The sequence below is a fragment of the Lepidochelys kempii genome, chromosome 7 (assembly GCF_965140265.1).
Source record: "Lepidochelys kempii isolate rLepKem1 chromosome 7, rLepKem1.hap2, whole genome shotgun sequence".
Lineage (NCBI taxonomy): Eukaryota > Metazoa > Chordata > Testudines > Cheloniidae > Lepidochelys > Lepidochelys kempii.
Window position 1 is genome coordinate 78,527,903 of NC_133262.1, and position 72,089 is coordinate 78,599,991.

Here is a 72,089-nt window from a genome sequence, read left to right on the forward strand (position 1 = left end):
CTTGAATTCCTTGAAGCTCCCTGTGTATCAGCTTCCTCTATTTCAGGAACTCCCTGTAACTCCCCAACCACCTCTCCCACACATGCCAGGGTCTCTGTGTCCCCCATGTCCTCCTCCCCCATACCAATATTCTCCATTCTCCCCCTTTCAGGGCCAGGACTCTGTGTTTCCCTCCATTCCTCTTATAGTCACCCCATGCCAGGGGCTCTGTGTGTTCCCCCATTTCCTCCTCTGTCACATGCTAAGGGTCTCTGTGTCCGCCATGTCTACCTTCCCCACACCATTCCTTTCCAATCTCCTCCCCCAAGCCAGGGGCTCTCTATGCCTCCGCATTTTCCCCTTACCTCGTTCCCCCATTCTCCCCCAATACCAGGGCCTCTGTGTGCCACCCTCCCCCCACCATTCCTCTATGCTTCTCTCACAGTTATTATTTCTTTTCTTTCTGCCTGGAAGATAAGTCATTCAGTGTGTCCATATGTTAAACTCAACTAGGAAGATGGGCAAGCTCAGATGGGGGATATTATTGTGCTGGAAGGTGTTAATGGCTGCCATCAACTGGTGCTTTGATCTATGGACAATTCCATACCTGGCTGAAGTTGCTGGATCTGCTAACCAGTTACCATGATCTCCGTGTGTTCTAACTTCCTGCTGGCTCTTGGCTTTCCAGTTTTCACCAACATTAGGTGGGGCCTGGCCATTGATACCTAGAACATTACTGGAAATTTTGGAATTGGTTGGATGAAGTGTTCAAAAGTTACCGCGTGACATCCAAACAGAGAAATGCCACCAAGCTGAGGGTGGCTCCTCAGTACATGTGGGTGGGATACCAGCCTATCATGCCCTTTGGTAGCAGGCTGAGGAAGCAGCTACAGTGAATAGATGCCTCCATGGCCCCCAAGTGTGCATAGCCTCCAGCATGTATGCTGCAAGTATGCTGCAATCGTCAGCTTGCACTTTGGAAGGGGCATGCTATTCCTATTTGCAGCAGCACCAAGGAGGATTCAATTCAGCAAAGCACTTCTGCACATGCCTAACTTTGATGAGAACTCCCATTTATTTCAGTGGAACTTACGTGCCTAAAGTTAAGCACATGCTTACGTGCTTTGCTAAATTGGGCCTTAACGCCTATAGAGGAAGTCCCTCAGCCACCTGAGACATCCTGCTGTGTAAAGCAGGCTGCCTCTGAGGCTCACTGTACTATCCTCAGCACCACCACCTGCTTCCCCTACATTTGTGCCCCTCCAACTCATAAGGACCAGTATTTTGCCATTAATATTTTGATTACAGGTAGTATTCTTTTCAGGCAGTCAGTACAATAATATCTCATGTGTAACTGATTTGGGCTCACCTCAACAATCATGAACTAAAGCAGCCTGGAGTGGCTCTTTGAAGAAATCCTTGACTTTGCAAGATGGGAAGAGAAACACAGTTAGTCTTAGAAATTTAAACCTGGCTCAGTGAGGGAAGTAGAGAAGTGTGAAAACGTTTATCCTAGGGTACAAACAGGTGGGGACCAGCCACAATGAATAATTATCAAATACAAACAGTATTCTACTCTCTCCTTATCTGCTCCAGCAGGTAAAAGAACTGTAAATGGCAGGAAATAGTTTGCTAGCAATACAGGGTGGAAGAAATTATTCAAATTTCAGACCAGAGATCCTGGCATCAACCATATAAGGCTATTTTATCCTCTATCTTTCTGTACTATTCTTATTGACATCAATGAGAGTTCCGATCACAGAATGAAGATAGAGCATGGCCGAGTATTTAAGAACATAAGAATGGCCATACTAGGTCAGACCAATGGTCCATCTAGGCCAGTATCCTGTCTGCCGACAGTGGCCAGTGCCAGATGCTTCCAAGGGAATGAACAGAATAGAGCAAGTGATCCATCCCCAGCCATCCAGTCCCAGCATCTGGCAGTCGGAAGCTTCAGAACACCCAAAGCATGGGGTTGGCATCCCTGATCATCCTGGCTAAGAGCCATTGATGGACCTATCCTCCATGAACTTATCCAATGATTTTTTTAACCCAGTTATACTTTTGACCTTCACAACATCCTCTGGCAAGAAGTTCCACAGGTTGGTTGTGCATTGTGTGAAGGACTTTCTTTTGTTTTAAATCTACTGCCTATTAATTTCAGTGACCCCTGATTCTTGTGTTATGTGATAAGGTAAATAACACTTCCTTATTCACTTTCTCCATGCCAATCATGATTTTATAGACCTCTAAAATGTCCCCCTTTCGTTTTCTCTTTTCCAAGCTGAACAGTCCCAATCTTTTTAATCGCTCCTCATATGGAAGCTGTTCCTTAATTATTTTTGTTGCCTTTCTCTGTACCTTTTCCATTTCTAATATATCTTTTTGGAGATGGGATGACCAGAACTGCATGCAGTATTCAAGGTGTGGGCGTACCAGGGATTTATATAGTGGTATTATGATACTTATTGTCTTATTATGTATCCTTTTCCTAATGGGTCTTAAAGTTCTGTTAGCTTATTTGACTGCTGTTGCACGTTGAGTGGATGTTTTCAGAGAACCATCCATGATGACCCCCAGTAACTTTAAAAGCTAAGCAAAAAAACTATAAACAATTTTCTACATTCCATTTTTAATGAATTAGCTTACCCCATCTTGTTTCCCTTTTCATTTACACTATCTATAAACATTTGTGCAATTTAGATGAAGCAGCATGAATGTTTGCAGAAAGCAAATTTCAAAGTTACACACTTGAGTTTTCAGGAAACTGTAGATTTGCTCATAAGTATTTGTTCTGGAAGTGACTGCGCTTTCATACAATCAGGAAACAGAAACAATACCATATTACTTATATGACCATTCAAAACTAACCAAACACAGTGTGAGTACTGATTGCTTGCAGCAAATAGTTCACAATCAATCCACAGAATTTAAAAAAAATAGTTGATTACTTTTGAGTAAGTAAATGTTGGGAAATTGTGATCTGTTCACAGATATTCTACTAGCAGAAAGAGAGGCTAGATTCAATGGATAAATTATTCATGTAATGTGAATTATTCACTCAGCTCAAATAATTACTCTTTTCTTTTCGTCTCACCCTATCAGCAAGGACAGAGAGGCTATATATGAAGGAATAAATCTTGTAGAATTCTGAGGAAGCAGTTTGCTAAGGGTGTAGGTTTTGGAGAAAATAAACAATTGATTATTGTTTGTTTAGTCTGAGATAACTGAAAAGTCCCTTAGAAGCTGCTTGTAAAAAGTAAGCTGATCCCATGTAATCTGGCACAGTAGTGAGAATCATATGCTACTATTAAGTGGATTTTTCAGAGAAACTAAATAGATACCAGTGTTTTATAACTAGTCAAGTTGGGACAAGAGAATGAGAGTGAAGTGTGTACATTTTACAGGAATCTGGATTAAGCTGAACAACTAGGGCCTGATTCTCATGTATAGCAAAACACCTTTACACCACTCAGACAGTGCAAATGGAAACTTAAAGTGGGTGTAAAAGTAATTTCTCCTGCTATGTAAACTCTCAAATCCAATATAATGCACAGTATTTAGTTTACTGAGATGTTGTGACAGTTTGGGGAATATGTCTATGTAAATTGACCATTTCTTTTTTGCTTTATGAATACTATTTATGTTTGCAGCTTTCAGTGTGGATTAGACGTTCCATATTATGGCAGGAACAGACCATGTCTGTGAATCTGAAACAGCTCCATCATCTTTCAGTGAATCCCCTGTGAGAACAATGGGTTTGCTAAAAAGAAGGATCAGGCTAAAGGAGCTGGTTCTACCAGTTTCCTTCCGGGGGACTGGGACTTTAGCCATTTGACAAGAGCTTTGAAGCCAGTTAGTAAGTCACCTGACAGAGGGGTCTGAAACCAGGGTCTGCTCCAGTCTCGCTTTCTCACTGGCTGAACATTGCCAGGAAGCAGAAGAACTGCAGGAAGAAGAGGGATGGAAGGCCTACCCACTTCACACACAAAATTGGGCCTAAGGACTCAGAGAAGAGGTAAGCATAGGCTCAAGAGGAGACCAAATAGGTGTTTGTTGGTTTTATATAGATCTGCGTATCTCTACTGTCTAAGAATAACATGTGTGTGAGTGAGAGAGAGAGAGAGTGTGTGTTCCTTACTTTATCTGCTACATGTCTCTGAAGAGTTATGCTATACACAGGGGTGCTCATGAGAACAGCTCTTGAGTAGTGTGCATAAGCTATAGGGGGAGACTTGGGAGATCAGCACTGATCTTGGGGCCTAGGCAGCTAGAGCCTGGGATACTCCATTGAAAGAAGGGGTTGCCAGACAAGGAGAGTGCACCGCAGGAGTGTACCTAATAGGCCAGACTCAGAGACAGTGTCTGGAAGCTGCTCAGACCCAGTGGGCTTGCACTTGTATGTGGGATCCAAAGGTTGGGTCCAATACAGCAGGCTGGCGACCATCCACAAGGGGGACTCAGCCAAGGCTGGAACAAACATAATTTTAACTCTTCTTGTCTTCAGTGCTGTAGTTCTTGTGTGGGTTTCTGGACTTTTTGATTTCTTATCAAGACTTATTCAGATTCTTATTTCATTTTTGTAACAAAGAAACAACAAATCCCACCAAACAGTGGGGCATTACAAATTATTAAGCCAACTACAGTGCCCCAATCTACCAAAAGAACATCCAGTCCTGGGTAACCAAGGGATACACAGAATTACTTTTTGATGACCAGCAAACCAGGAATAAACAAAAAGTTGATTCTCTAATGACTAAAAAGTCAATATCATTATAACCATTTTCACAGAAGGACTGAATCTCCAATAGATATGATTCAACACTCAGCTATGAAAGGAATAATAGGAATAATTGTCAGCATGGAGAGAGCCCATCTTGAAGAATTCAAGTGCCAAATAAAAAGCGCAGCAAGGCAAATGACAAAAGACAAAAAATGTCTTCCTCTGAAATCATACCCTATCTATTATCTATAGTCAAGTAACTTGAAATAAATCTAAACAAGCTACTTATGCAGTCACAGGTATGTTGTCCCACAGAACATTTCAGACAGGGTATATTTCTCAAACAGAAATCAGACTACTCATTAAACCTCAAAGTAAATTCCACATAAATATACAACTACAGTCTGAAAGCATGCAAACATTCTTTCTTAGCTTCAGTCAAAAATCTGTAATTTGTCCAGCAAGATTCCTCTAACAGCTCTATTTCATTTTTTAAGAATGTAAGAATGGCCATACTGGGTCAGACCAATTGTCCATGTAGCCCAGTATCCTGTCTTCCAATAGTGACTGCTGCCAGATGCTTCAGAAGGAATAAACAGAACAGGGAAATTTAATGAGTGATCCACCTCCTGTCTTTCAGCCCCAGCTTCTAGCAATCAGAAGTTTAGGGACATCCGGAGCATGGGTTTGCATCCCTGACTATTGATGGACCTACCCTCCATGAATTATCAAATTCTTTTTTTAACCCAGTTATACTTTTGGCTTTCACATCCCCTGCCAACGAGTTAACAGGTTGACCATGCATTGTGTGAACAAGTACTTTCTTATGTTTGTTTAAAACATGATGCCTATTAATATCATTGGTTGACCCCTCGTTCTTGTGCTCTGTGAAGCGGTAAATAACACTTCCTTATTCATTTTCTCCACACCATTCATAAATTTATAGACTTCCGTCATATCTCTCCTCAGTCACCTCTTTTCCAAGCTGAACAGTCCCAATCTTTTTAATCTCTTCTCATCTGGATGCCCTTCCATACACCTAATCATTTTTGTTGCCCTACTCTGTACTTTTTCCTATTCTAATTTTTTTTTTTTTAGATGAGATGACCAGAACTGCACCCAGGATTCAAGTTGGTAGGCATACTGTAGATTTATGTAATGGCATTATGATATTTTCTGTCTTATTATCTATCCCTTTCCTAATGGTTCCTAATAGCTTTTTTTGACTGCTGCTGCACATTGAGTGGAAGTTTTCAGAGAACTGTCTCTTTCTTGAGTGGTAACAGCTAAATTAGACCCCCATCGTTTTGTATGTATAGTTGGGATTATGTTTTTCAATGTGCATTACTTTGCATTTATCAACACTGAATTTAATTTTGTTGCCCAGTCACCTAGTTTTGTAAGATCCCTTTGTAGCTCTTTGCAGTCTACTTTGGACTTACCTATCTTGAGTAATTTTGTATCATCTGCAGACTTTGCCACCTCACTGTTTACCCTGTTTTCCAGATCATGTATGAATATGTTGAACAGCACCGGGCCCTTTACTGAGCCTTGGGGGAACCTACTCTGTCTACTGTGAAAACTGACCATTTATTCCCACCCTTTGTTTTCTGTCTTTTAACCAGTCATTGATCCATGAAAGGACCTTCCCTCTTACCCCATGACTCCTTACTTTGCTTAAGGTGCGGGACCCTATCAAAGGCTTACTGAAAGTCCAAATACACTATACCCATTGGATCACCCTTCTCCACATTTGTTGATTCCCCCTCAAAGAATTCTAATCGATTGGTGAGGCATGATTTCCCTTTACAAAAGCCATGTTGATTCTTCCCCAACATCTCATGTTCACCTACGTGTCTGATCATTTTTTTCTTTACTATATTTTCAACCAATTTGCCTACATACTGGAATTAGGCTTCCAGGCTTGTAATTGCCAGGATCACCTCTGGAGCTTTTTTTAAAAATCAGCATCACAATAACTATTCACCAGTCATCTGATACAGAGGCTGATTTAAACAATAGGTTACATACCACAGTAGTAGTTCTGCAATTTCATATTTGAGTTCCTTCAGAACTCTTGGGTGAATATCATCAGGTCCTGGTGACTTGCTACTGTTTAATCTATCAGTTTGTTCCAAAACCTCCTCTACTGACATCTCAATCAGAAAGTTCCTTAGATTTGTCACCTAAAAAGAATGGCTCAGGTGTGGGAATCTGTGATATTCCCAGAAATGAGAATGTGAGGGAATTTAAGAAACATGGAATATTGTTCTTTGAGACAACTAACCAGTAAAAACGGCACAATTATATTCCTTAAGCTTCTACACATCAAGAAGGCCTATAAACATTTTTTTTAAATAATTAAAAAACAAAACCAGAAAACAAGCTTGGATATGATCCACACAGTCCACGCTGGCTGAATCATCATGAGGTAAAACCACCAGGTCTACAGATGAAGAGCCCAGAACTATCTGGTGTCTAAAAGAAAAATTATATACCACTAATTTGGTTTTGACTTTTGCTGGTAAATTCCCCAACACATGAAACATGGGCAATATCTACGTATTAATTTTGTGCATCAACTTTTTTCTCCTGATCTATCTCGAAGCACATCTAGTCTATTTCACTTTCATCATGGCATTTTCCTTCTGGAGGGTGTAATAAGAGATCTTTTGACGTTCTAGTCAAGAATCAGTGTGTTGAGAAAGGTGAGGAGCAGTGATGCTGGCACCTCCCTTCACAAACCTGCACCTTCTCTTACCCCCTCCAGACCATGTACATTAGTTATTCAGCATGCCCAGTTTCCATCAAGAGCTTCCTTCAGTAGTCTCCGAGTTGCTTTTTGCTGTGTGATTACTTCAGGGGAGCTATACCAGCTGAGAATATAGCCCACTGTTCTTGTATAAACAAGTACAACAAGCAGATCATCCAGCAGTGGCACACAGTCATTTCAAAAGAGGCTGGGAATTTCTTTGATATGATTGTTAAGATTTATCTGAACAAATGGTAATGAAATTTAGTAAAATACATTTGTATTCTGCTTATGAACCGTAGCAAGCTTCAGAAGCCAAACTTTTTCGTATGCTCGTGGCTTGTAGGAAAGGTAATAACTGCTATTGGCAAGATCTGGTTTTGCATAATTTTTTGCCATGATAATTTTCAAACTATGGTACACTCACCCAAGCAAACAATCTTCTAGGAATGTAATCCTTTCTTTTACTAAATTAATCATTATATATACACCAATTATTTGCTATATTACTGTCAACTATCATAGGAAGATTTTCTGCTGACCCTTGCACTCAGCAGATCTCTATGTCTGCTACGGTTCATACTAATGCTTGACGATACAACTGAGAGCCTTAATAAATGGAGTGTAACTCTTTTGCAGATAAACTGTAAAGTAAAACTACCGGAGGAAAGGCCGGATGGTCCCATGATTAGAGTGCTAGGATGGGACTCAGGACACCCAGGTTCAGTTCCCTGCTCTGCCACAGATTTCCTGTGTGACCCTAGGCAAGTCATTTAGTCTCTCTATGCCTCAGTTTCCTATCTCTAAAATGAAACTTCCTTACCTCACAGGGGCATTCTGAGATTAAAGAATAAGTTAGCCAGACACTATGGTGATAGGGGCCATATAAGGACTGTAGATTCTCCCAGCTCCATTGTAATTACCTATTATAGACAACAAATTGTTAGTGTTCAATAAATATATCTATTCCATATGGGGTGGGGGGAGAACGGATGACGCAGATCATAGGACAACACTCTTTCCATTCCACTAGTAGCTCAGGAGAATGTTAAACAGCAGCTTCTAAAGTTCGACATTTTAAAATCAGCAAGTCCAGATAACTTGCATCAAAGAATTTTAGAATAGCTGGCTGAGAAGCTCACTGGACTGTTAATGTTGATTTTCAATAAGCCTTGGAACACAAGGGAAGTTCCAGAAGACTGGAAGAAAGCTAATGTTATGCCAATATTTTAAAAGAGTAAACAAAATAACCCGGGTAATTACAGGCCTCCCAGTCTGACATCAATACTCAGCAAGATAATGGAGCAGCTGATAAGGGTTTCGATTAATAAAGAATTAAAGAAGGGTAATATAATTAATGCCAATCAACATGGGTTAGTGGAAAACAGATCCTGTCATACTAACTTTTTTCCCATGAGATTATACGTTTGGTTGATAATGGTAAAAGTGTTTCTGCAGTATACTTAGATTTCTGACAGGCATTTGACTTGGTAGCCGCATGACATTTTGATTTAAAGAATTTGCAAGATATAAAATTAACAAAGCAAATATTAAATGGATTAAAAGACGGCTAATAGGTCTCAAAAAGTAACTGTAAACAGGAATTCACCGTTGAATGAGTGTGCTTCTAATGAGATCCCACAGGGACCAGTTCTTGGCCCTACATCATTTGACATTTTTATCAATGTCCTGGAAATCATCTCTGATAAAGTTTGCGGATGACACAAAGATCAGGAGAGTGATACATAAAAAAGAGGACAGAGCAACCTAGTACAGCGCAACCTGGATCGCCTGTTAAGCTGGTGCAAGCGAACAATATGCATTTTAATACATCAGTGTAAATGTGTACATATAGGAACACAGAATACAGGTCATACTTACACAGTGGGGACGCTGTCCTGGGAAGTAGTGACTCTGAAAAAGATTTGGGGGTCAGGGTGGATAATCAGCCGAGCATGACCTCCCAGTCCGACACTGTGACCAAAAGGGCTAATGTCATCCTTGAATGTGTAAACAGAGGAATCTCAAGTAGGAGTAGAGGGGTTATTTTATCTCTGTATTTGGCACCGGTGCAACTCCTGCTGAAATACTGTGTCCAGTTCTGGTGCCCACTATTCAAGAAGGATATTGATAAATTGGAGAGAGTTCAGAGAACAGCATGAGAATGATTAAAGGATCAGAAAACGTGATTTACAGATAAACTCTAGAAGTTAATCTATTTATCTTAACAAAGAGAAGATTAAGAGTCTATAAATCACAGTCTGTACATACCTACATGGAGAACAAATATTTAATAATGAGCTCTTCAATCTAGCAGAGAAAGATATAACGTGCTCCAACGGCTGGAAGATGAATCTAGACAAATTCAGGCTGGAAATAAGACATAGACTTTTAACAGTGAAAGTAATTAACCATTGGAACAACTTACCAAGCGTGGTGGTGGATTCTTCATCACTGACAAATTTTTAAATCACAATTGGCTGTTTTTTCTAAAAAATAAGGTCAAAGAATTATTTTGGGGAAATTCTTTGGCCTGTGTTATGCAGAAGGTCAAACTAGATGACCACAATGGTTCTTTGGGCCTTGGACTCCATAAAACTCAACATGTTTGACTCCTAAGGTGGATGTCACATTGAAGACTACTCACAAATACAATTTCTTCATAAATCATCTATCTGAATTAAGTTCAGCTTTATAAACACGAACTTTAAAGGCCTCATTTATTATGGAAACCTAATTTTCAGGATATTCTTTCAAAACCCTAATCAGTTATCTATTGCATTAGCTGACAATGGGGCAATAGTGTTTTATCTTAACACTGAGCAGTACAAACTGAGCAGGCCTTTTAAAGCACTGTAACATGTGCCAGTGTTGCCTGCTCCAAGAAAAGGCTAGGAAATCACACAGGTCTGTCTTGTGCACTTCTCAAGAACTCGGAGCCTTTGGGCTGTCATAGAATCATAGAATCTCAGGGTTGGAAGGGACCCCTGAAGGTCATCTAGTCCAACCCCCTGCTCAAAGCAGGACCAATTCCCAGTTAAATCATCCCAGCCAGGGCTTTGTCAAGCCTGACCTTAAAAACCTCTAAGGAAGGAGATTCTACCACCTCCCTAGGTAACGCGTTCCAGTGTTTCACCACCCTCATAGTGAAAAAGTTTTTCCTAATATCCAACCTGAACCTCCCCCACTGCAACTTGAGACCATTACTCCTTGTTCTGTCATCTGCTACCATTGAGAACAGTCTAGAGCCATCCTCTTTGGAACCCCCTTTCAGGTAGTTGAAAGCAGCTATCAAATCCCCCCTCATTCTTCTCTTCTGCAGGCTAAACAATCCCAGCTCCCTCAGCCTCTCCTCATAAGTCATGTGTTCTAGACCCCTAATCATTTTTCAGAGTAACAGCCATGTTAGTCTGTATTCGCAAAAAGAAAAGGAGTACTTGTGGCACCTTAGAGACTAACCAATTTATTTGAGCATGAGCTTTCGTGAGCTACAGCTCACTTCATCGGATGCATACCGTGGAAACTGCAGCAGACTTTATATACACACAGAGAATATGAAACAATACCTCCTCCCAGCCCACTGTCCTGCTGGTAATAGCTTATCTACAGTGATCATCAGGTTGGGCCATTTCCAGTACAAATCCAGGTTTTCTCACCCTCCACCCCCCCACACAAATTCACTCTCCTGCTGGTGATAGCCCATCCAAAGTGACAACTCTTTACACAATGTGCATGATAATCAAGTTGGGCCATTTCCTGCACAAATCCAGGTTCTCTCACCCCCTCCCAAAAACCACACACACAGGAGAGTGAGTTTGTGTGTGTGGTTTTTGGGAGGGGGGTGAGGGGGTGAGAGAACCTGGATTTGTACTGGAAATGGCCCAACCAAATGCCATTGGCCTTCTTGGCAACAAGGGCACACTGCTGACTCATATCCAGCTTCTCGTCCACTGTCACCCCTAGGTCCTTTTCCGCAGAACTGCTGCCTAGCCATTCGGTCCCTAGTCTGTAGCGGTGCATTGGATTCTTCCATCCTAAGTGCAGGACCCTGCACTTATCCTTATTGAACCTCATCAGATTTCTTTTGGCCCAATCCTCCAATTTGTCTAGGTCATCAGATTTCTTTTGGCCCTGTCAGCTTCAATGGGATTGCCTGAACTGCATATCAGGACAGAATCTGGCCTTAACTGTTTAGTTACATTTATCTTTAGCCAGGAACCAACTTTTCGTAGGGGTTTTAATCCTTAGGAGGATGCAGACACTGCATGTCTCTAACTAGCTGAACTGTCATTGTCTCCGTTTAAAAAAGTATAAAAATCACATCCCCTTTATGTTCCCTATTAAGCTCACCTATGTCAACTATTCTGTAAGACAGAGGTGGGCAAACTACGACCCGTGGGCCACGTCCGGCCCGCGGGACCGTCCTGCCCGGCCCCTGAGGCAGGGGAGGCTGTCCCCTGGGAGACTGTCCCCACTCCCCCGCAGCCACTCCGCTGCACAGCACAGTGCTCTGGGCAGCGGGGCTGCAGAGCCTGGCCTGACCCATGCTCTGTGCTGCAGGGGGCAGCTGCCTGTCCTGGTGCAGCCGCGCTGCCAGCCACTGGCGCTCCAGGCAGCGCAATAAGGGGGCAGGGAGCAGTGGGGGGTTGGATAGAGGGCAGGGGAGTTTGGGGGATGGTCAGCGGCGTGTATAGGGGTTGGGGCAGTCAGAGGGCAGGGAACGGGGGTTGAATGGTGGCCTGGGGGGGCAGTCAGGAAGGAAAGGAAGGGTTGGATGGGATGGCGGGGGTGGTCAGGGGACAGGGAGCGGGGGGAGTGGATGGGGCAGAGGGTTCCAGGGGGCGCAGTCAGGAAGGAGAGGGGGGGCTGAATGGATTGGTGGGGGGCAGTTAGGGGCAGGGGCAGTTAGGGGCTAGGGGTCAGTCAGGGAGAATCATAGAATATCAGAGTTGGAAGGGACCTCAGGAGGTCATCTAGTCCAACCCCCTGCTCAAAGCAGGACCGATCCCCAATTAAATCATCCCAGCCAGAGCTTTGTCAAGTCTGACCTTAAAAACTTCTAAGGAAGGAGATTCCACCACCTCCCTAGGTAACGCATTCCAGTGTTTCACCACCCTCCTAGTGAAAAAGGTTTTCCTAACATCCAACCAAAATCTCCCCCTCTGCAACTTGAGACCATTACTCCTCGTTCTGTCATCAGCTACCACTGAGAACAGTCTAGAGCCATCCTCTTTGGAACCCCCTTTCAGGTAGTTGAAAGCAGCCATCAAATCCCCCCTCATTCTTCTCTTCCGTAGACTAAATATCCCCAGTTTCCTCAGCCTCTCCTCCTAAGTCATGTGTTCCACTCCCCTAATCATTTTTGTTGCCCTCCGCTGGACTCTTTCCAATTTTTCCACATCCTTCTTGTAGTGTGGGGCCCAAAACTGGACACAGAACTCCAGATGAGGCCTCACCAGTGTCGAATAGAGGGGAATGATCACGTCCCTCGATCTGCTGGCAATGCCCCTACTTATACATCCCAAAATGCCATTGGCCTTCTTGGCAACAAGGGCACACTGTTGACTCATATCCAGCTTCTCGTCCACTGTAACCCCTAGGTCCTTTTCTGCAGAACTGCTGCCGAGCCATTCGGTCCCTAGTCTGTAGCGGTGCATGGGATTCTTCTGTCCTAAGTGCAGGACTCTGCACTTGTCCTTGTTGAACCTCATCAGATTTCTTTTGGCCCAATCCTCCAAATTGTCTAGGTCCCTCTGTATCCTATCTGGTCAACTTTCTATCCACCTTATAGTCCATTCATCCAGCCCATACTTCTTTAACTTGCTGGCAAGAATACTGTGGGAGACTGTGTCAAAAGCTTTGCTAAAGTCAAGGAACAACACGTCCACTGCTTTTCCTTCATCCACAGAGCCAGTTATCTCGTCATAGAAGGCAATTAGAAGGGGTGGTTGGATGGGACAGGAGTACCGGGTGGGCAGTCAGGAAGGAGGGGGGAGTTAGATGGGGCGGTGGGGGACAGTTAGGAGCAAGGGCTCCGGGGGTGGTCAGAGGACCGAGAGCGGGGGGGGATGGGGCAGTGGTCCCCGGGGGGCTTTCAGGGAACAGGGGGGGGTTGGATGGGGCAGGAGTCCTGGGGGGTGCTGTCAGAGGGCAAGAAGTGGGAGGGGGTCAGATAGGGGGCAGGGGCCACGTCATGCCTGGCTGTTTGCTGGCCACAGCCAGCAAGTTAAAGAAGTATGGGCTGGATGAATGGACTATAAGGTGGATAGAAAGTTGGCTAGATTGTCGGGTTCAATGGGTAGTGATCAATGGCTCCAGGTCTAGTTGGCAGCCGGTGTCAAGTGGAGTGCCCCAAGGGTCGGTTTTGTTCAATATCTTCATAAATGATCTGGAGGATGGTGTGGATTGCACCCTCAGCAAGTTTGCAGATGACACTAAACTGGGAGGAGAGGTAAATACGCTGGAGGGTAGGGATAGGATACAGAGGGACCTAGCAAATTAGAGGATTGGGCCAAAAGAAATCTGATGAGGTTCAACAAGGACAAGTGCAGAGTCCTGCACTTAGGACAGAAGAATCCCATGCACTGCTACAGACTAGGGGCCGAATGGCTTGGCAGCAGTTCTGCAGAGAAGGGGTTACAGTGGACGAGAAGTTGGATATGAGTCAACAGTGTGCCGTTGTTGCCAAGAAGGCCAAGAGCATTTTGGGATGTATAAGTAGGGGCACTGCCAGCAGATCGAGGGATGTGATCGTTCCCCTCTATTCCACATTGGTGAGGCCTCATCTGGAGTTCTGTGTCCAGTTTTGGGCCCCACACTACAAGAAGGATGTGGAAAAATTGGAAAGAGTCCAGCGGAGGGCAACAAAAATGATTAGGGGACTGGAACACACAACTTATGAGGAGAGGCTGAGGGAACAGGGATTGTTTAGTCTGTGGAGGAGAAGAATGAGGGGGGATTTGATAGCTGCTTTCAACTACCTGAAAGGGGGTTCCAAAGAGGATGGCTCTAGACTGTTCTCAGTGGTAGCTGATGACAGGACAAGGAGTAATGGTCTCAAATTGCAGTGGGGGAGGTTTAGGTTGGATGTTAGGAAAACCTAGGAGGGTGGTGAAACACTGGAATGCGTTACCTAGGGAGGTGGTGGAATCTCCTTCCTTAAAAGTTTTAGTTGGGGATTGGTCCTGCTATGAGCAGGGGGTTGGACTAGATGACCTCCTGAAGTCCCTTCGAACCCTGATATTCTATGATTCTAACCAGCCCTCCATACAATTTCAGAAACCCGATGTGACCCTCAGGCCAAAATGTTTGCCCACCCCCGCTGTAAGACAAAATCATCCCTTAATTGTCCCTATGAAGCTTCCTCCACCCAATGTTCTAAATCAGTCCTTGCTACCTCCCCCTCTTTTGTACTCCGTCTAGGCAAGGTGGCCCTGACACAACCTCCTAAAAAATCCCTGACCAACCATGTTGATTTCTCTCCTTCCACATATGAGAAAAACAAAGTTACTATATTGTCAGCTCTACGTGACCTAACTTCACTTCTTGTAAGTATTACTTCAACTATTTGCAGACCAGTTAGCTCCCAACAGCTGTTTGTTCCGCTGCCACTTCTCAAAACCTCACCCTAAACCTGCCTTTGCTGCTAGATAGGAGGCAGCCAATATGCCAAAGCTATCATCAGCTCAGTATTAACACGCACTGCTGCTTTATCTGATTTGTAAAGTATAGGGACAGCGTCTGGTTACAAATCAGAAATTCTTCTTTTAAAAAACAATTCCCTTACACGGCCTTGCAGCAACAACATTTGTTATTCTCCTTCAGCCACAGACTATGTGATGCTTTCTCTGCACCACTTCTCCTTATGACCTCTTTGCCCATCGTATTCCTTTTGGTTTCCACTTCTCTCAATTCTAAGGCCAAAAATTAAGTCAGTTTGACTACGTTGCTGCGGGAGTGAAAAATCCACACCCAAGAGCAGTGTAGTTAACCCAACCTAACCCTAGTGCAGGCAGCAGTAGGTCAAGACTGAAGGGCTACAATAGGGCAGCTGTGATGCTGTAGCAGTGTAAGTGTAGACATACCCTAAGTGCTGCTTGCATCTCTAGTAGGACTGAGTAAGACAATCTAGGTGAACTCCTGCATTCTAACCACTTCCCACCCAGGCTTCTTAGAGTCCCAGATGTTTGCTCTTTAGAAGAAAGTTTACTGAACCCATCTTACTCAGCACTAGAGATTGAAACCCTGTCTAGGGAGAAGCATTTTACAGGCTGTAAATTGTATATCTGAGATGAAAAAGTCTGTTCTGAGCCTCCTGCTGTCAGTTACCAATCCTGCCAAAGAGACATGTATGATGTGAGCAGTATGGGACCCCAGCAAACCTATCATCACCTTCTTTATGTTTAACAGACATACAAAGAACTTTCACGAAGTTAAACCTTTCCTTCTAAAGCACCTTGAGAACCGATTTTAAGACTTATTTGGGGCACTCATACTGCCAGTGTCACAAACATAACTTTCCAGTCCAAGTTCCAGATGCACACTTGTAATTAAACTTTTGTTTCAAACACAACATAGTATGTTCATGATAAGAAACACATTTTAAAATGTCAGACAATTATTTATTGAGCCTGTCAATAATCATTCAGATCCCTGCCTGCATTCTCACATTCTATTTAATTACACACTTCTTCCCTTTATTACTGCCCTTCTCCTCTCTCTATTCTCTTCCTTCTGTTCTTTTAAAGATTTTTGCTTTTGTTTTATTTTGTGATTTAAATTACTACTAAACTTTGGGGACACAGTTATACCAAAATAAAACTGGAGTAACTCCACTGACTTCAGTGTATCTGACAACAGACTTTGGCATTTAACATTGAAATAAAAGAGAAAATTTTATAATAAGCGTCCAGTTGCAATTTTATAATAAGCGTACAGCTTGCCTTATTCTCTGTGAGCCCAATCCAATATCCAGTGAAGTCAATGGAAGGACTCCCATTGACTTCAATGGGTATTGATTTTGGTGCTAAATTTGTTAATGAAATTGTTCGAACAGTGATACTATTCACAGGCTACATTTTAATGTTAAACTTTGTGACTGTATTGCATTCACTATTAACTATGTAAGCACTGTATCTTTTGTGATTACATGTTTTTCAGTTATGCAACATGGAAAAATACTGGTTTTGGTTTCATGTAATCCAAAGAATCAAATTTAAATATGAAACCTTTTAGAAAACTGAGACCCACCTCTAAATGCAAAGAACAAACATTTGCATTACCTATTTGTATTAAAATATGCAGAAATTTCCAAAGTACTCAGCCAACTTATAAATTTTTATAACTTCTTAAAATTGTTAACATTTTTTAACACACAGCATTATTTCAGCTCTGTGAAGAGCTCAATAACAATCTTTCTGGTCTGGAAAAAAGGAAAGAACATTAAAATAAAGAATGCAGAATAAATAAAAACAAAACAGTACTAGCCGTACATCCACACATACAAAGACAACTTTCATGGTGAGCTCTAAGCAATTATAATAACACAATGTGCTGCATGTTGATTTCACCAGTGAAAAGAATTTCTCTAGTTATTGAAGACTTTCCTGGCAGAGTTTCAGAAAAAAAATTCTGACATTCTCCAAATCTGACTTCTGTGCAATGCAAGTCATGCACATTTTAAACACTGACGAATAATGCTGCCATTCTTCTGTGAACTGTTAACAGCTGTAGAAACTATTATAGCCTGCTTAAAAACATGTCTCTGTAGTCAATAGTCTCCAGACACTTAGCAATACTAAAGCTATTCCTGGGGCTAAACTAGATTTGAAATGTGAATACAAAGTTTGATTTATGTTGGAAATGAAACAACAAACATCTGATCTTTCCCTTTTTTAATAGCTATTCATACAAACATGAGCATCAGCTGCATAACTAGAAAGTGATGTACCAAATGTACTGCAATTAGAAAAAAGGGAGACCACCCACAGGTTCTTTCAAGAAGAAAAGATTTGTCAGGGATTAAAGGTCTCTGGAGACGATGGCTGGTACTGTCATGACTGCCTAGTATTCCACTCTGCCCCATGGAGAGCATGCGTCTCTGTAATGCAAGGTTGCCCAAATCAAATTTTCCAGTAGTGTGAAGAACAGAAAAGTGATCATCAGTTCTACACCATATCATGGAGCTGTGGATTTCTGACTGATCACAGATTCAATGGATAAATCAGACTCATCCAAGGGGAATGCATGAATCTTGTGTAGTGGTGCTGTTCCCCCACACATTGAAGCAAAAGTGGGAGCAAAAGGGATGCTTGGGCTTTCTCTGATGATTCTTGGATAATGACTTGGAAAAGGTGGGAAGAGACCTGGATGGGGCGGCAGGAAGAAGTAAGACGTCTGAAGTTTCTAACACATTCTATCAATTCCCATACTTCATTAAACTAGTACAGAAACAGCATGCAGAGAGTCCAGGCTTGACTCTTCACTCAGGTAAACTCCCGCTGAAGTTCTTTCCTTTCTTCCTGTGTCCATGGCTGACTTCTGAAACTCAAGAAATTAAAATAAAATAATAATAATAATCTTGAATTTCTGAAAGATCTGGGGAAAAAATAATTAGATCTTTACAAGAGTAGTGACATAGCTAACAAATCACAGCTACCATGCTTCCTACAGCAAAAATGCACACAACCCAAAAACCAGTTGGGGCTACAAGGAAAATGAGCACCTGAAGCTCATGGTGACTTTATTATGGGTGCTTAGTAGTTCTGAGTAAACAGGAAGGATGGTCTCATTGATGAGTCACTGAACTGGGATTCTGAGATCTGGGTTAAATTCCCAGCGCTGCTTCAGATTCCCTTCTCAGCCTCTCTATGTCTCATCTCTAAACTGTGGATGATAGTTCCTTTCTTCCACCTATTGTCCCTCTATCTTTTCTGTTTAAATTGGAAGCTCTTCGGAGAAAGAACTCTTACTCTGTGTTTGTGCAGTGCCTACACAATGGGGTCCTGACCTCAGCTGGGGCCTCCAGGTGCTACTATATTGTAAACAAACATTAAGAATGATGAGGCAAATCAGTCCCTTAGAACTGGTGAGCCAAACATAGAGCCCATTCCTGAAGTTGTGCTCACTCAGACAAAACACCTAGCACATTATGACACTAGTAACTGTTAAGTCCAAATCCCTCTGAGGAGGTGGTCCAGCCCAGCCATCCTCCTGTCACATATGAGGTAGCTGTATTTAGCAGAGAGATCTGTCTTAGGCCCTAATTCAGGAAAGTAGTTAATCATGTGCTTAAATCTAACACTAATCAGGAATCTCTTAAGTACATGCTCAGCTGTTTTCCTGACTAGTGATTCTTTCCTGAATCCAGGACATAGCGAGTCCCTATTTTGGAACATCACTTGAGTATTTTAGTTTTAATGTTTTTATCAGCTAATGAACTATGTGTTTTTTAATCTTTCAGGGCTGAAAGACTGATCCTCAAAATGCTCCCAAACAATTATATTGGAAAGTGGCTTCTTCCTACACATTTTTATTCCTCAGCAGCTAATTCTAATTAATTTCTGGAGCTGTGAATCTCTTTTTAACCAGCAGCTGTTAGAGTGATTGTAAGGTCATGTCTAATTTCTGTCTGATTTTGGGAGGCCGCCATGGCTAGGAGAAGTGAGCTGTAGCTCACGAAAGCTTATGCTCAAATAAATTGGTTAGTGTCTAAGGTGCCACAAGTACTCCTTTTCTTTTTGCGAATACAGACTAATACGGCTGTTACTCTGAAAGAATTTATTGTTATTGCTACTGCCAGTCCTAGGTTTTGTTTTGTAAATTAATTTTTTTAAAGCATCACGCTGGAGTTTTCTTAGCAGGTGCAATTTGATTAGTGAATTTCCAATGTGTCTCTTTTTCCCCATATGTGCAAGACACTCCTCAAATTTATCCAGCAGAGCTGCAAGCAGCTGAGTAATCGGTTTGTCTGCCTTCAGGACTGCTTAAATGTTGTCAGGCAGAGCTCTCGATACACATTCCAAGTGCTTGTCTGGGGAAAAAGCTGTGACCTCGTCCCACCCATAGCAAAGTCTGGGCAGGTCCACTGGGAGCCATCAAAATTAACCTTATGCTGCCCCCAGTGAAAGGTTAGGACGGGGATAAACTCTAGCAGAAGGACTGAATATTTATTGAGTGCACCAGCTGACCTCAGGGAAAATCTTGCTCCCTTGATTGCCCCCCATTAAAACTGTGCAGGACCTGCAGTTGTCCAGTGTCGGGAGCTCTGGCTAACACTAACATTGCCGACAGCTGCTCTCATGTGATCAGTAGCTCCCTCAGAACACTGATGACCCATGGATTTGGTGGAACTTCAGGACCCTGAGACAAGACAAGGCAACTATTTCATATATGGCCCCAATTGTAGCACAGACATATTGTAGCTCCTACTCTTTAGAGCAGGGGTGGCCAACCTGGGGCTCCGGAGCCACATGCGGTTCTTCAGAGGTTAATATGCGGCTCCTTGTACAGGCACCGACTCCAGGGCTGGAGCTACAGGTGCCAACTTTCCAGTGTACCGGGGGGCGCTCACTGCTCAACCCCTGGCTCTGCCACAGGCCCTGCCCCCACTCCACCCCTTCCTGCCCCCTCCTCTGAGCCTGCCGTGCCCTCGCTTCTCCCACTTCCCTCCCTCAGAGAGCCTCCTGCACACCACAAAACAGCTGATTGGGAGGTGTGGGGAGGGAGGGGGAGACACTGATCGGCGGGGCTGCCAGTGGGCGGGAGGCGCTGGGAGCGGTGTGGGAGAGCTGACGGGGGGCTGCTGACATATTACTGTGGCTCTTTGGTAATGTACATTGCTAAATTCTGGCTCCTTCTCAGGCTCAGGTTAGCCACCCCTACTTTATAGCATCAAATTCAAGCTCTTACAGCCTGATACAGAGCCCGCTGTGTCAGTGGGAAAAGTTCCACTGACTTCAACAGGCTTTGGATCAGTCATCTACAAGACCATACATAATCCTGCTCTTACCTACATCTTTGCTTTCATTTCCCCCTACTCACACTCCAGCTCCCTCTGCTCTTCCTTTTTACCAGCTGCTCCTTTTGTCTCTGTTTCCCATCCTCAGCTATGTGCCATATATATGACGCTGCCCTCTATGCCCAGAACACTATTCCTGGACCTTATTCAGATCTCACATCACTGAAAATCTGGGATAACATCTCTGTCAATGAAGCTATTTGGATGTAAAATTGAATCTGGTCCTGGTCTTATTTGCCAAGCATCCTCTCTCTCCTCCTATCTCTTCAGGCAACCTCTCCCTGCCTTTTGCTCATAATTAGTAACCACCAGACCCCCAACTCCTTAGCCATTACTGGCTATTTTGTCTTGTGTTTGTCATTCTTGCCTTATCTAGACTGTACATTTTTCAGAGTATGGGGCTTTTTTGTGTTTGTAAATGCTGTGATAAACTACTGTGCTATATAAACTATTGTTGGTAATAACAGAAAGAGATGATTAGATGGAGATTAAAGCACTGACAGCAGAAAAAAAAAAGAACAATATTAACCTGCAGGTTTCTCCCCCAGGATGGTAGGAGTTGTGGCAGACAGAGAGCGAGAGTGAGTGTTTTTTGGGGCGTGGGGGTCACACACTGGTTCTTGCAGCTTTAATGGACACCTGAAAAATAGTGTAGATATTCAGAAACCATAACTACCTTCACATTAGAGATAGATTAAATTACAGAAAAGGCAAGGGAAAAAAAACACAGCAAGCTTAATAGAAGCCTGTTCTGGGGGTTATTTAGTCAATTTCAGTTATGCTTCTGAGTACAACACAAACATAATGCAACATTGCTATTAAAATTCTCAGAGTGTTTGCAAGTGAAAAAGAAACAATCAACTCAACACATTTCCACAGTCATTCATTTGCAATTGGGATGTGGGGTACCAAATAGTCCTAGAGTAATTACAAAATAAAGGCCGACAGTTCCAAACAGTAAACTCTCACAGGTGTTTGGTCCCTTAACACCAACCTGATTTGAAGCTTGAGTGCATGTACAGAATCTGAGCTGTAGTGTGTCAAGTTAAACTAAGTGAGAAAAAAGATCAGTTTGGAGACTTGCAGAGTTTATACCAGGAGGCTGACCTTGGACCAAGTGAATTATTAGCAGTTAAGGACTGAATGTAATACTTATGGTTAAAAAGGGAATATCAGGAAGAGCAAGAGGGGTCCTATGTAAAATAAATAATATGGGATCATATAATTAATGCTGTTATCATAATGCATACGCACCAGGGGCACTGGCATGGGCAATATTCATTCAGTCATTTCCTAATTTGAGAGTGTTTGACTATGCAACCTTTTAATCCTTTTAAATCCTTAACTTTGTATTTCCTAATTTTTCATTGTTTAATTTATAGATGAGAGAAACCTTAACTAGTGTTAAATGTAGCTTTTTGTTTGTGGATTTCCTTAGTTTTTAAAAGAAAGAAAATCTTTTAATATAATAAAACACTTATACATTTGTTGTCTTCAGTGTGTAATTTGTTGCTATTGTTATCTTTGTGAAGTTTCATATTTCACCACTGAGTACCATTTTGACTAATCTATTGAAAGCAATGAAACTATATTCAAACAAAACATGTTGTTCAAAAATGTAACGTCAGTTTTACTGCAACTTCTAAATGACATTTTGTTTTAACTGTGTAAGAGAAAGTGGAGTAGGGACTCACAACTATGATACCTACCTTTAAAAATGGGTATTTAGACAGCTGGAGCCCCCAATTTGTAAGAAGCAGATAAACTATATCCATGAAAAGGAGCTGGAATTTTGTATCTTATTTTTCATATAATCCTTTTGAGGAAAGTAACACACAATGACCCTTTGTACGGTGTTTCTTACCCAGTACAAACCCAGAGGAGCACAGCAGGCGCTTAGCCAAACTCAGCCTGCTTTCCTTATAGTCCCTCCTGTAATCATGTTCTGGGAAGTCAGAGGTAAATCAATTATCAAAGGCAGCCATTGCCAGGGCAACCAGGCCAATAGTGACTCTCCCCAGGTGGGCAAATGAAGTGATGGGAGAGAGTGCGGAGTGGCTGATTATCTCTGATGTCACAATAATACTGCTCAGACAACAGCAGAGGCAGCAAATGTGCACTGTGTAGAAAAATCAGGCTTTTTCAGTGTTCCAGTTTTCCCAAATGTCCTAAAAAACCAACACCACAAAATACACAGTGGAGATCATTCCATACACATATTAATTAGTGACTGAAATTTGGTTCAAATTCCCCATGGCGTGTGTACAAAAATGGGTTCTAAAATAAAGGTGCAACACTGAGTTACAGACCCAGTTAAAAAAAATTGGATGCAATCTGAACTATGGTTTCGCTATACGAGACCATAATGTATCTGTGTAGGTATTCCTACTGTATTCATCACTGTATTAAAGAGTTATGCATATGCACATAAGGTTTATAACACGATCAACACTTCCCAGTCTGACTAACAATATCATATTATTACAGCCCTCTGTCTTCCATGAGCAGACACTACTATTTGTGACAAACTGTCCAATAATTCTGGGAGCAATAATCTCTGAAATCTTATATTGACAATGTTATACATGGTACATCACTCTCAGGAAACAGTCTTTATAAGAAACTTAATTCTAAAATATCTACTTTCCAATGATAAATCTATTAACTAATAATATTTCACATTTTACTGTAAGCCTTAAAAAGAAAATATTAGTTACTAAAATCAAGATACACAAATTATAGCTTAAAACACACTCCACATATCAGAATTAAGGGCTGTTGTGTTTGATGAAATATGTGTTTCTTTATGGTTGATAACAGTAGTGGCCTGGATCCACAGCTGAGGAAGCAGATGGGCAAAGGCTATTCTAAGCCTCCTTTGTATCTCCTTGACTGGCTAAAGGCTGGTGATGGTGGAAAGCAACCTTGGGTTTTCTCTAAGTTACACCCTGCTGCCCACAAGAGATCAGTCCAGCTCTGGTCATCATCAGGGCATAGAGGTGCCTTGGCCACACAATACCCTCTTACCCCAAAAATGCCCCTTGTACTGGATTTCAATGAGTCATTACACCGGCTCCACGCCACTTGAAGACTTCCCTTTACACCATGGAAATCCTCCGGGAGCCAGTTAATCCAACTTTCTGGCTGCTGCGCACTATTGGAATGCACAAGGCAGCTGGAGGAGAATTGAGCTCTGAGTATTTATGTTCATGTTTATTATGTGGATAGTGTAAGATGTCCTTAACTATTCACTTGCCTGCTTACTTGGTGCTTGGATTTAGTAAATTGTATGACAGATGATCGCATCGTTGTCTCTTAGCAACATTAACAAGTTTCTGAAATTATGATTTTGGGTTTTAGAATTTGTACTAAGACCTCTACAGTAATTAGTACCAAAGAGGCAATTCATGAACAGCAAAGAGGTGATTCATCCCCCTCTTTCTCCCTCCACCCCAGTTATGAAGTGATATCATCAGTTTGCATTTCCATAAAAACAGCAGAGGAAAACCACTGTTTCACTGAACAGTATAATTTTGTATGCCACTTCCATGTCCAAACGAAAGTATTAGATCTACAGGGGGTCATTACAAGCTAAAGGGGCAAATTTCCAGTGCTATGGGTAGTACATTGGATCTGCAGCATTCACAGACACTCCAGCTCGGAGAGTATAAAGATATTCTCAAGTATTAATAAGCAGTGGTGGAGAAATCTCAAACATTTCAGCTCTGATTTAGGGGTAAACCCCAAAGTCTGAATACTTACTACAACTGTCTCCACCCAATCAGATTCTCCCTCCCTCACCCCCATCTGTCTAGCCCAATATGATCCACAATTGCTTTTCTCTTTCCCTCCAACTCAGGGGCTGTGGGACACGATTTAAAGTGGGTGGACTGTGGGGTGACTCACCAGAGGCCAGGTCCTGCCCAGATGGGAGACCCTGGAGGAGGAGGGGTTGGAGAGTGAGCCCGCACTGCACTTATCCCACAGCAGTTCCTGTCCCTTATGGCTGGCCTGCTCCAGCCCATTCGCTCTCACCGCCACATGCAGACAGGGCCCTTCCCACATAACATCCTGCTCCTTTCCTGGCCCTGGTGCCACTGGATTGGTTGCCCTGACTGGGCTGTGGCAGGTCAAAAAGTGGTTGGGCCATGCCCTGGGTGACCCCTTCTCGCCCTGGCTCTGCAGCCTACTCTCCCAACTACAATCAGTCGATTATCCCACCATCCTAAGATCAGCTGGACCCATTGCTCAGTGTTGCCCCACTGACACACACCATTTTCCTAGGTCAGCCCTCTCATCTCCCGGATCCACAATAGTGTCCCCTCAGCCCAAAACAAGCCCCCAATCTTCCCCGAAATTGTTGATCACCAGGTTCTCTGGCAGTCTCAACTAGACTCACAGCTGTTACTGTATTCACACTATGTGCGCTCCAGGGCTTCCCTAAGGCAGAAGTGCACAGGATTGTCTTGCATCCCGCTGACATGGGAAATCCCCACAGCACTTAAGATTTGAAAACAGCATTTAATTTAATACCGGAAATTAAATTACCCAAAAGCTAAATAATTATGAGAGACAGACAAAGAGAGAGAAAATTATTAGGTTTCCATGTACACATCAACTGCTCTCTTTGAGGCTGACATTTTGGGTAACAGTTCTTATCAGTTTTTAAAGCTGTATGTAGGTACCCTGTAGTCATTCTGGGTGATGTCAGCCTGTCATCACCCGTGAGCCCTAAGTATACTGCAGTTTGCCATGCCTTGTAATTAATGATCTTCCCTCTGCAAAGCAGACAGCAATATATGTACTGCTGAATAGCTACTGTATCAATGATGACAGGCAGACATTGCCCAGAGTGACTGCGATTTTCTTTCAGTAAAACTTCTTATTCCTTCTTTGTAGCTTTTCCTTGGGTGCCTATTTATCTCTCTGATCCCATGTGCAGAGATGCTAAGGTAATGACATATAATCCTATAGGTTCATCTATTTGCACAACTCATGCCTAGTTCACACACTTTCCCTACCAGCCCTCATGCCGACACAATATCTTATGTCAGCATTGTTAGTGTTAAAACACACAAGGGAAAATAACCCTGCCCTTCCCCATGGCTGCCAGTGCCTGGTCTGTCACCAGAGGTGGCGAGGGGCAGGATTTGGGGAAACCTCACAAGAACGTCTGCTCCGCCCGTGCTCCACCAACTTCTGCAAGGACACCCTGCATAACTCTGAGCACCAGGGCCTGGGAGATAGACAGAGCCAAGGCAGGGGTGGGCCAGGAGAGGAACGGAAGCAGGGGCTGATGGATCTGCTGCTACACAAATCCAGTGGCCACTATCCCAAAACTCATGAAGCACAAGAGCAGGTGGTGTAAAGGTAGGTTTAATCTACCTCTTCACCCATTGCTCCTGAGCTGAGCTAAGATCTGGCCCATTTAGTGAAACTATTAATTTTATATTTGGCATCTAGATTTCTTGATGATCGGTGCTTTAGAAATACACAGATCAGATTGACGAACAATGGATCTAGAACTGGTGTTTTAGATGTTTCTGATATCTCAGTGTGTGTCATCTGGTGCCAGACACAGGGAATTAGAACTTCTCATGAGAACTGTCCATGTTATCAATTTCACCTACTGAAGCAAGTTTAGCCACTAAGCTATCCTTTCAGTTCAATACCTGACTACAGACCCAAAGAAAAGTCAGTAATTATTATTTGTATTACAGTAGCTCCCAGTGACCTGGTTGTGCTAGGTGCTGTACAAACACATGGTAAGAGACAGAGCCCGTGACCCAAAAAGCTTATAATCTAAAAAGACAAGACTACCAAAGGGTAGGAAACTATTCTCCTCAAACACTCATTTGGGGAACTGAGACACAGGCTGATTAAGTGACTTGCAAAAGTCACACAGGAAGTCTCTGTAGCAGAACCAGGAACTGAAGCCAGATCTCCTGAATTCCAGTGCAGTATCTTAACCACAAGATCATCCTTCCCCCTCATCCTGGTCATAACTACCTCTATATATTGTATGTGATCAAAAAGGAACTCAGTCACAAGTGTAAAGTGAAACTGAACCTTACTCTGGCTACAATATATATGTTCTCTCAATAAAAAGCTAAGAGCCTGAATTGTCACAAAAAGCAAAGGAGGACTTGTGGCACCTTAGAGACTAACACATTTTTTAGTCTCTAAGGTGCCCCAAGTTCTCCTTTTCTTTTTGTGGATACAGACTAACACGGCTGCTACTATGAAACCTGAATTGTCACACACTCACGTCCATTTAATACCAGTGTAACTCGGTTGACTTCAACAGAGTTATTCCTGATGTACACTTTGAGAGGGTGCTGTTAGTATCTATAAATTGAGCCCTTTGGAAGCCAGCAGCCTGGTCACTTAGAACACTCAGGGCACTGGGTTTTGTTAGAGCAGGAGGGACTCAGGTAGTTTGGGTTTGGAAGAGGTGAAGGGATAACTTGTACCTCCAGGGAGCCTGATGAGCTAATGGAGGTAATTAGCTCACCAGCTGGATAGCCCTGAGAAGACAGCAAGCAGTATAAAAGGCCACATAACTGCTCCTATGTGGTGACGTACCTAGAGCATAAATCACAATGACACTTGATGAAGGTTCTACTGTGTATACTGATTAACTCACTCGGACGGCTTATCCGGGTTTCCAGAAGCTGAAGGGGGAACCCGTTCACATACACAAATATACATGAGAGGAAAATCAGATCCATAGCTTGGTTTAGAAAAAAGATAGTTATGTCTCAAGTTGATAAACATAGGTCTTGCAAGTAGGCAAAATTCACAGAGAATATTTCATCCTGATGAAACAACTGTCCAGTACTTTTGCTCAAGTTATTTCTATTATCTAATGCTGATAATGCTAGTTAGGCCTGGGTAGTATCAACCATAACACCTGTTTTTAAAAGAAAATTGTAAAAGTTTTTGTTCAGATATTATTGCCTTATATTTTCTTCCCAAATCCTTCCCTCTTGTTGAACACCCGATGCTTTCCTGTTACATACAGTAATAGATGACTGTTCCAGTTTGTACAAATTATATTCTATGGAGGATACTATAATGTCAATTACACAGAAAAGTGCATTGTTCAGTTATTCCACATAACCTGAAACCTCAGCTCACACAGAAGCAGAACCCTAAAAGCCACAGACTACTGTTTTATATGTGCACTTTCCAATGGGGCCACTAGGATTGGTGCTTCTGGCTCAAGGACAGAACATGCTCTGCACATTTTCAAACATACCCTGTCAGTTTGGACTTGCATATCTGTGCAGGCAAAAATCTGGATCTGTCTGCACTAACATCATTTTGTCTAACTACTAGTTTTGCATGTAAAAATTCTGTTTGCAAAAGTAGAAAATATCTTTGTCAAACTGTGGAAAGAAGTTTTAGAGGTTGAAAGCATTTTGAAAATTTGACCTTAAGTGCCAAATTCACTCTTGTGTAACTTCCCTGTCCCCAAATTATTTAAGCCAGGGATGAATAAATTTCTAATGTCCTCCAAACGGATCATCCATTTTCTTCTGTGGTGATGGTCAAAATATGTTATGGGAAAAGATGGTCATAAAGGAATAGAGTTATGAAGGAATTATGGAATAGAAACTCTATTATGAAGGAATAGAGTTTAATATAGCTAGGCTTCCAATGAAATTTTCAGCTTCTTCCCATAAATACTAAAGAATTCTATAATTTTTGTTACATTAAAATATGTTTGTGACATAAATGAGCAATTTTTTCTTTTAGTCAACTCCCTTTTCCCTTTCTGGTTACAACTCATCCCCGTTGCAGTTAAACATCACTAGAATTCACACAAATTCAGACTGATATTAGATAATGGATACAAAAGCAAAATAATTAATCAAACATTTTTATATGAAAAAATAAAAAATCCAGATTACAAAGTAGGTAACAATCTGAGGCTGCTCTAACTCACAACTGGACCCTGGCCAGACTAGAGAATATGTACCAAACGACCTGTATTAACACCAATAAAACATTAAATTCACCTTTTATAAATCACACATATATATAAAAGCTGATTTCAGTCCCAATACACACAGGCCAAGAAGGAACTATTATCAATGGATTGGATTCTGATCTCATTTGCCCTGGTTTAAATAAAGAGCAATCCCACTGAAGTCAACAAAGATACTTTGGATCTACACCAGAGCAATGAGAGCAAAATCTGGTCCAGTAATTTTTTCACCAAAATAAATAGTGTTGGCAGTTACTGGTTCTGTGAGTAACAAGTGTGGACTGAAGGGTTTGCTTGCTGATTTATATGCTGCCAGCTCCACTCACTTTTGTTATAACTCTTGCAAACAGAGTTCCACTGTATCCCTCCAAGGCCTTCATTTAAAATGGATCCTGTTTCAGCAGCAGACCAAAACAGGTTACTTATCCCCATTAGTTCATTTTTCTAACAAGCAGCACTCCGACTAGGGAAGACAGAACAAAAGAGAAATGTGTTCAAACCAGTATTTACACACAACAAAATGAAAAGAATCCAATAGCAGACAAACATAATGTACCAAATATGTCCTAGTATTAAAAACAAAGAAGAGAATCCCTTTCTTCAGTCCTCCCAGTGCTAATAGATAGAGGCTTGTGTAATAAATAACCTGGTCTCTCCAGCAATTACTCTGTCCTCAAAACTTCAAGCCACGTTTTCTCCAAGATATTTACCTCAGTAGCGCTCATAGGATCTGGGGGATTCACAGATCTCTAATACTTTCTTCAGAGCTCACTCTCTGAGCTAAAAGCAAAATCCACCTTTAGCTCTAGCAACTGGCCAATTTAACCTGCCACCCACCAGCTCCCAATTCTAGAACTCAAAGGCATATATGAATGCAAGCGAAGAGTTTCCATGGCAACTCCCAATGTCACCTCTGTATATATTACTGTCAGTGGACACGGACCCCAGTCATATGACAGGAATATTAACCTCTGTGATATTGGCCCAAGTCAAGTGATTGATGACAGAAAATAAAGATGAGTCTCTAACCAGCACTCCTGTGTGTCACTCATTTATTACAAATGTAATGACCTAGTGAGTGTAGCATTCATTACTGGGCACTGTGTTACCCTCCATATCAACATCCAGCCAGTAGAGGGTTCCTCTAATCCTCAGTGTCCAGGAAAAGAAAAGGTGTCCCGAGAGAGCTGACAGCTAGGTGAGAGCAAGAACAGCAGACTGCAGGTTGCCGCAGCAGCATGAGAGCTAAAGGGCTAAGAAAGCACAGCAGGAGAATCCAGGTCAGTGGCCTGCAGGCAGGAGGCCAGCATGAGACAGGTTCCAAGAGACAAAACTCTTGCCTTGAGACCCCAGGATTGAGCTGCCCACAGGGGCTGGGTTAGGAACAATTGTTTTGGTCATTGATTGTAACTGCGCATAGGGTATGTGTGCCTTTTATTTCTGGCAGCCCTAAGAGAGCAACCCCCTTACAGAAAAAAAAATGGTGCAACTGTTTAAGGGAACCCAGCGAGAGCTACGGCAGGTAGAGCTGAGTACTTGAAGTACCTACAGTGCTGGCCTCCACACTCATGATGCACCCAGTGTGCTGGCAGACTAACGGCCCACAACGCTCACAGCAATCCCCTGCAGTGGGATCAGTTGCAGAACTTCCAGTGTCACATTCTGTATTGCCTTGCACCTTATGTAGTTGTATTTACACCTGCACAAAAGGAGGGTAAAATTTGACCGTTCTGATTTAGCAGCATTTTACACTGTATAACGTCAACTAGGCAAATGACTCTACACAGCGCAAGGCAGTAGAGAATCCAGACCCTTGAATGCTGTAGAGTACCAGCTCTCCTACAAAGGGCCCAATTGTACCATTCTTACACCAAGTAATAACTGATTTTCAGAGAAAAACTTGCCACCTTGCAATGCAGTGCTTCCTGAAGAGAATTCATACATCTTTCTACTAGAATTTGTGCCGTTATTTTCCCTAAACAGGAGATTCTGGTTCCTAAGAGGCATATTTTCAAAGCTTTAAGTGAGAGATGTATGTACCAACTACAGTACAAATGTGGTCATGATACTCTGGGACATGGGATAAATGAGGCCCAGGGCCTGATTCGCTTCTACTGTCAATCACAAGTACCTCAAATGAAGTCCGTGGAGTTTCACTAGTGTGACTCTGGTGTGAGTAAGGAGAATCTGATCACTATTTTTAAAGCAGGGAATTCTCACTTGAATAAAGGAATAGGATAATACCTTTATTTAAATCCTACAACTACTAGGTGACACAGCAGAAGCAATGGTAGCCCTGCACTTAAACTTTTCATAAACCAAGAATAAATGTAAAAACCTACAGGCCTGATCCTATGCCATTGAAATCCATTGCAAAACTCCCGTTGACGTCAACGGGAGTAGAATCATGACCTACAGTAACACAAATGTATTTCTATATTGCAGGTCTCTGAAAGCAAGCAAAGTACTGTATACGCTCTCTTCCTGACATGAGTGTTAATGGGAGTAACATACATGGACTGTGAGACAAATATAAAAGTCAGACTGTAAATGTTGGCAGTTGATGACAATTAAGAAGCAAATCCCAGTGAGTGAACAATGGCTCCTTTCCTTGGACACTGAGAGCAAAATCTTGTCCAGTCATTTGAAGGTGAGATGTGGGGGAGAGGGCAGAGAGCTGCTTTTCCCCCAGCTCACTCACGGAGCAATGCTTTCTTATTAGCATCTGATTCTGCACCATCAAAGCCAACTGGAGTTTGCCCATTGATTTTAATGGGTGCAAGATTGGGAAGTAGGTGAGGGACCCACCAAATAAAGCTGCTGAATGAAATTGTCAGATCTAAGGAGGCCTGGCTTAGAAACCTGCAGATGTGGCCAGCCTCTCAGCCCATTTGTAGGTCTGCTGTTCACAGATCTCATGCTGCTTCTTCCTTTTCGAAGCAGCGGTTAGCACCACTGCGGAACACATTGTACTCAGACAGCCTCACCGACCCATCCTACCTCCACAGCCTGAATAAACCCCGATGCTAAAAAGGTGTCATTACTGTACATATATCACCAGGATTTGCGTTAAGAGCTTTTGTACATAAAATCTATTTATGTAAATGACTCCTCTACATTACATTACTTTTGAATGCATCTATGTAAACTCAGTATCATCTGGTTTAAACGCAGCCAGCGATAAAGAGACACAAGGGAAAAATCAAAAGCCGACATAGTACTTTTTTTTTTTTATTATTAATTGTGTCTTTACTACTGGCAATTAAAAGACTAAAAAAGTGTGTCTCATTATTATGGTGTGCAGTACATTGCAAGACGATCCAACTTAATTAGATGAATTCCCATTTGTTTCTGATTACATTCTTCAAAAACGAGTATCTGGACACATTCCTGTTGATATTTTTTTATTTAGATGATTATGCAGTAGTAAGGAAAGAGGAGAATATAGCTTTTTATGGCCTCAAGATTCATGCAAGTTTCTCTAATTTTGATAGTTTCCGAACTCCCTGACTGTATCTGAACACCCAGTAAAATGAATGTCAACTAAAGGAACACTTTACTAACTCCATGGATGCATGCCACAGGTTTAGGCTGCAAGATTCAAAATGAAACTTACTCAATGTTCACAGATCTTGGAAGAACTAATATATCCTTAACTAAGCATCCAAACCTCTGACTAGATACATATCTGCTCCCGGCTGTATCTTCGGGGCCGTGTACGTTTCATAGCAAATTTCTTTCCATATTTTCCTAGCATTTGTTATTATGGCTTTCCCAGGTCACAGGACTTTTAGTGTTTGCCAGAGAAAACCTCTGCATTAGTTCTGTTCTGCTCTGATTTCAACAGAACATGGATTCCTCATCAGGGTGATATATTGATATTAACTGTGTGAGATTAAAATCCACTAAATATCGAGTTTCTGGATGTGCAGACATCCATTTCACACAAAATAGAAGCATTTCTTTAACTTCATTTTAGATTTTTACTGTGCTGTAACAAGCTAACCATGTTGGGCCTGATTTTCAAAAGAAATCAGCTCCCATACAGGCACCGAAGTAAGGGCCAGATTTTCAAGGATGCTCAGCTCTCAGCAGCTCCCACTGTGACACTTGCAGACAAATTTTCAAAAGAAATAAGGACCCAATGCGCTGAGCACTCTTGAAAACATGGTTTATTTTGGTGCCTAAATGCGATCTGAGCTCTTTTGAAAATATAGCCCACGGGGACTGACCCTGCAACCTTTACTCATGAAAGCAGCCCTTACTCATGTGAGAAGTCCTGTTGAAATAAAGGTCCACTAAGTTACAGGGATACTCACGTGAGTAAAGATTAGACAGTCTTTTCCCAGGAAGTAGTTCTTGGGCATATAATGGCAGTGCTGTGAAAGATTGTTGAACTACAGAGTTGAGTTCATCTTTACAGCAGTGATGGGGGCAAAGCGACTCCTATTTCTAGAAGTCCTCTGAAATATCTTGTTGAACAATGCAACAATATTCTCCAGGCCCCAAGTTTTATATCTAAACACCTCATATTTATGATCACCTATGTAATCTGCCCATCTTTAACTAAAAAAGGACACTGAGCAACCCTTTGAAAGTGACAGCACTTCAACTAAAAGTTCTTTCCCTAAAGAAAGAGGGGTATTTCCCCCCCTTTCTCTCACATGTTTTCTCTATTCATTGTCTCATTCAGATAAGGCATTACCTCGTAAAGCTTAGGCATCAAATTGTGTCAGCACTGGTGGACAGACACCACACCCGCTGTTATGGCTGGAGACCTTCTTCCTGCAAGCAGAACACCTCCAGGACCTATGAGGCAGGTGCAGCAATGGCTAAATACTTTCCAAGGAGCATGCCCTTCCCTGGACAGTCACAGTGCAGAAGGTGGGGCAGGACCTCAATTGCCTTATTGTATATCACAGGAATCGAACACTGTTCTCTGATGTAATCAGAGATACTACTCCTGATTCTGATCTGACTTTCTCCAGTGAAATCAATGGATCCAAGCTTATCTGAGATCACAATGGGACCCATTCTCTCTCTTAACTCATGCACTGAGGACCATCCAGCTGCACTCACCTTCCTCCTCTCAATCATAACTCCTGCTGTAGGCTGTTCAGTAACAAGCTGTCAACATAGCTCTCACTACTGATGTGTTTTATATAGAAGTTAGTTGCGCCTTTAATTCAGAGGTCACAACAAATGATGAGCATAACAAAGTGTGAATGATGTGGCTAATGATATGCAGGATGTATATCAGTGAGGCAGTGGAAGAGGCGTGTGGGAATCTTGATATATATGTAAAATCTGTCTGAAGTCTGATTTATGAACCAAATTCATGTCTTTTGATTTCAGTGCAGTTAGATCAGGGATAAATATGTCCCCTGGTTAATTTTCTCTGTGTTTCCAGTGTGATGTACATTTTCCTAAAAATAACTGATTCATAGATTCATAGATATTAAGGTCAGAAGGGACCATTATGATCATCTAGTCTGACCTCCTGCACAACGCAGGCCACAGAATCTCACCCACCCACTCCTGCGAAAAACCTCTCACCTATGTCTGAGCTATTGAAGTCCTCAAATCATGATTTAAAGACTTCAAGGAGCAGAGAATCCTCCAGCAAGTGACCTGTGCCCCATGCTACAGAGGAAGGCGAAAAACCTCCAGGGCCTCTGCCAATCTGCCCTGGAGGAAAACTCCTTCCCGACCTCAAATATGGCGATCAGCTAAACCCTGAGAATATGGGCAAGATTCAGCAGCCAGATAACTGACTTTCTTTTATTCTGATATACAGATTGGGTGAGGTAATATCTTTTATTGGACCAACTTCTGTTGGTGAGCGAGACAAGCTTTCCAGCTACAAAGAGCTGTTTTTCTTCTCTGTAAGCTGCTACTGGAGAGACAGCAAATATTATGGAAATGTTGTTGGCTCTCTCTCTTTTTAGTCTTGATCTCCTAATCTGAAGCATAGTTGGCTAGTGTTCATAGTAATCCATTCAACTGGTGGTTGCTATTTTTAAAAAGTTGTGTTGCCTTACAAATTCATTGACAGTAATATTGCTAAAAAAGCTCAGCTTTCTAAACAGATATCACTTTGCTGTGTATAAACACAGATCTGCAATCCTCAACAATGTGAAAAATTGTCTAATTTAAATTATTTATCCAATGATTTAATATCTTGTGAGATGATCCAATGTTGCTGACATTTCATTAACCATAGCTAACAACTGATATTATTCATGGTCATTAATCTACCTGACCATTACCCATATCTATAACTTCTATGACCTGATTACACCCTTAGCAGTTAATCAGTGTCAGAACAAGTTAACAGGAACTGGGAAGGTGGTCCTAGAAAACAGTAGCAGTCAGTGAGTGATGCTTTAGGAACACAGGGGAAGTTCTAGAAGAAGGTGGCAGTTTGGAAAAGAGAATTTGAGAGAGAAAAACTGGCCGTCTTTGGGACGGCCTTTTTGAAGAAATAGAGGAGGAATGGCAGAAAGAGGATGGGAAAATGCAGAAAAAGGACGATGACAGCCATAAAAGCATGCACTGCACGTCTAAGCACGATCTAGGTCTCATGGAGGAAGAACAGAGCAGGAAACCAAGACTGGTGCCTGAGTCTGACGTGACCCACACTGGTTTTACAGATCCTGGCCATCACACTGACAATGCAAAGCAGCCTTAAGTGCCCTGGGCATTCCATAAAAGTAGGCTTCAAAGTCTCTCTTTTCCCCCCACATTCAAGGTGGGTGAGGACAGGTGAAGAAATCAGCTTTGAAGCAGAAAGTGGGATTTGTTTATTCCATTGGTTTAGCTGAATGGCTTGATTTTGTTATGGGTTTGACGTTTATATTAATGTTCTGAAAATGTGTATGTGATATATTTTATTTGATGTACATGCACATTCCAATAAACTATTGGAAAGGCACTGCATGGCTTTGTTAGAAACTGAAATAAATATATAAATAAAAATATTAAGCATCAAAAGGTGGTCAATTGTAGAAAGTAAAATTTATCATCAATATGGCCTGGGAATCCAATACAACTGCTGCTACAAAGATGAGGCATTATAAAATGGTAACAATAATAAACTAATATTAAATAATAATAATAATAATATACACTTCTATAGCGTCTTTCATCCAAAGAGCTCACAGAAATTTACAAACATCACTTAAGGTTCACAACCTCTCTGTAAAGTAGGTGTGACCCAATGACCACTTGATGCCAAATTAATTTGGCAGAGGACACAGAAGGTGCATAGGGTTTTACAAGGATTCCATGGGTTGGATATTTGCACAATAGTTCACGAAAAGGGGGCATGCCAGGTCTCTACCAAGAGCCAAGATCCCATTGGTCATCATAAACATTATGAAATGTAGGCATAGATAATATTTAAGAAGTAATGTATCTATATTGAAAATTATGGTCTTAAGGTCTTGGAGTTAAGGCAGGTCACCAGGAGGTGACATACCTCTGAAATGTTCCTTTCAGGCAGAAGGTAACTGACACCCATCTCCCTGTCTGGCCATTTGTGTACTGTGTGCCTCACACTACATGCCTATTTGTATACGCAGCCAGGTGTGGACTGAGTGAATGTGAAATCTACAAGAAGAAATCTACAGGAACAAACAAACAACCAGGGGGTGTCCTGTATATGAATAAAGACAAAGGACATGTCTGCTGTTTCTTGGAGTGCAATAAGACACAATGAATTCTTCACTTAGAAGGCAAACCGACAGCGAGTTTGTCTCAGGAAAGGAGAATCACAGCCAGCCTGACCGAAAAGCGCTGCAAGAATTTTGGGTGAGCAACTTTCTACAAGCCATGAGAGTACCTGGTTAATTAAGTATAGGCTCCACAATGCATACTTCTACTTGCTACACTTGATTCTCTATGCTCTGTTAAATAAACTGAGGCTTGATTTCACTATAAATAGATCTAAGTGCTGTGTGTAAAGCAGAGCAGTGATCTGAGGCGCAAGTGGTAAGCTGAGGTGTATTGTTTCATTGGAAGAAGTGAATCTGTGAATACTGTGAGCATCCAGTGGACCAGGGGCTGGACACTCCAGACGTTCAAAGGGCTTGAGGGTTGGAATGTGCCCATCACTAACCTGTGGAGTGACAGCAGGGCCTGCGAGACCTAGAGGGAAGTGCTTGTGTTGCCTGTGGACAGTGGAGTTGCGGAGCTGACCTATGGCAGACACAGGACAAGGCTTCCTTGATTTAAGGGCAGGGGTAGCAAGGTGCCTCACAGCCTTAGGTACCCCTGAGAAGCATCACAGTAGGCAAGTATTATACACAGGTTTACAGACTGATAAAGTGAGGTACAGAAAAGTTAAATCAGTAGCAGAGCTGAGATTAGAACCCAGGGGTCCTGGATGTCTGTGCTAACCAATTCCTTCCTTATACCAGACACATTACGCAGACTTCTAAAATGACCCTACGAACTTGGCATCTCTACTCCAGTGAAACTGTTTCACCTGGCCACACACAATAGGAACTGGTGGGTAGAAGAATAAGCATTCAAGCAATTATCTATGAGCATAACATGTGATCGCTGAGAGCGTAAATGTCCAAACAAATGTTTGTCCTGAGTTAGCATGTCTATGACTGAAAGGATCTGTCATTAATACTGTGCTCTTGGTTGGAGTAACTTCTAATAATAATTGCTTTTACACCTCCATAATTGTTTGGTCCTGCAGAATAGAGCTGAGTAGGAGGGGGGCTTCAGTATGGCACGTACCGACCCTTTTGGCTTCTAGCAGAGTTCCATATGCCAACCAACTTTCTGATGAATGGATTGTCTGCTTGCTAAACCACATACTATGAATACAGACAGAAAGGATCCAGCGCCTCTAATGCCTGCCATCACGCATCTCCTAAACACAAAGAAAGAAAGATGACTGTTCATGGGCTGTAGGCACTCTGGCGGATATTTAAACTCACCATCCATAACAGCAATTCAAGCACCAACAAACTAGTGACCACTTTTCCCCCTCCCCAACAACAAAACAACCTATCAGTAAATTCATAAGTAAAACATCCCATCTCGATTCCCACGAAGCACTCAACTTCAGTTGAAATCCCAAAGCCCACCAAACTCAGATTCCTCAGCCCACCCCAGAGCCTAATTCAGAAAAAAGGGCTTTGCAACATGACCTGTAAGACATGAGCAAACTCCAAAGTCGAGCAGCCTTCTGCAGAATATCCTGTCAGCAGCTCCTTCTCTTCTAAATGGAAAGATGTGGAATATGCCCACCTGATCTCCATCCAGTGCCTCAAACAGCACTTACTTGACATTGGAGAGAAGAGGAACATGTTCAAAACTCACTCACATTATCTGGTTAAGAAACACCTTGGAATCAGAGTACTTCTAAACTTTAGGTGAGATACTGTGAATAAAAAAATACACTTTAAAATCTCTCACACCCTAGACGTGAAGGACAGACGAGAAAGGAGAGGGGAGGGCAAATGCTGCTAGTTACGAAAAAGGAAGCTGTCAGAACATTAACTAAGAAAGTAAAGGATTTAATATCTCATTAACTTTGGGCAAGTATTTTTAGCTATATAATAAACTGAATTACTCAAGGAAAAATAAAATTGTGGTTTTGATGGAATTTTTTAACACAATGATTTGTGTGCACACAACAGTATCTTACCTTTCTTGGTCATTGCAAGCCTGCAATACTTGGCCTTCAGACTTGTACCTAACTTTACACCATGCACAATGCAATACCCCAGGCAGGACAGATATCATATAACTTATTGCTAAAATCATATCTCATTGTGTAAGTGTATCATTCCCCCACAAAACATGTTGTTCATTTTTAAATTAAATAGTTGAATTTGACAAGCTGTATCCACTGGGTTCTTATTCAATGTAATAATGACTCTTAAAAACAAACTTCGTATTTGTGGATAATCTAAGCACCATACCGAGATCTACAGACACTCTTTCCCCAACCTATATATTATATAATTTTTTTAACATTAACTTTCATAAAATTTTTACCATTCAGCCAATCTTTGCAGCAAATCAAAATCAGCTTGTCTTCTTTATTATATTCTAAACATAAAAATAATCTTTTTTTTTTAAGTTCAAAAGCATTCAAAGAACTTTACAATATTCTCTAGGCAGAAGATATATTCTCCTGTGCACGTGTAATGCTAAGAAGGTAATAAAACAAATATTAGTGTAAATGTGTTCACTGAAAACACATATACTTTCTGCCTGTTATCAAGTTGTACCTGTTTTACAACAGTTTGTGAGACTGTCCCACTTCTGTACCACCATGCCATGACTGGGTAAAAGGATTGCCACTCATCCCCATTCGACAATATTCAGAATCTTCAAAGGTCATCATTTGGAATCGATGCTCTTGATGATTAGCTTCTGTTAATGACAGGCAAACAATTTAACCAATCAGACATAAAAAAGAGGGTAGCGACACCCATGAAGAGAAAAGAAAGAAAAAATGTTGCAGTTGCCAGCTAGCTGTACTAAGCAGACAATCAGATTCTCTAAAAGAAGACAAACTGTGTTAGATTTTTTAAAAAGCAACAAACCTGAAGTTCTTAGCAATAAAGCTTATAGAATAAAATAGTTTAGTTATAACAAAGGAATAGGGACTAATAATAATATCTGCTTAGTGGTTTGCAGAATCACAGCAATTTGCAAACATTAAATGACATATCAACTTTAAGTCATTAAATTTCAAAAATGAAATAAAAAGTAGTTTCAGGGACTGCACCCTCTCCTAAGCCCTTTGCCAATTTTTTCTAGATTTACAATTACATTTTCTTATGTTTAAAAAGAATACTCTCCCCCATTGTTTTGAGAAAGAACGACATAAACAAAAGGGGGAAGTAACTAAGGGACCAGTCCTGCAAAAACTTATTCACCTGAATAATTGTTTTAAAATGTATCAAGTTTTCATCTGCATATTTGTTTGGACTCTTGATCCTACATTGTGATCCACAAAGGGAGTCTGCTATTAGAAAAACTGATCACAATGCAGGACTGGTGACAGACTATGCAGAGGAAACAGTGCAAGTGACTGTACATAAAGTGTTGTGCATTGCACAGAGTACATAAACTGAAAAGAGAGAATATTTGTTCTGTTGTATCTTTTATTTGTAGTCAATTTAGGTGTTACCTATAACAACATCAGGTAAAAAAAAGTTCAGACATATGTGATTTTTAAGTTGTTGTCGTCTCTTTAATGAAGTAGGCCCTGATCTTATAAGTAACTGCACAAGAAGATCTCTGACTTGAAGTCAATAGGACTCTGCACAGGTACAGTTGCACACAAGAATTTGCAAGATTGAGAATTTAAGCCTCATAACACCACTGTGAAATAGATAGATAAATACTGTTTCCCCATTTTATAGATAGTAAAACTGAGAAAAACAGTTTACTGCCAAAAGTTTTAAATAAAGATCCCTAATTTTGGGTGCCTATCTTGAGATATTTAGGGCCTGAACAATAAAAATCAGGCCTTTGGGTGTCTCAAATATTAAGCATTTGAAAAAAATGCCGAATTCCTAACTGGGAGAACAGAGAGCTGCTCACAGAAAAACACAGCTTTAGTAAGAGCATGTATATGTATATACAGTATTGTAAATATTTATGCATGTCCAATAATCCCTGACTTTGCCATCACCTGACTGAAAGAACAGGTCCAGGCATTGCAACTGTAGGATTGTAGAGCTCCCGGGGCTATTGAAAAAAATTGAACCACGTCTCTCCTCCTGAGTTTTTGAAGTTATTTATGTCTGCATATGTTTCAGGCTGCAACACATCAAGAGAAAGGGCGTACCGCGCACGCAGCCAGCTTTAGAGCTTTTCTTCACGGTGGAACCTTTGCTGTGCTGTGCAGCACGTGTCCTGCTCTGCACCCCCAGCCCTGCCGTGTCCCGATTGCAACAGCAGGGAACACAGGCGGCCGCACCCCCGGCTAAGCGCTTGCATCGCCCGTTCTTTCAGCGCTTCAGTGCCTTCTAGGCCCTTGAGGACCATGAGCGCCACAGCCCTCTTTCCGCAGCAGGAAACGCACCGCCCCAGTCCCCTGGGAGATGTAGTTTTCTCTTCCACCCTGAAAGCCTCCATACCTGGCAGTGCCTATGTCTGCGAACGCGGGCAGCTCAGCAGGGCCAGGCAGTTCCCAGCCTCCAGCCCCCGGCCTAGCCCAGCGTTGCCCCTCCGGCAGGGACAGGATTGGGTACTGGGCAGAGCCTACTGGGCGGGGGGAGACTACAAGCCCCAGGATGCAAGGGGCCGTGCGCGCCGGCGCAGAGGGGCGCGCCCTGCCCTGCCCTGGAGCGCGGCGGAGAGCAGTGGCCGGGCGGGCAGTGCCGAGCGTGATTACCTAGGCGGGACCATGCCTCGGGACAACATGGCCTCCTTGATCCAGCGGGTAGCCAAACAGGCCCGCATCACCTTCCGGGGCCCGGCGCCGGGGCCCGGCTTCGGCGAGAACCTGCACCGGCTGCAGCAGCTGCTGAATGAGGTGCAGGCCGAGGACCTGCACCTCGCCCCGCGGGGCCCGGCGGCCGTGCCGGGGGCGGGCTGCTCGCGGGCCGGGGCCGGGGCCGGGGCGGTGCCGCCGGTGAGCTACATGCACATCTGCGAGACGGAGAGCTTCAGCATGGGCGTGTTCCTGCTGCGGAGCGAGGCCTGCATCCCGCTGCACGACCACCCGGGCATGAACGGCATGCTCAAGGTGCTCTACGGCAGCCTGCGCATCGCCTGCCTGGACCCGCTGCCCCCCGCCGCGCCGCCCGGCGCCCGCCGCCGCGCCCTGCTCCGCTCGCGCCAGCTCTACACGCCCGCCTCGCCGCCCTGCCTGCTCTCGCCGCACGCCGACAACCTGCACCAGATCGACGCCGTGGACGGGCCCGCCGCCTTCCTCGACATCCTGGCGCCCCCCTACGACCCCGAGAACGGCCGGGACTGCCACTACTACCGCCTGCTGGAGGCGCCGGCCGGCCCCGCCGCCGATCCCCACGCCCTGCCCCGGGAGGTGTGGCTGCTGGAGACCCCGCAGGCGGCGGATTTCTGGTGCGGCGGAGAGCCCTACCCCGGGCCCAAGGTCTCCCCTTGAAGCCGGCGCGGCCCCCCTCGGGGCGAGGCTGCGCCAGAGCCCTCTGAGGGCGGACCGTCCCCCCCGTCCCCCTTCTTCCCCTGCAGGGATCGTGTGGGGCCCGCTGGAGTAGGGGGCCCGCCCTCCTCCTCCTCCTCCTCCTCCGCTAGCGGAAGGTCAAAGAGCCGCCAGCAGCGGGACTGGAGGATCTGGCTTGTGCCGTGGCTCACTCGAGATGTCGCAGCGGCTACATTCGCTGTACAAAAGCCATAGCTACGATTCCCTTCCCAGCCGCCTTTGAAGTAATGCTAGTCACTACAGCAGGCCCAGCTCCTAGTCTCGGGGTGCGGAAAGCCACTCCCCAGCCCTCCCCGGATGCTTTGGGAGAGTATTTGTGTGCACGTCTTGGGCTGTCCTTTTCTTGGTTCAGAGCATCAGTTCTGACAATGAAGCATCCATCTGCTGGTGCCATGGGCTGCACTCTTCTAGGGTACTGCTTCTCTACCAATGGATAATTGCAGTAGAAACAACTTTTTATACACACACTCTGCCCCAGAGGAGCTGATTGCTGCTAAACTAAGGGTGGAAAAATCTTTTGTGTGTTTCTGCCAATGATGCACACAGGAGAGCAGTTTCTGGGGCAGATTAGGTACCACTTCCCTGTCCAAATCATCAGAAAGACAGCAGCCAATTAACTCTCACACAGGGAACCCAAATCATAACCCTGAGTGATTTGGTGTGCTTGATCAGGGCAGTTATACAGACTTTATGGTGGCTGAGCATCTACTCCTCCTGGCTAACAAGAATAGCAATATCCAGCCAGAACTACTGCTGTTAATGACATAGACTGTATTTGCAGGAAAGCTACAAAACTAAGACCTCTCTGTGCTTACTGCCAAGCTTTTTGAGTTGAGGGCACTAAACAATCAAGTGGTTTTTTTTTCTCCTTTTGACTGATGTGAAGACATGGAAGAGTAGCGCTGTTTAAACTTCCACACAACTGAATGTTAAAGTAAATACCAGTATTCTGTCTAACCACTTAGGGCCACTGTTTAGTTTGACACCCCTCTTTTATCCCCCCTCCTTCCTAAAGTTAAGAGAATAAATGTAATAAGAAACACTTCACTCTTCAATAAGGCACGTTTGTAAGTGCTCTGAAAACTCATGAGGTGGTATTTCCAGCCTGTCTAGTCCCACTGACAGTGTCTCCTCAAACCCAGCTTGTGGGTAGGAATAGGGAGTCTGTCCCCACAACCCAAGGTAATAAACAAATGGGGAATCTTCCATGTTTGTTGGGGATTGTCCCTGAAATGAGCGTCAAGAAGATCTATATGGAACTAGCAAGACACGGAACAACTCTTGGGCCAGGAAATGCTCCTAGAGTTAACACTAGCCATTTCTAGGGTTACAGTTAATTATAAATTAAGGTTTGTCACATTATAAAGGGACACTGTCAGATAAACTACTTTAAACTTTTCTTAAGTTACATAAAACATAAAATTAAAACTGAAAACTTGGAAAATTCTTTGTTTATGTTTATACATTTCTTTAATTAATGAAAATAGAATAGTCAACTTCTAATCAATTTCACTTTAAAACGCTCAGCCAGCCATGTGTTAGGTGGAAACACTGCACAGAATTTGTTGTTGTTGTTTTAAAACTTCATTGCTATTTAAATGTTTTGTGGGAATTATTCTAGTAGTCTTAGAGCTGTATATAAATAAACATAATCCTCTAAATTTGGGACTAGATTTGACCTGAGGCCATCCCTTGAAAGTGAGGCCTACATTTTGATACATAACAGAACATTACAGGCTTTATAAGCCTTGTTTTCCCTCTTTATACTATTTATAAAAATTGCTTTTTCTTAAGGTTTTCATAAACATAGTGTAAAGAAAACAGTGAATTTTACTTTGCTTTGGTGTAAGCAATCTTGAGGTTTAATTTGCCTATGGTAGAGGGTATGACCCTTCTAACAATGGAGGTACTTTTTCTATTAGTGAAATATTCTGTTTATATGACAGGGAAAGATTTTATGTGCCTGCATATCTTAATACACACTTTATACCAGAGACCCAAACTTGGGTAGCCTTGACTCTCCTCGTCTTGTAGTAGTGACTTGAACAGAAAAAATATTGACTTAACCACTTCATAATTGATACACCAACCTGTTCTGGAAGTTTTCCCTTGACTATTTCTTCTTTGCTTTGTGCATTTTAAAAGCAGATTTGTTTTTCCTGCATAGTTGCTTGTGTGTGAGTTTTAAAATAATCATTTTGTGGCTCTGTGTTTAACAATACTTCAAGGAGCTTGTTCTTGCCTGCAGAAGATTGGATATAAAGTACACACACTACATTTTCAAATCTCAGTTTTCTGAAAAATGGAAGAAGTTATTTCATGCAGTTTGCATTTATTTTTTGGTACTTCAAAGTGCCTGATTTCTACAGCTGCCATACCTGCTTCTCCTGGAATTCCACTACAGCTCAGCTTTAAATAAATAATTATGCAGTGAGATCACATGTTCTCTATTATATTTAGTTGTAATGCAGTTCTTTAATATCTGAGTCTAATTCTCTGTCTGTAACACTAATGAAGACCTTTTTTTTTCAGAATTCCTTATGGAAAACAGCGTGTAGGATGCAAGCAGCTCTACTGGAAATACAAACTGCTCCAAAGAGAATTTTTATTTAACCTGTTTTAGTCTTTCTACTCTCTCTCTTTGCTGTCAGTTTTACACCATATGTAAAAACTAGTCAGGATGTTTAATGGGATGTGACTTTAATGCATCTTTAATGGTAGTGGTCCCTTACATTGCAGGATGTTCTGACAACAATTACAGAAGAATCTTTAATAAAGTGGAGCTAAAAGGACCAGTATCAAAACAAGTTCTACTACAAGGAGAAAACAAACTAAGATGCATTAAAGAAAAGCCTTTTTGTTTAACAGTTTTTGCTTGAACTTTCATATACTTAATCATTAGAATTTACTATCTTTAAACAAAAGGCTCAAGTCTGTATTGCTGTTCTTTCCCACTGCAGCCTGAGTATTGTGTTTTCATAACAGGAAAATTAGTGCTGTTGATGAACTATAGAATAAATACAGGATATTTCACAGTTGGCCTCTGATTATTTTCCCTTCTAAGTGTAAAAGTCTTATGAACCCAGTTGGGTGAAAAGAAATTTTTTTTTCTTTTGTAGTCACACAAAGGCCTCTTATGAATTATTTTTAAATTAATTCCTGTATAGTTTATATATAACAGGAAAGACTCCTCCTTATGTCAGTGAAAATGCCAGGCCACTGTGACATTAATCTAGCTGTATCTGTGGCTTCCTTTCATAAACCTTCTACGCTCCCCATATAGTCAAAGTGCTGTCCAATCTCAATATTTTGACATTTGAAGACAGATGTAAATCTAAGTCAAAGACATGGACTTAAGAATGTAGTGTCAGCTGTCTTAAAGTTTCTATTGTAGCCACATTGATTCATCTGTAATTTTCTTAAATCAACCTATTTATTATGCATCCTTTTTCTGTCAGGTCTATGCCTCTCTTCTCCTTTTAACTAGGAATGTAATTTTCTAACATGTTAAATTGTTCTTACTCAAGAGTTTATAATTTTACACTAATACATCTGCAGTTAGATCTGTGGTACGTTTTGGACAAACTAGCCATTGCTGAGCTGCAGTCATAGTAGGAGAGCTGCCCTGCCATGACCATGAATCAATGGGACTTTGGAACTTTAGCACATTGAAAGAACCAGATAACTGACCATTTCTAATACAGTGAGCTACTGATGCTAAACAAGAAAGCTTCGTTTCCCATACGGCGGCATTCAACATCCATACAGATCTTGGAGCTCCTATGTTAAATCAGTCACTAAACAGTCTTTTGGAAACCACCTGGATATGGTAAAAGATAGCAATGCTGAAGTATACTGAGAGCCATGGAGCAATGAAAAATGAATTCCCTCTTGTGTACCTATGATCTGGTACTTAATGGTGGCAGCTATGTTTTCTTACAGCTGTGTAGTTCTCAGTTATTAGCAAATAGAGAACTGATTGTAAATAGTCAAAGCTGAAAACTTGAACATGAAATAAGTTTGATTTTGTTAAGTCACACACAAAGAGGTCCTGGTCTTTCAGGTGCATGGTGTGAGCTGCTAAGGAAAAGACCAGTCTCAGGAGAAAAAGAAACATCTTTCAATGTTCAGCTCTGTTCTAGTGGAGATCGGCAGCCTTTTTATTCTGGGATATGCTGAGCAGTTTACAGTGTCAAAAAGCTGCATTGAGCTGAAAGTTGCATACATCTGTCTTGTGGTAGAGCCTTTTAAGCAAGGTTTTTTTAAAAAACCAATTATACAGTATCTATTCTGTTAACCACCTCTTGAAGTATTGGAGTGTAAAACAATTAGTGGTCCTGTTTCTTCCCACCCGCACTTTAAACTCTTAATATACTTCAAGCAAATAAGTGAAGTTGGTAGGCCTGGCTATAATGTATTCTGTTAACTTTTGCAGAATTACTGCATCTTTGGCAGCTTTTACAAATCTATATCTCCCTGAATCAGAGAAAATACATAGCAGCAACACATTTCATATAAAGATATGCTTTGTGTATTATGCATGTTACTTGATCACCTGAACCCAGTACACCCAGTTCAGCACTTCCCACTGTGGCTAACTCCCATATAAAATTGAAGGGTTTGCCAGCATAAAGAGCTGAATTAGGACCTCATAATGTATGCCAAAGGAACTCAGTTCCACCTAAGTATGTATCCAACATATGGAGGCAGTCACACACAACTTTGGGATAGGGAAATTAAAGATGGCTAAAGTAAATGGGAGATGTGGGTAGTCAGCATCTCTTAAGATCAGCCTCAACAAGCATATAGTATAACCTAACCTATCTGTATAACAGAAGAAAAACTACATAGTAGCCTTAAATGTTATGTGATTTTCTTTCTGCAAAGATCTACATCAAGATTTTCACTATCATACACATGAATATACATACAGCTAAGAGTTACTTTCAGGAGCAGTTTGCTGCCTCTGACAGCAAAAGGCTCAATTCTGATTGAACAATATCAGCTTGGTTTTGAAATTTGAGTCACCTGAATAAATTCAAATAAGTACTAGACATGCTTGCCTGGTGTATGAAGTTGTGTGAGTCTTTGGCAATTATTTGAGTAAATACTGGGGAGAACCATCACAGGTCTTTGATTCTGTAGCCACGCTCTACCCAGCAGTATGGCAAGAGAATTTAAGAAACACTTATGTGACCATTGGATAGGGACTTGCAGGTTGGCTGTGTTTGGTGAACGTAGCCCACAGATGGACTGTGCCAGTGATGGGTGCCACAAATCCACCGAAACAGGTGATCTCTAAGCCATCAGTATCTATAAGCTCTGCCCTGGTGCAATTTCACTTTCAATGACTTTACACACAGGGTGAACTTGGCAAGTGTTTAACAGTGGTACTTACAGCTAATCTTTTCAAGTTTGTTATTATTCAGGCCTGCCGTAGCTGATACCAGCGCACTTTGTTCTAAACAAATGCTACTCGGTTGCCGCACTTGTTTGTGGAAACTGAAAGCTCTTTACACCGTGACCGCTCTTGAGCACTTTCCACAAAGCCGCACGCATCTTGACTCGGATCTCAGCTCTGAGAGTAGCTTTCTCCGAGTGGGCACTGAGATGATGGTATTTATTTTCCAGAGCCCACTTTGGGAGTTTTAATTAGCCTGCTTTAAATCACGGAACAATAATGAGTCAAAATACAGCTCACCGGTTTAGATTAGCATTTCTATTTATTCCTAGGGGAAGTCCCCACCGCTCTACCAGTTGCTTGTTTGTACACTGGGGACGGGGGAGTGTTTGCATTTCCGTAAGGGACAGTTTGCACAGTGCAAAAAAAAAAAAGGGCGGGGGGGGGGGCGGTTTGTACTGGCGAGTCTCCCTAGTCGGAAATAGCGTCTATTATTTGAGCCGACTCCAGGAAACTCACAATCAGTACAAAGTGTACGTACCCAAACCACTCGTCCCGTGCTCTTTTGAAGAGGGAGAGCTACAGACATACAGGGTGAAATCCTGGCTTCATTGGAATCACGGGGGGGGGGGGGGGGAGAGCTGTCATTGGCTTCAACTGGGCCAGTATTTCACCCAAAATCTAAAATACAGATGAGTGGGTGATGTATTTTACAATAGGACTGTACTGTGGGTCACCTAAAATAAATGTTCTATACCTATTGGAGGTGACTAACCAGTGCTTTGGTCTAAAGAAACAGTTTTCAACTTAGCATAATTAAGATATTTCTCCTCTTCTTTTATAAACGATTTAAGCACCGAACCTATTGTTGGAAAAGTATTTATTTACAGAATACTCATAAAGAAACCATCTCTCCTTTGAGCTCTGGTTAGTGGTTGTGCATTATTAGACTATACCATTTCTATTTCAGCTGTTGTTCCGAACGGACAATTGATGTGCCAGCTCTAGCAAGACTATTTACATCCTCATCTGAAATCTGACTACAAATGTAACACTTTGAAGTCACATAAAACAGTGCGTACAAAAATATAGTTTCTAAAAAATCCAAATATTAATGGGCAGAAATGTACAGCCATACTAAGATCAGCGACTGAACACGTTTCTGTCGTAATTAATAAGGCAACCCATTTACATGCAGACTGAAACATTGTCTACATCACACAAGGCACCAAGGACACTTCAACACGTTTGCATGCATCCTAACAGCAGAGAATATACGTACATCCCACCTTCAATAAATTAACTTCTCTGACGCTCATTTTGATAGAGCACATAAACGCTTTGCCTCTCCCTCCCCAAAGGCTGAGAACTCAACAGTGCACATCAAAAAATACACAAAATCGGAGTGAGTAGACGCTGAAAAATAGCCATTTAAAACTCTGGAAACCACCTGTCCATTGGCCCGTCCCATCAGATTGCACTTCTGTGCTCCACGTTAGTTGCACTGATAGTGCTGAAAGGATTCAGCCTGACACACGACCGCTTGGACTATTAGTCAAGGGCCCCAGAGCGTGTGCCCGTCCCCGCTTCCTCCTCACGGCCTCGGAGCAGCCAACGAAGCCATAAAGTGCACAGCGGTTCAGCCAGCCGAGCACCCACGGCACCCGCCCTGCTGGCCAGGCCGCGCTCTGCAGAGCCAGTCCCTAGCCCCTCTTCGCCCCGCTCCGGCGGCAGGCTCCGGAGGTGTGAGGGCCGGGCCGCGCTCGGCGCTAGTCCGCGGCGCCAGGGGAGCAGGCGGCAGTGCGCGCGCAGGGGGGCTGCCTCAGGGCGTCCTGGTCCTGGAGGCGCAGGCAGCCAGGCCCCCGGCACCCGCGGCGCTGCTGCTGCTGCCGCCGCCGCACGCGGCGCCTGGCGGGGGCGCGGCCGGGGCGCTGGCCCCGCTGGAGGAGGAGGAGGGGGTGGCCGCGCCCTTCCTCTCCTTCTGGCGCAGGTGGATCTTGGTGTGGCGCTTCCTCTCGTCGCTGCGGGCGAACTTGCGGCCGCAGAAGTCGCAGGCGAAGGGCTTCTCGCCGGTGTGCGTGCGGATGTGGGTGGTGAGGTGGTCGCTGCGGCTGAAGTTGCGCATGCAGATGCGGCACTGGAAGGGCTTGTGGCCGGTGTGGATGCGGATGTGCCGCGTCAGCTCGTCCGAGCGGGAGAAGCGGCGGTCGCAGCCCTCGGCCGGGCACGGGTAGGGCCGCTCGTGCACCGGCGTCTTGCTGGGCCGGTTCGGGTACTTGCGGGGCCGCAGGATGGGCCGCAGGGGCAGGTTGTGCGGGCTGTAGGCGCTGGCGGGCAGCCGGCCGCCTTCCCCGCCTCCGCCCGCCGGCCCGGCCCCCGGCCCGCCCAGGGTGAAGTTGCGGATGGTGGAGAGCGGCGTGAGCGGCGGCGGGACCCTGAGGGAGTCCAGGGGGCACGGGAAGGGCTTGCGCTCGGGCGCGGCGTGCAGCTCCCGCTGGCACTGGGCGGGCGGGAAGAAGCCCGGGTAATCCGGGATCATGGAGAAGATCCCGCCGTCCGCGGCCGCTTTAGGGGAAGGGTAGGACGGGGGCGGGTGGTAGGGCAGAGAGCCCCCGGCCGAGGCGGGCAGGAAAGCAGAGGCGGGGTCCTGCTGGTAGAGCTCCCCGCAGCCCGAGTAGGGAGGCGGAGGTGAGTACAGGTGCTCCAGGTCCCCGGGCTGGTTCTGAGCCATGCTGCAGCTCAGGGCGCTGCTGGCCAGCGGGTTGGGGGAGGCACAAGATGCCGTGGAGGAAGAAGTGGCCGATGAAGAGGGGGTGCTGACCCCCTGCAAGATCCCAGCGCTCACGATGTTAATGATCCCCTCCGGATAGCAGCCGGCTCCTGGGTACTGAGGGTCGATGGAAAATTTGCCCATGTAGGTAAAAGTCTGATTGCGGGAAGCAGAAACTGCTGGGGCAAAACTGCTGGCATAAGGCAGATCCAGGGACCTCTTGTCACTCATGTCAACATTGATCATTCCATCTGGGAATTAAAGAAAGGCGATCGGTCAGTGCACGGCCACCCTCTACTCCCAAGGACACCTGGCTGCTTTCAGGACTATGGCTTCACCAAGTTCTTCGCCCTACTAAGAAGCATGTTATCAACATGGCCAAATACTGTCTTGTAGTTCACTTCCCAGTGTCCACCTGCCTATATGGGGCGGGGGTTCTCTCTCGCTCGCTCTCTGGACGCTTTAATTTACAAGTGACATATATTGCACTAATTTCAAGGCTCGCCAGTCCCAACTTTATCTTAGTTTAATGCACACACACAATGAATACAGGATGCCTTAGAGTGTCGTGCCCCGAACTAGCCTAACCACATTGCAGCGGACAACTTGCTGTAGTCCCTTTACACTGTTATCTCTCAGCATTCAGACATTAATCAAATTAGAAAGAAGCACTCAGATTTATGTATACATTAACACATGTTGCCATTGTCCAAATCAGAAAATTCCTTTCTAGTTTTCTTTCTGTTTCGCTGAAATGTGATCAGCAATGTGCAATCGGACCGCAAGTCAGACAAGTAAACACCCTGCACATGCACAGGTTAAAAAGTGATGCTTACCTCCTGTCACACTGCTCATCTGGTCATACGGTCCTCCTAAGTCAGCATTGGGGAAAATTGTGACCGAAGTTGGCAATGTGGTAGCGATGTCATCCACAGGATAAATGTTTTCAGATAGCTGGTGCACAAAACCACTGAGAGTTACTGGAATTTTGTCTACGGTCTTGGCAGTCATCATTTGGTCAACAAACAACCTTGAAAACAACTTTCGCTGCTTGTAGTGTTAATACTGTATAGGGTGAGGGTTATTTGTTTCTTCCACTCTAAAAAAAAATCAAGTAAGTTTATACTTAAACTCTGTCACTGCCTCTGTGTTGCTCTGTAAAAGCCCAGTAGTTGCTGTAGTGTTATTGTAACAGTCAGTGTCCCTTGCAGAGCTGTTAATCACTTGCAGCTCTCAGTAGATGGAAAGTGTTGCAGTAAGTATTTATGGGGAGGCCCTGAATGCCCAGGACGTCACTGCCCATATAAGGACTGAGGAACAGGGACGGGCGAGCCGGGCGGAATCATCACATGGAAGATTAGCATGCGGTCCCTCTGTAGTCGCATCCGCGCCCGCTGCAGCTGCTCCTCTCACAGGCAGGCTGGTGCTTGGCCGCGGATTTTCGGCAACAGACCGTAACTTTTTATAAAGATAGTAATAGATCCAGTGCACGCAAAGTGGGAAAGCCTGTGGGAGGTGCTTGTCTCACTTGCAGAGCACGAAGCACCGAACGAGGGATATTCCAGTTTCTCAGGCTCTTGCCTAAAAAGGCGAGGATCCGGTCCCTGAGGGTTCCGCCTCTCCATGCCTTTTTAGGAGTCGTTCCGGAAAATTAAACTTCGGAAAGAAAACGAGCGGAGCCGAGACAGTACAGTCAAACCCCTACTCACTTTCTTAGCAGCTTTTAACCGCAAGCGACGAATCAGAAAATAGCTACATTCACGGAATCTGACTTCTTTTTTTCTGAATTGCTGGTGGAAAGAGACACTGATAAGAGTGAATGTGGTATTGCTTTTTTGGAAAGTGTGTGATCTATTTATACGGTAGCGAAAACGGAACTTTTTCTTGTTGTTGTTGTGGCTGCCACTGAAGGAGAGTAACAGAATAACAACAAGGCTGAGCTTAATGTAGTTTTGTCCCAGCAGAAAGAGCGGAGGCCTCTTAACCAAACCGTGCAATTATAGGATCCCTGTATTTCCAATTAATCTGGCTCGTGTCCTAGATAGGGGTGCTCAGTTTCTTTAGGAGATGGACCACTCGGACTCTGGGTCATTCTCCGGAATGATCTCCTCCAAACGTCCTCTGAAGTAATAGATTTCTCTTAGTTGTAACTAGTTGAGAAGCCTTCGCACTGTTATAAATCTGTATACTTCTCTGGTAACTGCAGTTGGGAAACACATGCTACATAAAACACTTTTCCTGCACCTCTTGATGGAAAACCTAGTTTCTATCGTATTTTTAGAAATTAGTTATTGTATTTGAATTATTTTTTAAATAAAACTGCCGATGGGGATAACTTTTTCCTTAATGATGCATAACCAGTGATCGTTTTACAGGGTTACTTCGACCAATGCAGTTTATTTTCATTAGCTATAGATGATCAAGTTCTGCACTGCCTTACACAGCCCATTAATACCCATACAGGATGCAAAGTATCACAGATTTGGGCCTACGATTTGGATAGGGACCTGATAATGGCTGCTTCCTTAATCTAAACATAACTTGATACCGGGAAATTTGAAAGTAGAACATTCATCTGCAGAGGATTATTGTAGCACTCTTACTCCTAGAAAGAAATATAGCTAGTAGGGACAAAACAAAGGGACTTTTATGGTCCTGAAATCTATGTTTCCAATTATTTTATTTTGCCAAATAGTTTAGTACCTTCTATCTCCCCAACTTATTCTGAAGAGAAAACGTTTCTTTCCAATAACGGCATCTCAGAACACAGTTTAAAAGGACGAGCTGGGTTTTTATTGAAGAAGAAGAAAAAAACAGAAGAGAACAAGTTAGATATTTCAGTTTTCATCGTGCGGTAACTAGCGTGTAAAACTTGCAACCGCACCGCTGACATTCTCCACTGGAAAGATCTCCTATCCGTAAAACTTCCTGCTCAAGCGCCACGCTGTGGAAAAGGTGTCAACTGCAGGTTCAAGGCACTATCACCCGCCTTGATTGCACTACGGAAAGCTAAGCACACCACAAAACCACTTTCTGATAACGTGCATGCACATAGGGCTCCCCAGTTTTCCGGAGAGATTTCGTATCGGTTCTTTGCTTAGCTCGATGACTCCTTCTTAGATATTAAATAATTATCCACACAGTAGGGCTTTATTTGGTCCCTAGGTAAACGTTTATATAAAGAGTTATTGAATTGTGGAGTTAATTTTCAAAGGCACAGTGGGAATTTAGGCAGCCAACTCCCATTGACTTTCAGTCAGAGTTGAGCATCTGAAAATGTCCCCTTTTGGGTCTTGTAATCCCCTTAACATTTTGAATAGTATTTGTTAATCGTCTATACCTCTGTAAAAGGGGAGACGTCTTACCAAGCACGATCAGCTTCAGGTGATAAGGCATCGTGTCAAGAAAGCATAACCATCCTGTGCCGGCAGTTGAGGGAGACCACACACCCAGTAGACACCAAAGGCAAGCGTGAGAATGGAAGCAGATTCCTATTTCCCTCCTTGATGAACATTTAAAATTATGCAAACAGCCCCTAACAATGCTGGGCTGGCATTACTGCAGGGATATGGTGCAAACCCGGACTGGTTGGCTTCCACAGAACCATATTCACATGGTTCCCCGCCCCCTCCCACAGACTATTTAGACGGGTTTTAGACTACTGCAGCATCTGTTGTGGCTTTTCCTCAACGCAGATCTCTTCGGGATTGTTTATAAAGTCAAGAATGGTAGTAAGGGACTAACTTGCAAGATCTTCACTAACCATTTCAGGGTTACATTTAACGAGGACGTGACTATACAATAAAATGAAATCTGATCTTTTACCTTTCTTTCATCTCTGGGTAGTTCAAAGACACTATATTTCAGCTAACTAGAGTGGCAAGCAAGCTGAGACTGAGGCAAATCTATAAAGAGTAGGGCATGCCACAGCTAGATGTGTGTTTTAAGAGCCACGAGATTACCAAAAATGGGGGGGGGGGTTGAGAAAACCTGGATTTGTGCTGGAAATGGCCCACCTTGATTATCATACACATTGTAAAGAGAGTGGTCATTTTGGATGGGCTATTACCAGCAGGAGAGTGAGTTGGGGGGTGGGGGGCGCGGAGGGTGAGAAAACCTGGATTTGTGCTGGAAATGGCCCAACTTGATTATCATACACATTGTAAGGAGAGTGATCACTTTAGATAAGCTATTACCAGCAGGAGAGTGGGGTGGGAGGAGGTATTGTTTCATGGTCTCTGTGTATATAATGTCTTCTGCAGTTTCCACAGTATGCATCCGATGAAGTGAGCTGTAGCTCATGAAAGCTTATGCTCAAATAAATTGGTTAGTCTCTAAGGTGCCACAAGTACTTCTTTTCTTTTTGCGAATACAGACTAACACCGCTGTTACTCTGAAACCTGAGATTACCATTGGCACTCCCCTTCCCAGTAAATTAAACAATTCCTAAATGTGCCTCTTTCAACAAACACTGAGTGACCATGTAAATCCGGCTACACAAGAGCAGTTGCTTCATGATGTTTAATACATTACAATAACATTGGGAACACGCGTTGCTCATTTCCACTCGAATTGGAGGGCTTTCTGCGGCAGCCAGTGTTCACACACGTGGGCGGGCAGGTAGGTGCTTTGATTTTTGTTCTTTTAGTTGTATCTGCATCGTTCTTTCCACAGCCTGAGGGCAGGAGGGGAGATTAGGGTTGGAAGAACTAGACTGTAAAGCAAGCAGGAGCTTTCGGCTTGCTGATGAACTCCCAGCTCCCCCTACTTCAGTTGCAGGCACTGTGAGGTGCCCCCTACGGCCGGGGGGGACTCTGCGGATGAAATCCTGGCCCCAGCAACAGTCCGTGGCAAAATCCCCAGTGACTTCAGTGCGGCCAGGATGTCACCCTGCCTCCTGTAAAGATGCCCCGAGCCTGGGGCAGGGAGCTCAGCCTGTGCAGTGCCCCTCGGACTGGCACTCTCCAGCTAGCGGATGCTGCAGCAAGGCTAGTCCCCTCCAGGCTTTAGGGGAGGGATGGGGACCGCAGCTCTCCATAATCCCCCCGCCCCCAAGGGCTACTCGGAAAGCTCCCGTAAAAACACGGCTCCTTCAATCCCGCATCTCACCCAAGAGCGGGGGAAGTTAGTGCAGCTGCTGCCCGAGCTCACCGCTCCAGAGAGCAGCTGTGCCCCCTCAGAGCTCGAGTTCCCCTCGCCAGGTGACCCGAACTCGTGCCCGCCGCTGTGAACGCTAGCGGGGTTAGTGCCTGAAGCATGCGGCTGCAGCTGCACACAGACCCCCCAGAGTGGGGGAGAGGAGGAGGAGCCGCCCCACAGACCTTACGAAAGTGAAGCTTTAGGCACTGACTTGCTCTTTCACCATTAGCGTAGAAGTTTGCCGAGCTGGCTATGTGGGGAGGAAAAAGGAGGAGGAGGCCGGTGTCAAGATACTCAAGACCATCATCTAAACCTTTTAACCTATGTGTCCAGTCCCAGGCCTGTCCTCTGTAGGATACTCAGATCAGGCCTTGTGGGAGCTGAGCAGAAATGGGGGTGGGAGTCCTTTGCATAGTGTACAAAAGAGTGCCCCATAGCTTTTCGCTAGAAATTCTCTCACTTTTGAAAACAGAGAAATCCATAGTGCAGAAGAGTATGGGTGATAGAATCACAGACATATAGGCCTGGAATGGACCTTGAGAAATCATCCCATCAAGCCCCCTACTCTGAGGCAGGAACAAGTAAACCTAGATCATCACTGACAGGGGTTTAGCCAACCTGCTCTTTAAAACCTCCAATGATAGGGATTCCACAACCTCCCTTGGTATCCTATTCCAGTGCTTAACCACCCTTAATAGTTGGAAAGTTTTTCCTAGTATCTAACCTAAATAACCCTTGCTACGGATAAGGCCAATTATTTTTTATCTTACCATCAGTGAGCACAGAGAACAATTGATCACTGTCCTCTCTGTAACCACCCTTAACATAGTTGAAGACTATCAGATCTGACCTCAGTCTTCTTTTCTCAAGACTGAACGTGCCTAGGTTTTTTTTTGTTTTTTTTTTTAGGCCTCTAAACCATGTATTATTTTTGTTGCTCTCTTTGGGGCTCTCTCCAATTCGCCCACATCTTTCTTAAAGTGTGGCACCCAGAACTGGACACAGTACTCCAGCTGAGGCCTCACCTGTGTGAGTAGAACAAGACAATTACCTTTTACAGATGACACTCCTGTTAATAGACCAGAGAATGACATCAGCCTTTTTTGTATCTGCATTACTTTGTTGACTTATATTCAACTTGTGATCCTCTATAACCCTCAACAGTACTGCCACCTCGCCAGTTATCCCCCAATGTGTGATTGTACATTTGATTTTTTCTTCTCAATGTAGTACTTTGCACTTGTCTTTACTGAATTTCATCTTGTTAATTTCAAACCAATTTGCCAACGTCATTTTGAATTCTAATCCTGCCCTCCAAAGTACTAGTAAGATCTCCCACCTTGGTATCATCCACAAATTTTATAAGCATACGCTGCACTCCGTTATTAAAATCCTTAATGAAAATATTCCATAGTAGTGGGCCCAGGACAGGCCCCACTACAAACAACCTTCCAGTTTGACAGAAAACCATTGACATCTACTCTTTCAGTATGTGCAAAACTGGTTGAAAGACCACACCCCCCCATAATAACTTAATCTAGACCAAATTTCCCTAGTTTGCTTATGAGGAGGTCATGTGGGACTATGCCAAAAGCCTTACCAAAAATTAAGATATATCATATCTACCCCCTCCCCCCATCAACTAAGCCATGAATTCTGTCAAAGAAGGAAATTAGGTTGGTTTGGCATGATTGGTTCTTGACAAATCCATACTGGCTACTTCTAGGTGCTTACAATTGACTAAGTAATCATTTGTTCCAGTATCTTTCCCAGTATCTGCATTGGGCTGAGTGGTCTATAATTTCCTAGATCTTCTTTGTTCCCCTTTCTAAAGATAGGTACTGTGTTTGCCCTTCTCAGTCCTCTAGGACCTCACCCATCTTTCAGGAGTTCAGAGATCATTACTAACTGTTCATAGAATCATAGAATAGAATCATAGAATATCAGGGTTGGAAGGGACCTCAGGAGGTCATCTAGTCCAACCCCCTGCTCAAAGCAGGACCGATCCCCAATTAAATCATCCCAGCCAGGGCTTTGTCAAGCCTGACCTTAGAAACTTCTAAGGAAGGAGATTCCACCACCTCCCGAGGTAACGCATTCCAGTGTTTCACCACCCTCCTAGTGAAAAAGTTTTTCCTAATATCCAATCTAAATCTCCCCCACTGCAACTTGAAACCATTACTCCTTGTTCTGTCATCTGCTACCACTGAGAACAGTCTAGAGCCATCCTCTTTGGAACCCCCTTTCAGGAAGTTGAAAGCAGCTATCAAATCCCCCCTCCTTCTTCTCTTCCGTAGACTAAACATCCCCAGTTCCCCTCAGCCTCTCCTCATAAGTCATGTGTTCCAGTCCCCTAATCATTTTTGTTGCCCTCCGCTGGACTCTTTCCAATTTTTCCACATCCTTCTTGTAGTGTGGGGCCCAAAACTGGACACAGTACTCCAGATGAGGCCTCACCAGTGTCGAATAGAGGGGAACGATCACGTCCCTCGATCTGCTGGCAATGCCCCTATGTATACATCCCAAAATGCAATTGGCCTTCTTGGCAACAAAGGCACACTGTTGACTCATATCCAGCTTCTTGTCCACTGTAACCCCTAGGTCCTTTTCTGCAGAACTGCTGCCGAGCCATTCGGTCCCTAGTCTGTAGCAGTGCATTGGATTCTTCCGTCCTAAGTGCAGGACTCTGCACTTGTCCTTGTTGAACCTCATCAGATTTCTTTTGGCCCAATCCTCCAATTTGTCTAGGTCCTTCTGTATCCTATCCCTACCCTCCAGCATATTTACCTCTCCTCCCAGTTTAGTGTCATCTGCAAACTTGCTGAGGGTGCAATCCACACCATCCTCCAGATCATTTATGAAGATATTGAACAAAACTGGCCCCAGGACCGACCCTTGGAGCACTCCACTTGATACCGGCTGCCAACTAGACATGGAGCCATTGATCACTACCCGTTGAGCCCGACAATCTAGCCAGCTTTCTATCCACCTTATAGTCCATTCATCCAGCCCATACTTCTTTAACTTGCTGGCGAGAATACTGTGGGAGACCGTGTCAAAAGCTTTGCTAAAGTCCAGGAACAACACGTCCACCGCTTTCACCTCATCCACAGAGCCAGTTACCTCATCATAGAAGGCAATTAGATTAGTGAGGCATGACTTGCCCTTGGTGAATCCATGCTGACTGTTCCTGATCACTTTCCTCTCCTCTAAGTGCTTCAGAATTGATTCCTTGGGGACCTGCTCCATGATTTTTCCAGGGACTGAGGTGAGGCTGACTGGCCTGTAGTTCCCAGGATCCTCCTTCTTCCCTTTTTTAAAGATGGGCACTACATTAGCCTTTTTCCAGTCGTCCGGGACCTCCCCCGATCGCCATGAGTTTTCAAAGATAATGGCCAATGGCTCTGCAATCACATCCGCCAACTCCTTTAGCACTCTCGGATGCAACGCATCCGGCCCCATGGACTTGTGCCACAATTGTTCCACAATTCCTTCATGGAATTCCTTAAGTATTTTAGGATGATTTCATCAGGCCTTGTAGCACTGAATACATCTAATTTATCTAAATATTCTTTAATCTATTCTTTCCTAGTTTGCCTTGCATTTCTTCCCCCTTGTTTAATATTAATGTGATGTGCCTATTAAGGACAATATAGCAATCCGAGTTTTATGAAGATACCCCCTTATTATTTATTTGGGAATTTCTGTGGATAATTATAGGTCTCTTATTATGGTATCCATATATTTGTTTGTTTGCCCCGAATAAGAAACTAATAACAGTTAACTCCAGGTTTCTGTATAGCAGATTAAATCTATTGTATTGTTAAAGCCCAGCTGTTACCTGTTCGATTCAGCAGAGAAGTCACCTCGCTTCTCCACAAACTAAAGCCACTATCCAGCAGAAAGGAGGGTAATCAGAGGGACTGGAAAAGAGTCAGGCAACAGCAGTCTGACCACACATGTTGTCTTCTGAAAGGGCCCAGTGAAGTAAAGGAAGCCACTGTGCAGCCAGTGCTGGGTGAGGCTCCTACAGATACAGCTCTGTCTAAGGGTATGTCTACACTGCAATTTGACATCTGCAGCTGCCCTGTGCCAGCTGACTCGGCCTTGTGGGACTTGGCCTGCGGGGCTGTTGAATTGCAGTGTAGACCTTCAGGTTCGGCTGGATCCTGGGCTCAGAGATCCTATGAGATGGGAGGGTCTCAGAGCTTGGGCTGCAGCCTGAGCCCAAATGCCGCCACCAGAATTAAACAATAGCCTCACGAGCCTGAGTCAGCTGACACAGGCCAGCTAACAGTTTTTCATGGCAATTTAGACATACCCTCAGAGCCCTGATCTGTGGAGTTGAGCTCCTAGCTGTAACCCCTTGCCCTTTGGCATTAGAAATAGTCCTGTTCTGAGTAGGTGTGGATGTAATGCTGAAGGGGCTTCTCCAGTTATACAACAATATAGATTGATATTCCAAGTTCCATGGATTTTTACACTTAAAGGAGAAGAGGTAACAATTGGGTATAAAAAATAACATTCCTAGGTGACTGCTCCCTGTGGGGTGGAGCATCTAGTTCACTGTTCCATACATGTGAATTTGATAACCACTCTTAAGAAACCATGGACTGGCCTTCTGTTTACACAGAAGGATACATTGACATGTAAAGAGTCTTTCCAGCCCCTTCACCTCATCTCTCCATGGCTGAGACACTGTTTTCTCTAGCTTTCTAGCTGTAATCCCTAAACACCTTCTCCTCTTGGCTACTCACCTCACTGGCCCCTATTAAATAACTCCTCAGTCTTTCATTCCCCTTTGGCCTGTTCCCCTCAAAATACAGCCATGCCCTGACCTCCTCCATCCTCTGAAGACTCTTGAGCCCCCTTGCCTCCTTTCCATTCTTCCCTTCACCTCTAACAGGAACAGGCCCTGGACAGCCATTGCCTCCAATTGTATCTTTCCAACTCAACCCTGGATCTCTTCCAGTGCAGCTTTCACATAGCCCTACTGGACTGAATGCAATCAATCTAATCTGATCTCAGAAGCTAAACTATCCTGGGCTGGACTAGTACTTGGAGGCCACCTGGGAATCCCAGCTGCTGTAGGCAACTTTCACACTCACTACTCCCAGAAATTGCTCTCACTACAATTTATATCAACCTTTTCCTGCGCAAATCTCAGAGGCCATATTCCATCCTCATCTTCTCTGCTGCTTTTCATTGTCCATTACACACTCCTTGCAACTGTGTTCTTGGTTTTCACAACTTTGTTCTGTCCTGGTTCTCACCCTGCCTCATGGATCTTTTAATGTCTATTTTAGTAGGTCCTTCTTCTCTCCCTGCATCAAGCTTGGAGGGAGCTATTGGACTCCTTCCTTGGCCTTTCCCTTCATACCCAGTCTTTGGTGATCTCAGCTCCATGAATCTCTCCATTTGCCTTTCATTATACATTCTCTTTCTCATCATAAGGTAATCAAAAGTGAGCTCATTATTCAAGTGCCAGTCCTTTTTATAGTACTAAAAGTAACTTCACTTTACACTATAAATTGATCATTCATAAACTGCTCCTGCACACTGTGCCAAAGTTTACAGCTTCTGTGTCTTTCCATTGATGGAACTGTATTATTTCTGAGAGCATGTTTTCCCATACTATGTTTTTAGTACTAATCTTACTGCTTTATAATTTTTTGCCCCATGAACTGTTTAGTCAGGTTCTACAAAAGCAACTCTCAAACCGTGATTTGTAGTCCATGCAGCCTACTCTAGTGGTCTTCAGAATGAAATGCTGAAAACCAAGCAGCAGATGATTCATCTATGGGGCAGGGAAATGCTTCATAAGAGTATATTCCTCTCCCAAAGTAGTCCTAGAAGTAAAATTGTCAAATCACTGTCCTCCATCTAATTTCTCTTCCTGCCCATTTGACTGCAATCCAGTTTTTAACATACATTGTAAAGCAATAAAATTTGTATCTTGTCTCAGGTCACTGATTTTAAGAAGTAAACAAAAGTGAAACCACCAGCAATCCCTGTGGTACTCCTTGTTAGCTCTAGTCATCCAGAAATGATTGTCCTCACTAGCATTATTCAGATAGTCTCCAAGCCAGTTCTTTATCATAGAACTTTAAACAGTCTGACTTAAAAAAAACCTCTCTCTCAATTGCTCAGCTTTCATTGTTCTTAGTTTTTGTGATGTCATAATTTCAATAGTTCTCCGGTCATCACAGAATCTTCTAGTCTAAATGGATTTTAATAATGGATGATTAAAAGACCCTCTCAAAAATTCCAGGCATTCTTTATACCTCATAAGGAAGCATAGCAAGACACAAGACTAAGTTTTTTTCTTTACTGACTGGTAGAATTACTATACAATAATTACATTTTCTGTAAAGATGTAGATCTTTGAAGTATGCTATGATATTATCAGTTTTGTAGAGTACATAATATATAGTCAATATTGCTTTACATAAGAGACTTAGTTAAGAAAATATAACATGTACAATTTTTAGTAGTGGTCTAGTTCTTTAGATTTTAAAAATTCAGTTTGGTTTAAAAGTTAGTAAGTTGTAACACTTGTAACGCTACAGAGAAAACATTGAGAAATTTGAATGAGAAGCAGCATTTTCAATTATATAAAAAGTATAACAAGATAAAGATAAAAGGAATGCTAATACTAATTATCACTTAAAGAAAAAAATGACAATGAGTTGTATGTTTTTAAATTTGTTGGGAAAAAATCATGTTATGGAAATTTGAGAAATTGCATGCGACTTTTTCTCTCTCATGCGTGATATCACCCATACAACAAGATGCCACTACTGAGTACCTTAGATTTTAGAGAAATACTGTACAAAATTGTGTTGTACTAGAGAAATAGTATGTGACCAGTAATAAAACACTGAGTAATGATGCATACACAAGAGGGTAAAATTAAAGGTTCACAATCAGTAGTAACGTCACTATTTCCTGCTTTGAGTGTTTCAATGACCTTTAATGTTCTTTTAATATAGTTTCTTGTAGGAAATATTAACAATACCAAATTAAACCTCTCTAGGTGACTAATATAACTTACAAAAATAGATGAAATCAGCTGAGTCCATAAGTTAATCTAAAGACTCTTCTTAAAGATGGGGTAAATTCTATCTACTGACATAGCTGGTAGACAGCAATCAAGTCACTCTTCTTTTCTCTGAGGGAGTTTTGCCTAAATAAGGGATGCAGGATCTAGCCCAGGGAAAGTTGTGGATAATTTACATTAGTCTTCAGGAAGATTTTGATAGATGCAACACAAAAAGCATTTAGTGTCATTATGGTTAATGCTGCTTCAGTGTTATGTTTGTGTTTCATGCCGTTAATTCCTCTTTTATTATATTAATTTGCAAGGGCTAGATTACACCTTTACTCACACGGATGAACCTTATACACTAATAGTTGCCTCCACTGACAAGAGCCACCTCTGGCATCATGAAAAGGAGTACTTGTGGCACTTTAGAGACTAACCAATTTATTTGAGCATGAGCTTTCGTGAGCTACAGCTCACTTCATCGGATGCATACCGTGGAAACTGCAGCAGACTTTATATACACACAGAGAATATGAAACAATACCTCCTCCCACCCCACTGTCCTGCTGGTAATAGCTTATCTAAAGTGATCATCAGGTTGGGCATCATGCACTTTGGCCCCACATCTCCAGAGGCCAGAGGCGCTGCCCAGACACCCCAGGGAGGCTGCATGGTGCAGGGTACCAATCCCTGCTGGCAGCGCCACCACAAACAAACACCAAGGCAGAGCACCTTGCTGCTTTTGGTAACAGCTATTCAGGAGCAACTGCTGGGTGCTGCAGGGAGGGGCTGCTGCTTTGTGACCCCCCCCCCCCCAAAAAACCTCTGTTATACCAATAAAATAAAAACCAGCAGGATCTTATTAAAGGGGATAAGACAAAATGTCACATTTATTGTGAATACAAAAAGAATCATAGTAGGCAGTCAGTTATAGCTATAACATTTCATTCAGTTTCACATTCATTCACACCTTCGTTCACACACACACACAGGTTCTGCAGCTGCTGTATAGTTACCAGTAGCTGAATACTGAATGTAGCTTGAGTTCGTGGCTTGGGTTCCTAGCTTGTGGCGGCTAACCAGCCAGGAAAGCCAGGCGCAAGGAAGAGCTGGGTCTCTGTTGGGCATGCACCGATGCCGTTCCATGTTGGCAGCAGAATGTTACCCTTCAAAGTCTTCCATCTCACCCATCCTTTTTGTAGACTTTAGTTTGAATCCAGAGAGTCTATAGGTCTTGCTGTGTCATGTTGCCTCTGGGTTCAGTGTGACTGATCACCCTTCAATTGCAGACATGACTTTCAGCCTAGGACCTGGCTTTGATGTTTCTTCAATTGTACTTTTGTTCTTTTCTTTTGAGGACTGGATATTCAGCCCTTGGGTGTTTACACTTTATTTCATCAGGACAGGCTGGGGCTGGAGGTTGATTCCGTCATCCATACATACCTCATTCACACATCTAAACTAATAAGATTACAGCAGGGTTTTGCAAAAATGAAGGTTGCAGCAAGCTTTTACAAAACGGAGTGAGCATTTTAAAATGGAGTTTGGGACAAGTTAAAATGGAGTTTGAGTTACAATATGGACAAGTGTAAGGAATGGCAAACAGTGAACAGAAGTTACAATATAGACAAGTATAACGCATGCCAAACAGTGAGCAGAAGTCACAATGTTGAAACAGTGTAAGTTTCAGTGATTTAAGCAGCAATTGGATTGAAAGTGAAACTCAATTAGCCAGTTATTGGGGTAACCGGTTTTATGAATGAATGTTGTTTCATTCATAAAACTTTGCTTATGAAGTTATATTAATAAAGTGAACAGTTAAAAACAATTTCATTGATCAGTTCTACAACTCCACCCATACTTTGGAGTCTGTCAGGGCCACACACAAAAATCCACTGATGGCCATGGTGGCCATATTTGAGAAACACAGCCCTAGAGCATAGCAAATATTCCTTACTCCATGTATATTGGGTAATTTAACATTATCAGCTTCTCACACTTATAAAGAGGTTTTTACCTTTTATTTAAAAGGTTTTACATGCTAACCGTATGTTATCAAGTCTGAAAGGAATGCACCACGAGCTGAACAAGAACAAAGACAATCACAAGAATCAATTCCTTTCCCCCCTCTTTTAAAATGGGCCCTTTCATTTCTTGTTTTATATTCTAAGAGGTGATATCTAATGTTATAGTGGGTTTGTTTTTATGCATCGGTACAACACCACAGCACTTTGGCCAAAAGCTATGAAAATAAGATTATTCTCATCTCCATAACTCCATGCATAAGAGCAATTGAAGAAGAAAAGGTTGTCCAGGAGTTGGTAACACTAAGCCAGTTTAGTGTCTCAGAAAGCAGCAGAATACTAAGTAGTCTTAGGTGGCAAGATTTTGTTTCACACTTTGATCCTCTGGAAAGGGTTGAAACAAAAGCCTCCTCTGTTATCATGGCATTATACAGACCAGTCTGTCTATGCTGCTTCAGCACAACAGGCCCCCTAAAGTGTTACCCAAACAGGGGGATCTACCTGAAACATTCCCATTCCCTCCTGGTATTAAGTAAGCTAGTTCCTGTCCTCAAGGAAGAACAAATAAAGTCAGTCACCAGCGGGGTTTGTTTAAAACATACCCTCACACCCACCCACTCCCTCCCTTTCTGGTTGACTGCAGGTTTTGGCCCTTTCCCAGTGAGGGTAGAGGGAGGTTCTGTATCTCCTCACTGGAAGCAAAAACAAAACCCAATGACCCAGTTTACCAACCCCTTTTCTTTTATCCCTGCTCCGTCAGGACCACTGGCTATTTGGCCCTGTCTGCGTAACTGGCAGCTGAGCTAAGCAGCTTCTCAGGGGAGGATAACCTGTCTTTCCCTCATGTTTCTCACCAGGATTTTAACCCTTTACTTGCCTACCTGTGTGCACATTACTTATACCCTAATACACATCTAAGTAGATCTAAAATATACTCATTCCTAAAACAGAGTTGGTCAAATCTGGTCACATTCTAAAGGAAATGACATAGTTAAATAATGGGGGAAGGAGAGGAAGGGGGAAAAATCACATTCTGCCATTAATTATAGAACCTTAAAACCGCACACAGTTTTTCATCTAAGGCTGCATGTTGTTTTAGGATGAATGCCTTTAAATTTGAAATAAGTAAGACTTATTGCAAGGATTTGGCTCAGAAGAGCCATAATGGTATCCTGTGGGGTTATTTAAATGTCAATAACCTTTTCTAATTCAGGCTATAGAAATTAAACAGCCCCTTGTGCAATCAAGAAGCTACTAATTTAAATTTCTATGACTGTAGACAAAAGTATAATGAAGAAAACTTTCAGTAAAATTAATGCAATCAGAAAATTATAACTCTTTGCATTAAACCGAATTTTTAATAAAAACACGTAATAGGTGATTATTAAATGCATATAGCATACTTTCTTGATATTTTAATACATTATGTCTACCATAAATATTTAAGTTGAAATCATGACACTTTTGCTTAGTTTCTGAAAAATAATTATCCTATGGAACACATGTACAAATATTTTCAGTAAGTCACCAGTGCTGTAATGAACTGGCTAGTCTGTATGTGTACTATTGCCCTCTACTGGATGAAATCAGAACTGTGCCATACAGTGGCATAGGACATATCCTATTATTCATTACAGTGGAATCTTTTGTAGCTCGAATGGAAGGGGCACATAGAATACAAAGGAAGGGTGGTTTATGATTTACTGCAAAATGGCAACCATAAAGCTGTCGGTGGTGACAAATTCATTACAATATTTGGAAAGCAGTAGTCTTTCCATACAAGTAGCCTTAATGGACAGCAGAATCCATCCAATAGAGCAGGGGTGGCCAAACTGTGGCTCGCAAGCCACATGTGGCTCTTTTACCATTAAAGTGTGGCTCGCAGAGCTCCCCATGCTTCCTCATTCTTCATCTACTAGACTGGGGGGGCGGGGAGAGCTCAGGACCTCTGCCTTGCAGCATGGTGGTAGGGTAGGGGCTTCTGACCAGCATGGAAGGGGTCTCAGGGTTTCTGCCCAGCGGGGAGGGGGTCCTGGGGCTTCAGCCCTGCGGGGTGCATCTGCCAGGGATCAGAGCTTCAGCAGGAGCGAGGCTGAAGCCCCAAGCACTGTTGAGGGGCTGAAGCCCTAACCTCCAGCTCCCAGCAGGTGTGCCCTTGCTCTCAAACTTCTCAAGATTGTTGGATGTGGCTGATAGCCAGTAATTTTGGCAATAGAGTCTGAATTGGCTGAAAAAAATATGGGCTCTGCATAAGTCAGAGTAAGAAAATACAGACACATTTTTACCCCTCCTACAATGCGGGGAAATATAGAATAAAAAAACCTCACCAAAATTGCAACAGTAATTCCAACATAAAGCAATAAAGGACCTTATCTCTAAACAGTGATACATTCAGTATCCACATCTGGCTTGCAGACCCTTCCCTCCCTGCCAGTTCCCACTCCTCTCCCACAAGGTTCCTGTTTTAATTGGCTTCCTGTGTCTCATGTGAGTACCTGTTTGTCAGGTTGCTACACCCATGCCTGAATCAGAACTTTATTACCTTTTCCCCCCTTAAGATATAGACTCCTGGCATCTCTTCTAGTAATGCAAGTGGGCATCTCCCTTGGTGGCCTGAAGTTGTTTTAAAAATTAGTGACTATTTTCCAACAGGTGCTCCTCTCAGTCTCATTACTTAGTATTTGAATACATACATTTGAATACAACGAGGGCTTCTTTGGAGGCCATCTGGAATGTCCATCCAGTGGGTTGCCAGGTGTCCTGTTTTCAACCAGGATACCTAGTCAAAAAGGGACCCGGCCCAGCGCAGTGAAAATGAGCAAGTGAATGAGGGTGGGTGAGAGCAAGCAATGGAGGGAGGGAGGGGGGATGGAGTGAGTGGGGTGGGACCTCGGAGAAGGGTGTTGAGTTTTGTGTGACTAGAAAGTTGGCAATAACATAATGTTATTCAGTTTATAGGAAATAAGCAAAGGTTTAGGAGTCCAGATAAGCCTTTTTGTCTGGAATTGAGGGGGTGAGATACACATATAACATCTCTTCCCCTAAAAGATCCTTGATAAATCAGCATAGAAAGCACATTGTTTTTCAAGAGTGTAAAGGAAAACAGGACACCTTCCTTTAGTGTTTCCCAGAAATTCCCATACCTTCAGGTGCATAGAAGTTCACCAGTAGGCTCTCTGAATTGCCAAGAACTCATTGTACTTGCTCTGGCCATCAGGTTTTACTCAGAATTTATTTCTCTTTATCACTTCCTCCCCATTGGGCTTAACCAGTTTGTCCTAGACTTTGAAAGCTATAATCAAAGTGATCCTCTCTGATTTGCAGGCTGTGGTCTGTTCTGACCTTTCCACAGTTCTCATCAGAATCTGTTTTTCTGCTCTCTGTGGTATATGTGGAGATCCACATCTTAGCAAAGGTCTGTTCTGCTTCTGGAGAGCAAAGGCAGGGGGTGCTCAGTTTCTTTGTCAGAAGATTTATTCTATGAACTGGCATTTTTAGTTCAACATGCAGCTATCTGACACTAGCAAACATTTCTTTGATACTGATAAAACAAGTACTAAATTGAAAGAGATAAAACACACCATATTACTAGTTTTAAAACTTCGGAGGCTAGATCCTCAGCTGGTGTAAATTGGTGTAGTTCCACTGAAGTCAATGGACCTATGCTGATTCACAGCAGCTGAGGTTCTAGCTCCCCCTTTCATTCAATGTAAGCTGAATTTAGATATGCTGAGGTGGGTTTAATTTTACAAGGACAAAACTTAAATCACTCCTGTGTTTTGTTTAAGAATCCTGCTCTCCAAGAACATGGGAGCATTTTACATGTTTCAGATTTCTTCTGCTCTACAACTATCCTCTCCTTTTCCTCCTTTAAGTAATAGTCTTTGTCCTTTAAGGACTACAAAGGAAATAAAATAAGAGCATGCATAGAACCATACATTAAACCAATCCCCAATATTGCAAACTTTTAAATAGAGTACTCAGGAAAAACTGCCAAAATTCATATGATAGCATGGTACAAGATGGATTTAATGTGCATTTTTGCTGTGATGGGGCCAATTGCATGCCTTTATGGCAAAAACACATACTAAACCAGATGTAATGTAGCAAAAATACACACAAGAGAACACCAGCTTCCCCAGGTTCTGCCTTTTGTAAACAAGAAGGGAGCAATGGGGGTGGAGGCCCCCTCCCATTGGGCAGGGTATACCTGGGCACAGGATTTTCCCAACCTGTATTTGATAGGACTTTCCCTAATCCCTGAAAAATCCTGCTCGTTGAATTCAGCCATATCCTCTCTCTGTAAACATGTTCCTTTTTTATTTTGCATTTAAGTTGCTTTCATGCCTTCATTCTCTGTCAATTTAGCCTGTTTCCTTTATTTCTATTTTTGCTTTGTTTTTTCTGTGTCTATTGAATGTCTCTTTCCCTTCCCATCCATCTCCCTATCTTCTCTCTCTCTTCTCTTCCATGGTAATTTCCTTCCCTTTCCCCCTTATATTTGCTCCTCCTGCCAGTTGGCTGCATTTGGAATAATGAGGGAACAAGCCGTCCCTGTGATTTTTCTTTGAAAAAACTAGAGCAGAATCTCTCAGACTGTTTTCCACTAGTAAGTACAAATCAAGGAGAAGGTAGGCTTGTAACACCAAATGGCAATATTTACGGAATAGCCTATTTAACAAACATCATCTCTGTTCCAAGAATGAGTAAATTCTCAGGATGGCTTAATTAACTATTAGTTTTGTTTGTTTTTTTAATTCTCCTTGTTTGTGGACATTCCGGTCGACAACTTGGCCGCCTATCTTTCTGGGGTTCCAATTTGGCAGACTAGACCATCGCCGCAATGTGGGTTTGGTGCTCACATGCCATGGGGATGAGTGCAATAGGAAAACTAAGACGGTAGAATCATCCAAGACAGATGTATATTTGTTCAGCACCATAAACTAAATGAGGTTGCATCTTCTGGCTCAGTCGTAGGCTGCTGCAGGCACACATCTGTTGTTGTTTGATATGGCTGTAAAGTTCACTCGTCTGGGCAAGTATAGAAAAAGGTTGGGAAGAATAATTTCACCGAATAACTTGATTTTTCCAAGTCTTCTGATACCAACCCGGACATGCCACCACATGTTGCTGTGCTGTGGAGTTTCTGTAGTGGGCTTTTGGTTAGCTATACTTGATAGAGTTATAACTTCCTGACTAAAAAAGTTCTCTGACAATAACGTATTAGGCTGGGGCATTTAAAACGAGAGGGCAAAATTCTAGTAAATGTACAGTAGAGACCAATGCTACATGGCAGGGAGATGGAGTGTAAATAGCCTCAGAAGGTCTTTTCTATCTCTTATTTCTAGGATAATGTGATTAATTTCCAGCTTGGTAAACCAAGCAAGGAATGAGATCAAAGGGGAAAGACATAACGGCTTTGAATTTTTACCATGTGCTACTAGAAGAAACAAACCTACTTGGCTGGTCTTATATGAGAAGGTTCTGTTGAAATCCTATCTTTGATGCGTGATCAAATATTAAATTGCATTTTATAAGAAATTATGCTTGGAAGGATCTACGCCAAAGACAACAAAAAGTGAGATTGTTACAGAAAAACTGTACTGCTAACTGCCAGACAGGCTATAAAGAATAGTAACAATGCTGGGCCATCGTTACTGGATTGGTTACATACACTAATGACTACATTCAGTTTTATAAAGTAGCCCACACAAAAGGTCACTTTTTTATAGGGTTTCCTTTGTTGTGTCCACATTAGTTTGCAAAAGCAAAATTTCACATTTATGTACAAATATCAGACACTTGTATGGCTGCCGATCTACAGGTATGCACAAATATGAGGCTAATCTGAAAATAAATAGTACAGAAGCAAATAAGTCAAAACCAGAAATTTGCCAAAACCTTACAGAGACTGCCAAATGTTTGTTTGGACAGCTTCCAGTCTGAGCACATGTCTGCTGGGGGCAACTTTGTGTGTTCTGTAAATACAAAATATATTGTATTAAATAGACTATGAAATATTATAAAGAATGAGCATATTTCATCATTAAAAGATTAGTTGTCGCTATTTATTAGCGCCACAGAAACAGCTATTGCTTGGCTACGATAAGGGCCCATGTTTTGAAGACTGCTTGCAGCACTTGATAGCCATGTGTAAATCAAGGATTTTCACATGCACCTACTGTACCCATGCATATGCAGAACTCATTACTTGTGAATGTATATATATATACAATATATATATATATATATATACAATGTATATATATATATCACATATACTCATTACTTGTGAAGTAAGTAAACAGAGCGCAAAGACATGCAAATTTGAGCTTGAGTGTCAAAGATTCTTGCATGCTTGAACAAATTTTTTAAAAATATTAAAAAAGTTTACATGACTGTTGCGCTCTCTGTTCCTTATATACTCCAAACATCTCCCTCTTGCTATTAATGATTGTTTTCACTTAGAGTCTGTCTTCTAGTTTTGCTTAACCATATAGTGAAGTCATAATCCTGTACTTGCAACATCAGTGTGTTGTCATAGAAATTATTGTGATGTCACAAATTCAGCGTTATAATTGCAAGTGCAGGATCAAACAGCAGGTGGGCTGTGCATTTAAACAAGGGTTGCATCAGCTTTGTTACTATTAATAGTAATTAATGTTTTCTATGTATTAGTTTAGGGTAGAATCCACGATGTGCTGGGAATTTTACAGACATTCAAAAAGAGATTAAACCTTGCACTGAAACTTCACAATTGAAGGAAAGAGACAGAAGTAAGGCAGAAGAATAGCAAATCAGAATGTTTATACAAATCTATTAGAAACATGATAAGAATAATTATTGAACATTTTTATCTCCTGCTATTTGAAGGCCTCTCTTTAAAAGTAACCTTTATGTCATAAAATCTGTCAGAAAATACAGGTTAATCAAAATACTAAAGCTTATACTCTTGACACTGTTTGTTACAGAATATCAGTAATATAAGCAGAGCGGCAGAATGCGCAGTGAAGTTGACCAGTGTTTAGAAGTGCAGATAATGTGTTTTTGATCAGCACTGTCTTTATAATGCAATTTAAAGTTGACAACTTATTCTAAAATAAACTTAATGTTACAGAAGGATTAAAATGCTGCTTTCTTCCTCACTCCCCCATCCTTATTACAGAGTGGGGGCGAAATAATGCACGGAGAATAATACTGTAGCATCTAAAGAGTTTTTTCTGGTTTCTAAATCTAGTAAGGAGTCATTGTGTGTTTTGACAGAAGAATGAATCAAAATAATAAAGTGAATACAAAATTATATTGCTGTCAATTTAATTTACACAAAATAGCATTGTGACAAGGTAATTGTTATATATGATGCATCAGTCAATATAATATTTGGAGAACGCATTATAGAAAGTCAACATTTAACTACTAAAATCAACGTACATAATCAAAACTGTCAAAGAATCTTTATAGTTTTATATTAATTTGAATTTAATTTATTATCAAGGTGTCATTCATAGAGCTACTTACAATAGTTAATGATCTCTGCATTTCCATTATAAAATTCTGTTTTCAGAGGTTTATAACTTGGCCTTAAGAACTCTCAGCTCCGAAGCATATTTTGTTTTTCTTTAAAAACCTACTTTAGACATCTCTTAAACTTTTAAACTCTGCATGGAAAGTGTAGTTTCTCTTCCATGCTGATTCTGTGGATTTGCATTAGCTGTTTGGAACAGTGGGACTTCAGTAAAAGAATGGGATTTTTTCAATAAGTTTACCATGCCAACATGAAGCCCCATTCTAGTAAAGCAGCCAATTTTGAAGCTGACTTTTCTCTTCTCTTCTCCTCTCCTCTCCAGGGTGTTATACTGACCTCATCACTGTTGTATCAATAGAAGGTGCTCAGATATAACTATCAACTGTCATATGTTGTGTTTGTTACTCTCTCTCAACCTCCTCCCCCGCCCCCATGAGAAGATTGTGTGGAAAGCATAGCATTGTGCTTGATAGGGTTTTGGTGTTTGTTTTTTAAATGTACGTGCTACTCTGTGTTTATGTTAGAGAAAAAAGGGTCAAAGAAGTGCATCTT

At 42.7% G+C, this 72,089-nt stretch overlaps 2 protein-coding genes and 1 long non-coding RNA gene across 9 annotated transcripts; 1 reads left to right on the forward strand and 2 right to left on the reverse strand.

The window, feature by feature from the left end:
• Nucleotides 1-17,330: 17,330 nt before the first annotated feature.
• Nucleotides 17,331-41,598, reverse strand: LOC140914779 (uncharacterized). Of its 7 annotated transcripts, XR_012159987.1 has the most exons (7): nucleotides 40,585-41,598; nucleotides 38,722-38,866; nucleotides 37,633-37,765; nucleotides 37,217-37,352; nucleotides 28,792-28,928; nucleotides 21,002-21,111; nucleotides 17,331-17,993 (listed from the first exon to the last, which is right to left on the reverse strand). It is a non-coding gene; the product is annotated as an uncharacterized lncRNA (long non-coding RNA). The 7 variants fall into 7 exon arrangements; XR_012159989.1 differs by having other exon boundaries at nucleotides 37,217-37,761; XR_012159988.1 differs by having other exon boundaries at nucleotides 17,331-17,999; nucleotides 37,217-37,765.
• On the forward strand, nucleotides 40,770-44,668 carry ADO (2-aminoethanethiol dioxygenase). The gene is made up of 2 exons (XM_073353431.1): nucleotides 40,770-42,567; nucleotides 44,166-44,668. Exon 1 carries the CDS (start codon nucleotides 40,854-40,856, stop codon nucleotides 41,574-41,576), a length of 723 nt encoding a protein of 240 aa, XP_073209532.1. The 5' UTR covers nucleotides 40,770-40,853; the 3' UTR covers nucleotides 41,577-42,567; nucleotides 44,166-44,668.
• A 3,021-nt stretch (nucleotides 44,669-47,689) lies between these two features.
• EGR2 (early growth response 2) lies at nucleotides 47,690-51,021 on the reverse strand. The gene is made up of 2 exons (XM_073354920.1): nucleotides 50,641-51,021; nucleotides 47,690-50,055 (listed from the first exon to the last, which is right to left on the reverse strand). Exons 1-2 carry the CDS (start codon nucleotides 50,816-50,818, stop codon nucleotides 48,857-48,859), a joined length of 1,377 nt encoding a protein of 458 aa, XP_073211021.1. The 5' UTR covers nucleotides 50,819-51,021; the 3' UTR covers nucleotides 47,690-48,856.
• Between the last annotated feature and the right edge of the window lie 21,068 nt (nucleotides 51,022-72,089).

Excerpts from the sequence above, each read along its gene's own strand:
- ADO (XM_073353431.1), top strand. The coding sequence starts at position 40,854 with ATGCCTCGGGACAACATGGCCTCCTTGATCCAGCGGGTAGCCAAACAG.
- EGR2 (XM_073354920.1), bottom strand. The coding sequence starts at position 50,818 with ATGATGACTGCCAAGACCGTAGACAAAATTCCAGTAACTCTCAGTGGT. Across the intron at positions 50,056-50,640 it reads GATGAGCAGTGTGACAGGAG|ATGGAATGATCAATGTTGAC; the intron begins GTAAGCATCACT and ends TTTAATTCCCAG.